Below are 72,089 nucleotides of genomic sequence, written 5' to 3'. Positions count from 1 at the left end.
GAAGGAGAAGTGGATGAAATCTACATGAGTGGACTGGGTGTGGGGAGTGGCTGAAGGTGAGTAGTAGGGGGATGAGAACATATGGAAATGGGAGGTCGAGATGGAACAGGGACAGAGTGGAAGGGCAGGGAGGGAGATACCAGGATAGACAAGCACATCATGGGAATAGGAAGAGGTAAGATGCCAGGGAGGCTCTCAGGAATCCACAAGGATGACCCCACCTTGGACTGCTGGCCATGGTCCAGAGGGTGCCTGGACTTGTCTACTCTGGTAACAGGTCTAGTGAATAACCTGTCATGATAGAGCCTTTGTCCAGTGACAGATGGAGGCAGATGCAGAGATCCATGGTCAGGCACCAGGCTGAGCTCTGTAAATCGATGAGAGGGGAGGGATTTTGCAGGCGGTGCATGTTGAGATCATGATGGGAAGATGTGCAGAGATGACCAGCTACACTAGTGGAAGCCCATGAACTGTAGACTAGTGGCTGTGGAGCCCCAATGGGACTGGACTAGGCCCTCTGCATATGGAAGATGGTTGTTTGGCTCAAACTGTTTGGGGAGCACCCAGGCACGGGGATCAGGATCTGTCCCTGGTCTATGGGTAGGCTTCTGGAATCTGGTGCCTGTGGTATGATGCCTTGCTCAGCCCTGGTGCAGTGGTAAGGGACTTGGGCCTGCCTATGCTCAGTGTGCTGGGCTCTGCTGACTCCCCATGGGAGACCTTGATTTGGAGGATGTGGGGATGTGGGGTGGCTTGGGAGAGAGGGCTGGGGGGTGGGAGGAGGGAGGAGGTGGGATTTTTAGGTGGTATGTAGTGTGAGTAGAAAATTTCTTAATAAAGAAAAATGAAAAAAAGTCACCTGTATCAAAAGAAAAAAAAAAGAGTCCCCCCCCCCGTGTCATTTCCAGATGGCAAAGGGTCACTCTGTCCATCCCCTGTTGATCTGTATTCCTATATGTGATGTATGCCTTTGCTGCACCTTCTGCCTACTCCAGAAGCATGGGCCTTCTGTTTAGATTATGCCTAGAAAAAACATTGTTTCTAAGAATGCTCTGTCTACAATCCCTTTTTAGGTGACCTTGTTTGCCACAATTAAAACACCTGACATTTTGATTTTTCTTCAAGCCTCTGGAAATCACCTCTCCTATCCAAGCATCATAATGGTTATAAGTTTCAATATTGACTGTATCTCAGATCCATTCCTCTATGGGTGCTGATCTTACCTTTAAAAGCTGAATTATCCTTTTGCATTGTGAATTGGTGTTTTCAAAAGCCAGAGATTCAATTATTATTTGTATAGCTTCTGAATTTGGTGTCATTATATTTACAGCTGAAGTCAATCTCTGTAAAAAAAATCAGTGTAGGTGTCTTTTGGGCCCTGTATAACTTTAGTTAATGATCCAGTTCTTTTTCTGACTTCTTCAATTCTGTCCCACACATTCAAACCTGCTACACAGCGTAAGGCCAGGGTGTGGTCATCATATAGAGACTGTTTTTGTATATCAGCATAATTGCCTTCTCCAAGAAGTTGGTCTTGGGAAATTTCAATACCTCTGGCTCAACTTCATGGTTCAATGGTCCTCACTTCATCTTTCCACTAGGTCCTCCACTGTAATTGACTAGGTTCCAATACTGCTGTAACCAAGTCTTTCCAGTCTTGTGGGACAATTCTGTTACTAGTTGAACATGAATTTAACATCTGCTTCACAAAAAATGAGTGCATGCCATATTTGACTATTGTTTCCTTAAATTTCCTCAACTCTAACTTTTCCAATCAGCTCTTACACAGCCTTGGGGATGCCTGTCATTTGGCAGTTGTTCCTGTAAGGTGACTGGATAAATTAAGGTTGGTTGTTTGATAACCTTGGGCTGTTCCTATCTTATTTTATAATGTAATGGTGAGGTTGGTTCTCCTTAAAATTCCTCTGTCTTTGTCTTAATATTTGTATTATCTGTGTTTGTACGTTTTTTCTAAGGCTTGTAACTTATCAGTCAAAATGGAAAGATTTTCTCTAGTAACTTTTTCTAAGGCCTGTATCATGGCATTCATATCAATCAACTTCTTTAGGGATAACACAAGAATTATCAAAATGATAATTAATGTGTCAATCCCAGGTAAGTTGATTATCCCCTCATTTAATTGTTCCATTTTTAAACCATCCATTGAGTAATCATACAGAGTCCTAACTCCCTCTATTGTAATAGTGTTTCCAATTTTTTTAATGTGGGAAAAAACTCCCCCTCTCTTTTTTTTTAAATTAATTCCACCCTTTAAGAATTCCCAGTTGTCTCACCAAATCTACTGATGATGATGGTGAAGTTTGAGGCTGACTGCTGCTGTGTAGCACATCTGAGTGGATAACACAGGCAGTCACAGCCTGGCTGAGGACAGCTGCCATTGGTTGCATATCAGCAGCCTGAGGAGGGGGTCCAGGGAAAGCCCATAACCCACATGGGAAAAGGAGCCAAAGAGACAGCTGTCTGCACGGGGGAATGTGTTAAAGCATCATGTGTGAGCAGTGGGAAGTGAAAGCACAGAGCTGCCAGAGGCAGAGCTGGCCAGTGGTGAGGGGTTAACGCTAGCAGCATTTGGAGCCCAAGCACCTGTGGAGTTTGCTGTAGAGAGGCTGCAACTGAAAAATCCTAGACTTGTTCAGAGGGCTTGGGGAAGTAAAGGAAAAGCCAGCTGGTGGCCCAGTGTCTCCATCAGGTGCAATTCCCATGTGCAACTCTGACATGTACCAGTGGCTGCAAAGCTACTGCCAAGTGGCTTTTTTTGTGGATTCATGCCCCAAAAGTTGGACACCAGATGAAGCATGAATCTAATTAATCTTATCAATAAAAAACAGGAGTCAGAGATTGGGGAAAAGCCTGAAAGCTCAGAGAAGCAGGGGAGCAGCGACAGTTGCCTCCTACCTCTCTGGTTTCTCTGACCAAAAAGGTCTGAGATACTGTCTCCACCCTGCTTTATCACTTCCTGTCACCTCTCTGCACAGTCCTCCAGACTTCTATGGTTAATAGTGGCTAACTCCACCCTCTGACTCCAAGGAAGCTTTGTTTGTCAGTACACAAACAAAATATCACACAACAGGATAAAATACTTTCGGATGTCACTGGGTCACAGCTATGAATGGTTTCTCAAACATCTCTTTAGGACTAAGGGTGCTCTGTCCATGCTCTATGCCTTGTCACTATGCAAGTTCATCTGTGTTCATTGTCCTACAGGGACTTCTGGGGAGTCATCATCCACCCTAGTCAGCCTCGGCAAGAAGCAGGCAAAGAAGAAAGTGAAGAAGCTGAGCACACAGCTGCAGTTGATGACCAGTGAAATGAGCCGTGAGATCACCTGATCTTCATCACTGAAGGAGGAACCTTGGACAGTAGGTATTCATTATTTCAAACTCCATGATGACTGTCCATAATGTCACCCACAGCTTCATCCCTCTAAGATCTTGGGATCTAGGAGGCTGCACCTACAGGTTGTCCCTGTTTCCAATGGCATGTCTCTCAGTGCTTCTCAGAGGTAAAGCCTGATGCCTGGGCAGGAGTGAGATGGGGACTCAGACCATTCTGCTTCCTCCATTTGAAATCCAGAGCCTATGGCCTGAGTCACACAACTGAGGGATTGAGGTAGTAGTGCATGGGTTCCCAGCATGCATTTGGGGAGACCCTGATAGGTGGTGGTTTAGGTGATATGCTAGTTGTTCTGAGTTTGTGGTGAGTCTTGCTACTTTCCTGGCAAATGATTGTGTGCTAAAAGATCCTGGTAGCAGGTGGAGTGCCCTGGTCCCACTTGGTACATTGCAGTTTGTGGCTGTAAAACCTAGGACTCATCATTACTCTTCTTGGTCCTGTCTGAGATAAAACCACTCTTTGCATTTCTTCAGCACCTCATTGTTTCTCTGTCTCTGCCTCTCTATGTCTCTGTCTGTCTGTCTCTGTCTCTCTGTTTCTGTCTCTCCCTGTGTGTGTGTGTGTGTGTGTGTCCAGAGTCGAGAGTCAGGTGTCTGTGGTGTGGCCTGAGGATTTTCCTGCCTCACACTTTCCAGGTGATGCCAGTGCTGAGGTTTTGGAACTTTGCTTAGGCAAGCATTGCTTTAGACCTCTGTGCTCACCTTGGAGGAACACTGAAATCTCTTGGGTAGTTTATAAAGCTTCCCTGACATTCAGTTTCATTTGCAGAAATGCAGATTATGTGTACTAACTGTGAACTAATAGGCACCCAAGATCAAGAATCCCTGTTCCAAAGACAGGAGAAACATCACCACATATTTCTGATGGACACAGACCTGTGGCATAGACTCCTGGGAACTCCTGCCCCTCCAGGCCTATTGAGGGAGCTTATGCATCTCTGCCCCCTTCTGGAATCCCTGCCTCTGCTGGACTGTGGCCAGAATATCAAGTTTAATAAACACTAGGGTGTCCCAGTATATAGGAATTTAAACCTTTCACCATTACCTGGCAACAAGCTAAGAAAATAATAATAAAAAACCCAAAACTGTCCTACTTGTTCTTTGTATAATCAAGTTCCTTTATCTATAGGAACTAATCCTAAAGATACACAGAAAAATAAAATTTGACTAATAGATGTGTTTCACATAAAAAAAATTTGGAAAGTTAAAATTTATTCACCATACCATTGATACATACTCTGGATTTTAACAGGTATCTGCCTTAAGTTCTGAAAGAGCTGATTCTATAATTATACATTTATTAGAAACAATGGCTGTAATGGGCACACTGATACAAATGAAAACTGATAATGCCCCAGCTTATGTTTCCAGTAGAATGAAACAATTTTTTTTTTTTACACATTACAGCATAAAACATATTATAAAATTCCATATAATCCTACAGGACAAGTAGTTATCAAAAGACCTAATCACATGATAAAAAAGATGCTTATAAAACAAAGGGGGATATGAGAATCCCCAGCGATAGACTGCATAATACTTTACTAACTTTAATTTTTTAATGCTAATGAAATAGGAACAACAGCTGATGAAAGACATGGCATTGTGGAAAAAACTGCTGAATTGGGTCAGCCAGTATATTATCAAGATGTTTTAACATAAAAATGGAGTCCAGGGAAAGTGTTAAGATGGGGTCAAGTGTATGCTTATGTTTCCACAGGAGATAAAAGGTTGTGAATCACATCAAATTTGAAAAAAAATCCAGCATGAGCAAGAGGAGTCTTTGGATGTTCAGCTGCTAAGATAAATGACATGACTCTGGGGGGAAAAGACACAGAAGGCTGGAGCAGGCAGCTGATCCTTCTACCTGGGGACAGCTTAAGAATTTGTGTGATACAGCTCCAGAGAAGCTAGCTAATAAAGAGGACCCTAAGAGGGACTGATGGATCACCCTGGGAAGTGGAAATAGATGAGATCTCCATGAGTAAACTGGGAATGAGGGGTAGGCAAGCTAGAATAGGGACAGAGTGGGAGGGCAGGGAGGGAGATACCATGATAGATGAGGACATCATGGGAATAGGAAGAGGCAGGGTGCTGGGGAGGCTCTCAGGAATCCACATGTATGACCCCACCTTGGACTGCTGGCAGTGGTCCAGAGGGTGCCTGGACTGGTCTACTCTGGTGATCAGTCTAGCAAATAACCTAGCTGTCATCAGAGCCTTTGTCCAGTGACAGATGGAGGCAGATACAGTGATCCACGGCCAGGCACCAAGCTGAGTTCCGGAAATCCAATTGATGAGAGAGAGGAGAGATACTGCAGGTGAGGGACATCGAGATCATGATGGGAGGATGTGCAGAGATGACCGGCCATACTAGTGGAAGCCCATGAACTGCGGACTGGTGGCTGTGGAGCTCCCATGGGACTGGACTAGGCCCTCTGGATATGGAAGATGGTTGTTTGGCTCGAACTGTTTGGGAGCTCCCAGGCACGGGGATCGGGATCTGTCCCTGGTGCATGGGCAGGCTTCTGGGAATCCGGTGCCTGTGGTGTGACACCTTGCACAGCCTTGGTGCAGTGGGAAAGGGCTTGGACCTGCCTAGGCTCAGTAAGCTGGGCTCTGCTGACTCCCCACGGGAGACCTCGATTTGGGGGATGTGGGGATGCCGGGTGGCTTGGGAAAGAGGGCTAGGGGTGGGAGGAGGGAGGAAAGGGTTTTGTGGATAGCATGAGGAGTGAGTAGAAAATTTCTTAATAAAGAAAAATAAAATAAAATTTAAAAAGAGAAAATTTTTTCATTCATTTTATACACCAAAGTTCCCCCTCTTTCCTCCTCGCATCCACCCAGCCTCCCCCTCCCAATCTCCCCACTCCCACAAGAAGGCAAGACCCCCATGGGAAGGCACATCCAGTAGAGGCAAGTCTAAGCCCTTCCTCCTACCTCAAGGCTGCAAGAGGTATCCCATCATAGGTAGAGGCCTCCAAAAAGTCAGCTCATACACTAGGGCTGGATTCTAATCCTACCACCAGGGGACCCCCAAGCAGATCAAGCTACACAACTGTCTCGCCATGCAAAGGTCCGGTCCCATGTAGGCTCCACGGCTTTTGATCCAACTTTCATGGGTTCCCTCTAGTTTGGTTTGGTCATCTCTGCATGTTTCCCCATCATGATCCTGATGCACTTGCTCATAGAATCTCTCTTCTCTCTCTTTGACTGGACTCCTGGAGCTCTGTCTAGTGATTGGCTGTGGATCTCTGCATCTGTTTCCATCAGTGATTGGAGAAAAGCTCTGTGATGACAGTTGGGGTATTCACCGGTCTGATCTCTGGGGCAAGCCAGTTCAGGTCAGGCACCCTCTCCACTTTTTCCAGGCTGGGGTCATCCTTGGGGATTCCTGGCAACTTCCCTAGCACTGGGTTTCTCCCTATCCCCACAATGTCGCTATCATGGTATCTCTTTCATTGATTTCCCCTCCCTCCCTGTTCCAGCTCAACCATCCCATTCCCTGATGTTCTTATCCACCATGATCAAGTAGGCTTCATCCCAGAGATGCAAGGTTAGTTCAACATAAGTCTGTCAATGTAATCCACCATAGAAACAAGCTGAAAGAAACAAACCACATGATCATTTCATTAGATGCTGAAAAGACCTTTGACAAAATCCAACACCCCTACATGATAAAGGTCTTGGAGAGACCAGGAATACAGGGAACATACCTAAGCATAATAAAGACAATTTACAGCAAGCCAAGAGCCAACATCAAATTAAATGGAGAGAAACTCAAAGTGATTCCACTAAAATGAGGAACAAGACAAGGCTGTCCACTCTCCCCATATTTATTCAATATAGTACTTGAAGTTCTAGCCAGAGCAATAAGACAACAAAAGGAGATCAAGGGGGTACAAATTAGAAAGGAAGAAGTCAAACTTTCACTATTTGCAGACGATATGATACTATACATCAGTGACCCCAAAATTCTACCAGGTACAAGGTGTTTACCCACCAACCCCACAGTTCTCCAGAGTTTTCTTGAGTGTGAGCAGCAGAAAATGTTAGAAAGAAGGATTTAGATTAGAAGGAAATAGATTTAGCCCCTTGAGAGGGCCTGGAACCTATTCCAATGGGCCCTGACTGTCTCTGCCCCAGGGTATTTATAGAAACACCAAGGGGTGGAGTAAAAGATCTCCCCCCAGCACAGCCAAGTGCAGATCATCTCAGACACCTGCACTCAGGCCCGTGATCATAATCATCCTCTCTATGAGGACCTGCTGGGTAAAGCCATGAGGAACCTGAAAACGGGCTCCCACAGGCCCCACTTTCTTAATATATAAAAAATAGCTCATTATTAATAGCTTACAGCGATCTTCATAGCTGCTAAACCTCCCAGTGTGGGAGTAGAGGATGATAAAGATGGCATTTCTCTTTTGGATTAGGTCCAAGGTGACTACAGCAGTCTTAGCTGCATCAAGCCCTTTCTAAACCAAAAACTTAATGCAATTGCAAGCTTAAAGAATCCCTTAGCTTCATCATTACCATAAACAGGTTAACATAAATATTGCTATACATAGTTATAATTCTCTCAATCTTACATCTCAAAGCAAACTCTTTTTTTTATTTAATTTATTTAATTTTTATTTTGCAATACAATTCAGTTCTACATATCAGCCACGGATTCCCTTGTTCTCCCCCCTCCTGCCCCCCTCATCTTCCCCCCAGCCCACCCCCCATTCCCACCTCCTCCAGGGCAAAGCCTTCCCCTGCAGACTGAGATCAACCTAGTAGACTCAGTCCAGGTAGGTCCAGTCCCCTCCTCCCAGGCTGAGCCAAGCGATCCTGCATAGTCAAAGCAAACTCTTAACAGAACCATTTGAATTAACTTGCTAACAGAACATAGGAAAAACTTCTGATGTTTTTACGTCAAACAAATATTTCCTTAACTTCACAAAACTAGGGTGCATTAATATCAATAAATTAACATAATTTTTGCAAACATACATTCAACTTTAATTCACTCATAACTCCTTTTCTTTATAATTTTTTTAAACAAAATCTCAAGCCTACTTAGAAAACTCAAATTTTTCCATTTAAACAGTTCCATTTGTAACATAAAACCAGTTCCATAAGTAATTCCATTTTTACATAAACAGTTACATAAAACAGTTCCATTTTTAACACAAAACAATCCATGAATCACTAGTTAATAAAGCATATATGCATACACAAAACTGCATCTTGAGTCTATATAGAAACAATAAATTTCTTCATTTAAACAGTTCCATTTTTAACACAAATAATTTCAGAAAACAGTTCATTACTCTAAGTAAATTCAAAATTGTTCCATAGCAATAAAATCACTATTGTTCATTTCATTAAGTCCCAAAATTCAAATAATAAATTCTGGTACCAGCCTTCCAAATATGAAGAAATCCATAAAAAAAATCTTTTTGTAGTTTTTTCATTTTTTAAAGTTCAAAAAGTTCAAAAGTAGTAAATTCTGGTATCAGACTTTCACTTCCAAATATGAAGAGACGTTTTACAACCAAAATTTTTTGCAGTTAACAATTTTAGTTCAAACAAGCATCTTTGCAACTTTCATTCTCAAGTCAGAGACCTTCTTAGTTACAGTGATATTTTAAACTGCACCATTTTTTGCTGTTAGCTCAGGTTTTTCTGTGTTGCGTTGATTTTCCACGGATCTCAGTTGCAAATGCCTTGTGCTCGTTCTGGCATCCACGATTCTTAGCTTCTTAGCAGCTTCTGGAGCTTTTGGAAACCACTCAGACTGCCTGCTTTGCAGTCTACTATGACACTATCTTCTCTGTCTCACGTTTTTTCACCATATACATTAAGCATTGACTCACAATTAACATTTACACTTTTTCACAAACTCACAAACTCACATCTTGCAAAGCATTTAGACTCACATTCAACATTTACACTGTTTTACAAACTCACATAGAACATACTAACATCTCCTTATTTATACTCCTTAAGGAAACTATAGAACTGCTTTAGCATATATATTTCTTATTTACTTCTTATATTCATTCTATATTCTTATCTAAACTTACATTTACAACTAGCATCTTTACTTCTTACTTATATTCTTCCTTTAAGCTTATTATAGAACTACCTTAGATCTTTACTTCTTAAACTTATTACTACATATCTTAGACTACCTTAGATACTTCTTGCAAGCTTATATTCTTAAAGGAACTCTATAGATCTATTTTACAAACTTATATAGGGCTACCATTAGCATATATCTAACTTAGCAAACACCTAAAGATTTCTTAACACTTAGAGATTTAACATTTTCTAGCAAGTCAGAATATTTTTCTACTTCTTATTCATAATTATTATCACTATCTCTATTAGAAAGATTCTCTTAACTAGATAGGAAGTATGCAAATCATTTCTAAAGTTCAGAGCTTATAGACAGCTTTGATAATTTTGGGAGTTCTTTTGAAACAAGAGTGTTTAATGGCTTTCTCTTAACTCTGGGACTTAGTGACTTTTGTTGCTATGCATTTCAGATGTTTTATTGTTGTTACTCTATTAAGAGCTACGTGAGTTTACAGCAAACCCAAAAAGGAAGAGAAAAGAAAAACCTTGTAAGGAATATTCTGTTTCTGAATTGCTTAGCTAGTTATTCCATAACAGTCAATTTCCCAACAGGAGATGATAGTGGTCTAAATTGGAGTGAGGTTCCAGACCTGCAGCTTACAACAGGTCTGAAGACATTGCTGAGACTTACTTACAATTGTCTCAAACTCCTCAGCAGTCTGGAAGCCTCTTTATTCTCCTACTATCCCCAGACTGCAAGATGAAACCTTAATATCAGGAAAATTAATTTAGTTGCTTGTAGCTTGAGTTTTCCTGCCTGGCCCACAGTCAGGACAAGTCTCTGATACCCGCCAGTCCCACAGCCACTCAGACCCAACCAAGTAAACACAGAGACTTATATTGGTTACAAACTGTATGGCCGTGGCTGGCTTCTTGCTAACTGTTCTTACAGCTTAAATTAATCTATTTCCATTAATCTATAGCTTGCCACATGGCTCGTGGCTTACCAGCATCTTCACATGCTGTTTCTCATCATGGCGGCTGGCAGTGTCTCTCTGACTCAGCCTTCCACTTCTCAGCTTTATTCTCCTCCTTGTCCCACCTATACTTCCTGCCTGGCCACCAGCCAGTCAGTGATTTATTTATTGACCAATCAGCAACACACTTGACATACAGACCATCCCACAGCAGTTGCTCTTTACAATCACCACCAAACTCTGATACAATTTTCCCCTTCTTGATTTTTAAAGCTGTATTTGCCATGATTTCTATAACAATGATGTTTGATTGATTTTTTATTAGCCCAATATTTTCACCCAAACTGCTACTATTCAAAGGAGTTAACATATTGTTCTTTCATGAAACATATCCTTCATTAGCTTACTGAGAAAGCATTTTCATCATTTCACTTCATTAGCCTGATGTTGTTATTGTTTGCAGCTGTGATATTTAGCGTTGGTTTTTTTTATAAGGAACTTTCAGGTGAAACAACTCTATTTTGTAAGATAGCTAGATTTTATGAAATTTGTTTTCCATCTATAAAGCAGTCATTTCTTTTTGAATGCCTGTTTCCTTATCTCCCTTATTAGATTTGCAAAGGAATCACTCATTGCAGGCTGTTTGTTCAAGAGGTAAAGAACTTTTTAAATCTCCCATAAGTTTCTTCATATCTAAAACAACGTTCAGTGTATAAGCTGCTTTCCCTTGTTTTAAGGATTTTAGAGTGGCTTGTTTGCTCTTATAGGTAGCTTTTTGTCTCATCTGAGTTCTCAAGAGGTAAGATTAAGCTTTCTAGCATTGCTTTGAGAAGAAACTTTAACCCTGATATTGTTATTGTTAGCAATAACATTCTGAGCTGAAAAGTTTTTGGACAGTATCGCCATCTTTAGCTGAAAAACTACATTTCCCAGAATGCATTTCTCTTCATCAGCTCGCTGTTATGACCTAGCTCATGGACTTCATTTCCCATAGCTCTTTTTTGGGTCCAGGAGTCAATTTCTGGGTCTCTTTTACTGGGCTTACCTTCAAAGTTTTCTCTGGGGAGGTTTGAACCAAGCTTGAGTTTTCTTTTTTTCTTTCTTTCTTTCTTTTCTTTTTTTTTTTTCAGATTTATTTATTATTTATACAGCATGTATGCCTGCACTCTAGAAGAGGGCACCAGATCTCATTACAGATGGTTGTGAGCCATCATGTGGTTGCTGGAAATTGAACTCAAGACCTCTGGAAGAGCAGTCAGTGCTTTTAACCTCTGAGCCATCTCTCCAGCCCAAGCTTGAGTTTTCAATTATGGGACACTGCGAGATTTCTGTTCTGAGCTGGCTTCAACAGGTGTCTCTCCTTCATTTGACACTGGCCCAGGATCAGAATTGCACCTGCCTCGTTAGCAGGCATTGAAGCAGGCATTCCTTTTACCAACTTCCCTCAGGGCTTGTGTTTGCCTTAGCCAGTCAGAGTAAAACAAAAACATTTGCAACAGAGCTTTTCCATAGCTCCTTCAGTGTGAAACCTCAGTAAAAAAAAAACCCACTCGGGGCAGTGGTGGCACACACCTTTAATCCCAGCACTCGGGAGGCAGAGGCAGGCAGATCTCTGTGAGTTTGAGGCCAGCCTGGTCTCCAAAGTGAATTCCAGGAAAGGCGCAAAGCTACACAGAGAAACCCTGTCTCAAAAAAACCAAAACCAAAACAAAACAAAACAAACCCCCCCCCCCCAAAAAAAAACACTCTATCCCCTACAGACAAAGAGAAGCTTAAACCAGGATTCCTTTACAGATAAGAACTTAGACCCCTTTCAAGTTCCCAGGTAGTGATATCAGCTCCAGGGACTTAAAAACAGAGTCAGGATATTCGGCCATCTGGTAGGGGCTAATTGGCCATAAAACAGCCCAAACTTCTCAAACCCCGGAGACAGCTCGTAAAACTCCTAACATGGTTGCTGAAGAAACGAGAGATAAAGATACCATGAAAGCCTGAAAAAAATGAAACTGATATTAACCAAGGAGAGGGAAGCGGGTTGTGGGGAATGAATTCTGTGGTCTGTGCCTTTAAGAACTAGCCTCACAAAGAAAGGGCAAGCTCTTCCTGGCCTCACTGCCATGAGTGCATTGGCCTGGCTTCCCTGCCGCAGCTTGTAAATTTAAACAGAGTAAACCTTGCTTTTGCATGCTGGTATGCATGTCCTCAGTGGTCTCTCTGGGGCTCACGATCTGGGCACAACATTCAGAGAAATTTCTCCCACTGATAGATCTTTATCTCATTTTGCTTGTTCCTTCCCCCCAGATGCAGAGTTTCAGATATCTCAGGCTGTGCCTCTGTTCCTCTGCTAGCTGCCTTTGGAGATAGGGGCTCCCTGCCCCCAGAATCTGCCTCAAACTTTTAGCAGCTTTCATTTTCTGGGGAGGAATCTGTTCTGTAGCGAGCACATACCCCAGTTACGGGGGAGGAATAATCACTCTTGATTCAGACTTGGTATAACACTCATTTATTCACACAGTAAGATTACAAGCAATATTCATCCTGTCTTCCAAATGGAAGCAGGAGTACCTCTCCGGGTATACAGGTCCGGACTCACCACGTCGGTTCCTCTGGATCTTGGGTCAGCCTTCCTCAGGTCAGCCATGTCTGCACTGGGGACAGGATCTCACATCTCTGGCAGAGGAGAGTCGTCTCGCGCAATGGCCTGACGAGCTCTGTTGGTCGGGTCTGAGGCTTCATCTTTTATATTCTTTTCTGGCTAGGTTTCTAGTCTTATCCCTACTTCCACACATAGCTTATAGCTTATCACTACTCCATTTGTGGTTTACTTACATCATTCTATTGCTTATCACTCCTGACCAGGGTTGTTCACCCTAGGCCTTACATGTGTTCCTTACATTCCATCCCCTGATGCCTGAAATGTCTTCAACATAAAAGGCATCACATGAGGTCGCAGCCTGGGAATTTACAATATATTATCCTAATTTGTTAATCCTAGCATTCTTATCCTTCTCATTCTGGGTGGTTTATTTTTATGTTTTTTCTCTATATATGCATTATATAACTTCAACCAAGTGCTATAAGCTGCAAATTCTTTTAACACATCTATAACAAAATCTCTACACAATATTCTAGTACATATGCTTTGTAAATACATTGGTTCTCCTGTTTCCCACTGTGGGTCATTCAGGAAATCTTTATCAATGCTTATTATTGCTTCATCAGGATTATGTTTTAGCCATGTTCTATATGTTTCATATATTCTGTGATTACCACGGCCCACATATGCTGCAGCTAAAGCGGTGCTTATATGTAGGGCTGCATCCATGTTATTTCTGTGTATTTTTTTTTTTTTTTGGTTTTTCGAGACAGGGTTTCTCTGTGTAGCTTTGCGCCTTTCCTGGGGCTCACTTGGTAGTCCAGGCTGGCCTCGAACTCACAGAGATCCACCTGGCTCTGCCTCCCGAGTGCTGGGATTAAAGGCGTGCACCACCACCGCCCGGCATTTCTGTGTATTTTATACATTCCATTCACCCTATATATACTAGATTGCATGGTTCCATAATATCTCATGTATTCATCTCCAATTAATCTCATATCATGTATACCTCTTTCTATTGTCAAGTGGAACGTTAAGTGCATCAAGAGCATTGGGAGGTTGTCTACCTCATCTGGTTCTGAAAGGTAGAACATTGCATATTTATGGGTGCAGTATTTGCATCCCTGTATCGTTCCTGCCATAAATAATATACCTATTCTATAGAAAATATCAGACAATGGTTCCATATATTTTTGGTATGTGGTATATAGTAAATTACTCATTCCATTTTTACTAAGTAAATCGAAGCGTCTGCCTGATGGATTCCAAAGTGGATTTCCTGTTACTTGATTCCTGTAAGACATCTTAAGCATGGAGTTATTATCAAGCATTTGATTTTTTCAGACAAACATAAAGCAATACTTATCCCTAAAATTACTAAAAACCAAAAGGTTGCTAACTTTATCCAGTGCCACCATGTGTAAATTGGTGTACATATTAGATCTAATCTGACTAATCTGCCTAAATAATCCCAAAAGCTGCATTTCTGCATCCGTTTCGCCCAGTCCTTGTGTATGTATGTATTTGTTCTTAACAGATTCACTAGATTGTGCGTTTGTGCTTGTGATGTATGTATGGCTGCATCTTGTTCTTTAATTTTGTTATGTATGGATTCTAGTTGTTTCTGATTGAAATCTGCAATGTGTTGTAACTCCATTGCTTGTTTTACAAATGTTTGGTGATGTTCTAATTCTGTTGGGTCATTAAATAAGTGTGAGCCATCAAAATAATGTTTTTCTTCTAGTGTTAATGTGGTCACTCTTTGTTTGGTTATGTTTTTACCATCCTAATTAGTGAAATTCATTTGTAGGATGCTACAGTTGTGTACCATATAGCATCCTGATTCTGTAATATTGAATGTTGTGATATCATCATTCATTGTGGTTTCATTAAGATTTATGCAGCTAACTAAAGTAGGTAAATATTTAGCACATATCAAGAAAGTGTAATCTCCTGTATCTTCTAGTGACTGTGTGATAGTAGTTACTGCTAATTGACTAGTTTCAAGTGTGCTTTCTGGTAGATGTGGATAAACGTATGTATTTGCTCCTAATGATATGGAGTCTTCTAATGGTATGTACACCGGTGTGTCATTCATATTGGTCCATAAGTAATGGTCTATGGGTACTAAGTATTGGTAGTTCCATTCTGATACTCCTGTTCTTTCAGTATATAGCTGTGGTATCGCCTTGGAATGATATGCTGAAAATGAATTTTGTAAGAAGATCTGTACTAAATGTATATTGCATAATCCATCTGTACATGAGCTTTCATATTCAGGGTTTAGTATACTTTGATATTCTCTTGTTCTTCTCCCTAACCCTGTGCTAAATAAACTATTTAATTCATTATTCATATTACTGACTTGAGTTCGATACATTTGACACATCATCATGTTATGGTTAGTATTAATAAGTTTTGCTTGATAGGAGAATTGCTCCTTATAAAGGTCTTCTGACATTTTTATCTTGCCTTGCATAGTTTGTATTAGTGTATGCATGCCATCTATAGAATTTGATATAGCTGCTAAAGCTTCTGCTGTTTTCTTATTTACTTCTTGTATGTGGTATATTTCTGCCTTTATTGGTTCTATCATTGCTGCTGATACTCCTCCACCCATTATCCCACCTAAAATTGCTCCTGCCATAAAGGCTGCTACTGCCATTGCTTGTAGTGGTTTTCTTCCTACTCTTGTCGGTGATGAGTAGTCTAAATCAAATCTAAAATTCACATCACTACAATATTCTATAGGTGGTTTCAGTGCTGTCAAGTCTATTGTAATTTCAATTTTTCTAATCCTAGGGTATAAAACTAATTTAGCTGGACTTTTTAGGTCTGGTATAATAGCTGGTGCCTTGACTACTGTTGGGGTTCCTTCTGGTGGTATTAGGTATCCTTTTGGAAAATGAGCTGTATATAATCCAATATTTTCTTTATTTGGTCTGGTCATATTTCCTCTAAATATAATTAATGGTGTGTTGGAATGTTCGCTGAGAAAATCCTTATTTCTTGATATTGGGAGATAATATATTTTATCCCAATATTGTGTATGTGATTTCATCGATCCTCTAGGTTTATGTGCTACCCATTCAGCCTTATCCCATTCTTTATATTGTGGATTTGGCATTAACATGTAGAAATAATATGGGAGATTATGGTGCTGTAATTCAATTACTCTATCCATTTCATAATCCCAAGTTTGCCAAAAACTACCTGATCTAGTTATCCCATTTTTATAATGTACCATTAGGTCATCTGGATCCATAACCTTATTGATTCTCATAGCCTTTGCCATTTGTACATATGGTGGGATATATTCTACCTCCCTTATACCTGTGAAATTGTATGCCCTTTGTTCAATTGCCCTATTAAATATGAAAATATTTTTTGCTGCTACTTCATCTGTAGTAACATTGGCACTGACTTCCCAGGGTATGGGCATGTCCAGTAAGTCTTTAGATTCGTGAAACCAGCAAATTGATATCTTACTGCCACCTAGCATGTTATGTATTTTATGTTTTGGTTCATGTATCATGCCTATGGTTAATATTGGTGTGCTGTCAAATTTTGCTAATGACATATGTTTGTTTATTATGGTAATTTTACCATATATATTCAAATTTATTATTGTGGTTGCTTTATTTGTGGTACAGTTAGTCCATACCGCTGTATTATTTATTTCGGTAAAGCATGATAATTTGTTTCTCAGGCTTGTGGCACCTCGTGTTAGTGATTTTGCTAAGGTTAGGTTAAAAAGTCCCAAATTGCTTGCTTGCGTAAAATATGTTGGATATGACTGTTGGTCGTCATTAAATCTCATTATTGCCTGGACCTGTTTAGTAGCTGTTATATTTGCAGTACTGTCTGCAAAAATTTTTAGCCATGGTATTTCCTGGCCTATTGTATCTGTGATTGCTATTAGATCTTGTACTGACCTTGATGTTCTTCCAGTAAATAAAGGTCCTACGTGTAGGTCCACTATGGTTTTCGTATTGTTGTTTTGTCTAATGTTTGTATTTGCTTCGGACATGTTTATACATGCATATGCAAAAGAGTGTTTTTCCCTGTGTAATGTGGAATTTACTGTAAGTATGCAGATGTGTGTTGTGGTGTCTGTGTTGCAATCATATTTAGGTTTCATTGTGTGTCTCATTGAAGCCCAAGGTTGTTGTATAATATCTGTAAGTATGATTGGGAATCTCCAATGTTCTATTCCTAATTGCAGTATTTTTGTCCAGTCATCCCATTTCCATTCCTTTCCTTTTACTGATGGGTTATCTGTGCTATATAATACAGAGAAGTTACCATAGAATGGTAAATTGGGATAGTCTGCTACACATAACCAGTTAGTATTATTTTGTCCTGGTACATCTAGCTTATGCTTTTTTAATGTATCTCCATAAGTTATTGGGACATCTATTTCCCCAGGGTTTGGGTAATGGTATTATTCCAGATACTACTGGCCATGGTTTTACCATTTCACCATCATTGCATACTGTCCAATTCATAGGGTTGCATGGGTTTATAGGTGTTGTAGTTACTTTAGGTGTCATTGAATATGTACTAGTAGGGTAATCACCATCATAATAATCATCATTGTAATTATATACTTGTTCTTTCCACCTTTCTGATATCTTATTATACAGCATACCTATCTCCTCCATTTGTTGTGCTATTACTGGTGCAAAATATTGTCTCACAAAGGAGCTATTCATGCCTAGTTCACAGTCAAATTCTGGTTCTGTCTCTATTCCCATTGTATTGGTCCTATAGTGTGAGTCTACCCTTAATGTGTTTGTTCTGATATGTGAATTCTTTGTCCAATACATGTTGTATATGGCTGCGTGATTGGTAATGTTGGTCCATAATTCATTGTAATGGCATTTTAATGGGTTCTGCTCATGTATGTTGGTGTTAACACCATCCCCTGATTCTAGCATATATTCTTTGTTTGGATGGTATATGCTAAGTGCCATTCTATATTGATCACAACCCTTATACCAGGCATATGTTAAACATGCTGCCTATTTTTGCCAAAAACTATGTGTTTTTCCTATATAATGTGTAAATCTTCGCTCTGCTGACCAATATAGTGGTAATTTGCCTTCTAGATCATAAATTGTTGGAGTAGCAATGGTATTCTGTTTCCTAGTGCCCACTTGTATAACATGTGGTGTGATGGTGGGTCTGTTTGTTGTGGGTGTACTGTCCAATAGGGCTGGCATTGGTATGCTGTTATTGCCATCGCATCTGCTAACCTGAGACAGAAAAATGAGCACACAGAGGCCCCAATAGCGTATAGCTTGCTTGCCTTTAGTGTGTACATCACCTTTGCTATTCTTATTGCCTCCTGTGCAGATAGTGTATCCAGCATACCGTGAATTTGGCTGCTCTGGATGCTGCAGAAGCGTATCCAGGATTGGTATTGTTGACTATGTTGTGTGAGTAGCTTCTTTGGTAAATGATGTTACAGAAGGGAAAAACAAATTCTAAGATTGGCAGTACTATGTATACTGCAATAGCTATTAGCCAAATCGTCAGGAGGGTTGCCCTTATGAATATCACCTCCCTGACACACATTTATGCTATATCCTCCAGCCTGGCTAATTTCAAGTCCTTTTTACCTTGAGTTATCCACACGTTGTTTCCTGTTCCTGGTGCTATTATTTCTGCTGGGGATAATTTGTTATTCTTCCGATTCCTGTAAAGGCAATTAGGATTCCTTATTACTTCTCTATCTATAACTGTAGGATAATCTATTGTATGTTGTTTTTGTATAGCTTCTTCTATTGGTGACTTCCTATTTATTCTGGGTCTGGTATTCAATTCATAAGTTGCTATTTTTATTGCTAATGACAGTGGCATTCCCTTATGCATCTCTAGCTGTTTTTTAATCATTCTGTTCCATCTTTCTATTGCTCCGGCTGCTGTCGGTGTATAGACTCTATGGAAGTCCCATTGAATGTTTAAGTTTCTAGCCATTCTTTGTGTTTTGGCTCCTGCGAAACGAGTTCCTTGGTCTGATTGTATTGTATCTGGTGTTCCATATGCTGCACACCATCCCCAGACTGTAAGTATCGTCGTCGTGTTTTGGTCTGGGTGTGTGCTTTCTCGGGCCATCCCAAGACCTGTCGTTATGTCTACTAGGGTACAGCAATATTTTCCCTTGAAGCTGTTTAACGGTCCTATGAAATCTATTTGTAGGATTCTATTAAAATCCATTCGGTGTCCTATTATCCCTTGGTAATTGTGTGTTAATCTTGTCATAGCCTTTGGGCAATTGTTGCAACTATTGATTGCTTTCCTTATTGTCTGCCATGTTATCTTAAGATTTCTTTTATCGAACCAACTTTTTAGTGCATGTGTACCTATATGTCCTAACTGCTCATGGATTTTCAGTATCTCTTCTGTACTTATAGGTATGTCCTTAGTTGATGGTCTTACCTGTATCCATTCTCTCTGTATTTTACCTTTTCCTGTTTCTGGATCAATGTTTGCCTTCCATGTACCTTTTAATTTTATACTTAATGCTGAAGCTAGTTTGTCTACTACTTCATTGTTTTTACTTGTCTCATCCTGTTTCTTGGTATGTGCATCTACATGGTATACTATGATTTTGATTAGTCTGCTTGCTGCATCCAATTCCTGCCATGCTGCCTTTGACCATATGTCTTTACCATTAATTTTCCATCCATTATTTCTCCATTTACCTGACCATACTGCTATGCCATTTGCCACACACCATGAATCGGTGTATAAATAAATTTGTTTATAATTGTCCTTTATGGTTTGTCTTATCGCCAATAGTGCGGCTATAACTTCTGCATGTTGGGCTGATTTATCAGTGCCCTGGTCTGTAATGACCATTCCATCCCCAGGTCTATAGGCGGCTACTTTCCATCTCACTTTGTTGTTCACCGTAGTTGCTGATCCATCAGTGAACCAGGCATTAACCAGGGAGGGATCGTACTCTCTAGTCCCCCAATGGCCCATTGGTACCTGTTTCTGGGGAGGGGTTGAGGTTGGGAAAATGTATCCCTCTGGAGTCATGGGCCTGTCGGACTGAAGTATCGACTCCGATACCGCTGGTACCGACCCCTTTGCTGACAGAGGTGTTGATCGAAGGAACTCCTGAAGGTACCATTTCCACTGAAGTACCTTTCCTTCCATGGGTGGTCCAGCCCATGCCTCTCCTGGTGCCTTTACCCAGTCCAAAATGGGTATATGTGACCAGAGAGTCACATGGTTCTCTTTGAGCAGTGAGTGGATTGTCCTGAATGCCTCGTAGGCTGTCCATATGGTTCTTTCGAACAGCGAATATTTGTTCTCTGACCATGGGAATTTCTTGCAGTAGAAGCCTATTGGTGTTTCCCTGTCTTTATTTTTTGAAAATATATTCCAATTACCATAGCCCTGCATATACAAGATGTCCACAATTACGTGGTCACCGGGCTGTATATAATATAGGTGGCTGTACTGGTTTATATATTCCAGTACCAGTTTAACGGCATTTTTGCAGTTTTGGTCCCATTCAAAATCCTGTGCTTTCTTTGTTATTTTATATAAAGGCTGTAATATGATCTGTAGGTATGGGATATGTTGCCTCCAATATGCAAATAGGCCAATTAGATGTTGTACCTCAGTTTTATTCTGGGGTCGCTTAATTTGTTTTAATTTATCTATTACTGTTTCGGGTATTGTTGGTCCTTCTGTAGTCCAATGTACCCCTAAGAATTTTACTTCTGTTCCTGCTTTATTTACTTTTTCTAGGTTTATAGTCCATCCTTCATTTCTTAAATGTTGAATTAGTTTCTCTAATGTACTTTGTACTTTTTCAATGGCTTGTCCTACTATCATTATATCATCTACATAGGTATATATGTTACATTCTGATTCTGGTTCGAAGTTCTTTAATGTAGTTGTTAAGGTGTTGTGTGCAATAATAGGACTGTTCAAATACCCTTGAGGGAGTCTCAAGAATTGATATTGCTGTCCTTGCCATGTAAATGTAGTAAGTTCCCTAGATGTTGGGTGTAATGGGATTCCAAAGAACATATCACTTAAGTCTATAGTTGCCATTGCCTTTGGAGCCGAATTTTTAATTCTAAGAAAGATGTCTTCCACATCGGGAAGTTGTCCTGGAAGTTTGGGTGTTTTTTCATTTATTCTCCTGAAGTCAACTGTAAATCTCCATTTGCCATTAGGTTTCAACACCGGCCATACCGGGCTGTTATAATTAAATGATTGAGATTTCTCTATAATGCCTTCTTTTAGCAAAGTTTGTATAGTCTCTGTTATTTATTTAATACCTCCTTTGATAGGGTATTGTGCCGTGAAGGTCGGGGGTGTGTGTGTGGTAACTTAATAGGTTGTATTTTTACTTCTGCTAGATTACATCTGACCTTAGCTATTCTCTTATTATTTAGAAAGTCTGGGAATAATTTTCTTATTTCTTCAATGCCTAGGATATTACAGGGTGCATTGAAGCTAGCTGCTTCAATCTCATATTCCTTATTATATAATTTGAGTCTTAATTTTATTACTGGTACTTCTGTTTCTGCTGCTACTCCCTGTATTATAACCCTTTTGTCAGTTTTAAAATGTTCTGTAAATTCCGTTATGATACTAATTTCAGAACCTGTATCTATTAGCCATTTTACTATTCTTGGCCCTTTGTTAGTTATTATAGGTATAGCTACAAATGGTCTACCAGCCGGGTTGATCAAGTCCTCTACGCTCCTGTTCCTTCCTCACTATGTTTAAGGCTAGCCTTTTGCCCATTAATCTGTCCTTATCAATATCCTGCACCGTTTTCATAAGCAGTGCGGTAGTTTGTGCCTTGCTACATCCCTCTAATTCTTGTTCTACCACATCCGGATTTGTTAATGTGTTAGTCACGTTTACTGATTTCATGCCGGCCTTATTTTTAACCTTGGAGGCTACTTTCCCCCACTGTTCTTCAACCTCATCTTGATATTCTCTACCTGTCACCGGGGAGATGTTAGTCTTCCTAAATTTCTTAATTAATCTGTTCATTGTAAGTGGTATACCAAGCCGTACAAAAATTTAATTAATTTTTTCCTACGGTACCACTCCCAGTCACTAATTCGTTTAGACTGATTCAAGGAATCAGTTATCAATTTTTCAAATTTTAAATCCGCAATCCTTTCTATCCTTTTGGCCAGCCAGCGCCTCATTTAGCTCTTTGCCAGCACCTTTCGCTCTTCCCCAGGGGTCTGGGTTGGCATCAAGGTGTCCGGTATTCTTTCGGTACTCTGCACCCTTAGGGAGGGTGGTTTTTCCCATCTGCTTCTGATACTCTCTCTCCTACCAGTTCTTCCTCCTTGGACCTTCAGATTTTCTTTAGGTCCTCAGAGTTGACTTCGAGGAGTTGATTTCTCAGAGCGGCTTTGAGGTCGCTTGCTAGTTTATTTGGTTTCCTGTAATTTGTTACTCCACCAGAGTAATGGCCAATTCTTTTGTATTACTTATTTTACATTCCTCAGTGCTCAGTGGTCAAGGAGGCCTTAAGCCCAAAATCCTGCTGACTATGCCAACTGTAGCGAGCACATACCCCAGTTACGGGGGAGGAATAATCACTCTTGATTCAGACTTGGTATAACACTCATTTATTCACACAGTAAGATTACAAGCAATATTCATCCTGTCTTCCAAATGGAAGCAGGAGTACCTCTCCGGGTACACAGGTCCGGACTCACCACGTCGGTTCCTCTGGATCTTGGGTCAGCCTTCCTCAGGTCAGCCATGTCTGCACTGGGCGCAGGATCTCACGTCTCTGGCAGAGGAGAGTCGTCTCGCGCAATGGCCTGACGAGCTCTGTTGGTCGGGTCTGGGGCTTCATCGTTTATATTCTTTCCTGGCTAGGTTTCTAGTCTTATCCCTACTTCCACACATAGCTTATAGCTTATCACTACTCCATTTGTGGTTTACTTACATCATTCTATTGCTTATCACTCCTGACCAGGGTTGTTCACCCTAGGCCTTACATGTGTACTTACATGTTCCTTCTGTTTCTGTTTCTTCAGAGTCTTTCTCCCTGACAGTTCCCAGTTTGGTCTCAGTTTATCGCCTTTGCCCCAGAAACATTTTTTTTGACACTGAAGTGGCAGCTTTTCCTGCCACTGAAGGTAGGGGCTTTTTGTCCATTTCTGTTTTCGGGATCTGTGAGGTTTGTGTTCATAAATTAAGCTTAGCAAGGGAGGTTTTTGCCATCTCTAAGCTAGCAGTGGGCTGTTTTCATTTGTCTGTGCTCTCAGAGCTTATGGCCTGAGGCAATCAACCCCTCAAGGGCTCTCTCACCTCACTGGGAGTCAGTCTAAACAAAGCTTTTCTCAAGAAGATGCTTTCTGATAGAAAAGAACGTTACTCCTTGTTAGTTCTGCTCTGGCTTGGCTCTTTATGCAGACAGCGTTTCTGACTCGGCAGCCCAACTGTAGATGTAGTTTGGCTTTACTGCTTTCCCAGAAAGGTCTTTTCTCTGATAGGAAAGCTTTTCTCAGATCTTTCTGCAGCTGTAGACCTATCAATCTCGGACTTGTAGGAAAGCGGGCAACTATACTGTTCCCACCGGCTTTAGCTTTGTTTGTTCATCAGCAATCTTCCCCTGGGTCCTGCACCTTCCTGCCTCAGCTCTGTGCTCCAGGAAGTTGTTTACAACTGCAGATACTCTAGCATCTCTGGAATGCACTCCAACTTGGAGGTAATGGCCACTTGCTTCTCAGTTGTTGGTTAGAAGCAAGGATACAATGCTAACAGAGAGGGTTTCCGCTCATCACTTCAGGGGATCTTTTCATTAGGGCAATTAATAGCACCCTTTCATGCTGTTAGACTTTCACTCAGAAACAAAACCCTCCATACCTCAGCTCAGCTGTAACTGAAAAAGCTTGACTTTTTTGCTTTTCCTGGGTAAACAATTTCCTGCTGGGCTCTTTATGGCTCTTCACTCACTCTCCCAAGCGTTTCCTCAGGGTATTCTGATCTGCTGCCTTTTACTAGCTTGAAGAGATAGAGCTTAGAAAAGGTTTTTAGGAAATCAAGCCCTGCCTCCCTCATTGCAGGGAGGATTTTTCTGGCTTGAAAGACAGGACTTAGAGAGGTTTTGCTGTCTTAACAGGTTTGTTGTTTTCCCTTAGAGCTAATCACAGGTGATTCCCCGTACTAATACCTTCAGGTGATTCTAATTTTTGTCTTTCTGAGAAAGTTAAAGGCTTCGGTTTTTAAGTTTAAGGGAGCTTTTTAGTTTGAAAAAGATTAAGGCTTTTTAGAGAGATTTTCCAAGAAAAGCTTTAGTTTGAAAGATTTTTTTCCCGAGAAAGAAAGACCAAATTTTCCCCAAACTTCTGAGTTTTCATTTTTTTTTTTTGGCTTCTTACACCCGCGTTTTTGCCTCAGGGAGAAATCACTTTTTCCTGTCACTTGTACTTAACATTTTAACTGTCCCCAGGCCAAAAGCTTCCATAGGAAACTTTTTTCTGTGTGATAAGTTCAAAGAAGAGTTTTTTTTTTTTAAACTACCCATAAAGCTCAAAGAAAGATTTTTCCCAGTTTGCATTCATAGCCCCAAAGTTAGAAAATTGAAGAGTTTTTCTGTCTAGTTGCCTTACTTATCTTAAATAATTTTTTTAACATAATATTACACTTCTAAGTTTTTCCTACACTATATTACTACTCTATACCTTATATTTATTTTTCACAGATAGAAATTGAGAAAGAGCTAGAAGATAGAAATTTTTTGCATCAGTTTACAATTTATTACTATATATTGCTTATATTATCTTTTTTCTCATTTTTCTTTATTAAGAAATTTTCTGCTCTACATACCACCCACAGATTCCATCTCCTCCCTCTTCCAACCCCCCAGCCCTCCCAAGCCACCCCACATCTCCACATCCCCCAAATCAAGGTCTCCCATGGGAAGTTAGCAGAGCCTGGCACACTGAGCCTAGGCAGGTCCAAGCCCCTCCCCACTGCACCAAGGCTGAGCAAGGCATCACACCACAGGCACCGGGCTCTCAAAAGCCTGCCCATGCACCAGGGATGAATCCATCCCCCTGCCTGGGTGCCCCGCAAACAATTCGAGCCAAACAACCATCTTGTGTATCCAGAGGGCCTAGTCCAGTCCCATGGGGGCTTCACAGCCACTAGTCTACAGTTCATGGGCTTCCACCAGGGTGGCTGGTCATCTCTGCATGTCTTCCCATCATGATCTCCACATCCCCTGCCTGCCGAATCCCTCCTCTCTCTCATCGATTGCATTCCCGGAGCTCAGCCTGGTGCCTGGCTGTGTGGATCTCTGCATCTGCCTCCCTAAGTCATTGGACAAAGGCTCTATGATGACATTTAGGTTATTCACTAGACCTGTCACCAGAGTAGACCAGTCCAGGCACCCTCTAGACCACTGCCAATACTCCCAGGTGGGGTCATCCTTGTGGATTCCTGAGAGCCTCCCTGGCACCCTGCCTAGAAGATAGAAATCTTTTTCTTTTTTTTTTTTTGTTTTTTTGTTTTTTTTGTTTTTCGAGACAGGGTTTCTATGTGTACCTTTGTGCCTTTCCTGGATCTCGCTCTGTAGACCAGACTGGCCTTGAACTCACAAAGATCCACCTGCCTCTGCCTCCCGAGTGCTGGGATTAAAGGCATGCGCCACCACCGCCCGGCCAAGATAGAAACCTTTATAGAGGAGATATTTGAGCTGCAGCATTGGACATCCTTCCAGTCCTTTTCTTTCTTTTCTCTCGAGGATAAATCCCCCTGTCCATATATGTGTATATTCCATTAAACACTGGACATGTCCCTTTTTCCACTGGCAGGGCCTGACTTGCACTTTAACCAGAAACTCTGTAATAAAACTTATTTTCCTTTGTCTTTAGTCCCTTCCCCCCCTTTTTTAGTCCCTGTTCATGGCACCATTCTGTGGGGCGTTTACCCACCAAACCCACAATTCCCCAGAGTTTTCTTGAGTGTGAGCAGCAGGAAATATTAGAAGGATTTAGGTTGTGGAGATAAACAAATAGAAAATACAAGATAGCCTCGAGAGGGCCTGGAACCTATTCCAATGGGTCCTGAGTGTCTCTGTCCCAGGGTATTTATAGAAACGCCAAGGGGTAGAGCAAAAGATCTCCCCTCAGCACAGCCAAGTGCAGATCATCTCAGACACCTACACTCAGCCCGTGGTCCTAACTATTCTCTCTATGAGGACCCGCTGGGTAAAGGCACAAGGAACCTGAAAATGGGCTCCCACAACCAGGGAACTCCTACAACACATCAACTCCTTCAGTAATGTGGCAGGATACAAGATTAACTCAAAAAAATTAGTAGCCCTTCTATATACAAATGATAAATGGGCTGAGAAAGAAATCAGAGAAACATTACCCTTTACAGTAGCTACAAATAATACAAAATACCTTGTAGTAACTCTAACTAAGCAAGTGAAAGACCTGTATGACAAGAAACTTAAGTCTCTGAAGAAAGAAATTGAAGAAGATATCAAAAAATGGAAAGATCTCCCATGCTCATGGATAGGAAGGATTAACATAGTAAAACTAGCAATCTTACCAAAAGCAGTCTACAGATTCAATGCAACCCCCATCAAAATCCCAATACAGTTCCTTTATTTTATAAGATCGTTTTGGATATCCTGGTTTTTTGTTTTTCCATATGAAGTTGAGTATTGTTCTTTCAAGTTCTGTGAAAGAGCAATACTCTTCCTCTCTCTCCCTCTTCCCCTCTCCCCCTCTATGTCTCCCCCCCTCTCCCCCCCCTCTCTCTTCCCTTCTCCCTCTCCCCACCTCTCTTTCTCTCTCTGTCCTGCTCTGCTTCTCTCACAGACAGTTCCTGTCTGCTGGCTATGTTCAGTCTGCTTCTTTCTCTTTCTGCTCTGAATTCTTCCGGATGCCTCTAGCTGCTCTCTCTCTCTCTCTCTCTCTCTCTCTCTCTCTCTCTCTCTCTCTCTCTTCTCTCTCTCTCTCTCTGTCTCTCTCTCTCTCTGTCTCTCTCTCTCCCCCCTCTCTCTCTCTCTCTCTCTCTCTCTGTCTCTCTCTCTTACAATAAAAACCTTCCCCTTACCTATACAATGGAGTGATTATAGAGTCAGTTTATCTAATGCCAAGAAACAGTTTAAAATTTTTCATAGTATATTTTAATTGAAAATCATTAAAAATTTGTGTACAGAGTTCAATATATAGAATGTCCTCTTTCAGAGGAATATTTTTCTTTTGAATTTCTATATGTTTTAAAATTCTTGCTAATGTAGATATCAATTTGACTGCTTCAAAGGACTGTCAATCAACTGCAGCACCAACTAGGAAGAAAAGCAAAAGCCAGAATTACTAGCAGTATCATCAGGAACATCGGTGGCATCATCAAGAGGATTATGGGCAGCAGCATCAGTGTCGTTAATGGCATCATCTCATGCAGTATCATCAGCATCATTGTGTATAAGGTGTGTGAATTGGAAGCTCCTTTTTTTTTTGTTTTATGCTGTTTGTTTTGGAGTGTTTCAGAGATGATGCTATCCTCACAAGTCAGTGTATGTCCACAGAAAAGGCAGACACTGACTAGCATTTAACAGTTAGATATCTCTGTATATGCTTAGCCACTCCAAAAACACAAGGTTATCACTGGGAGAGAAAATAATTCTCATTCCAGAACAGGAGACAACCATGATCCAGCTAACATTATTTGGTCAGTTTTGGTGGACTGAACTGACTTTGTTACTTTTACATTATATATTTTCAATACAATTGGGGGAAAATCACTTTCTTCTGGTACCAGGTAAAGCCTATGTAGCCCCATATAAAGCATGGAATTTATTAATCATAAGTATTAGCACCAAAGAGAGTTAGTTTTCTGGGACAAAAATCATCTATTTTAAACCACTGTTTGTGGACTAACTTACCCTGGCCATCGTTCTTTTTACTGGAAGCTTCTTGGTAAGATCTCCAGACTACCCTTGTAGAATCTGGTATATCACCCATGTATAGGTCAGACCTGTTGTTGGTGCTCATGCTTGGTCTGAAGCGGCCAGTTGGATGTGCAGTGTGAAAAGCTAGGTCAGCGTCATTAGCAGGATCCTTAGTGTCACTGGGACCACAGAGAGGAGCAGATTCTAGATCAATACTGAGCTTGTCAAGAGCCAGGTCAGCATTGTGAGGAGGGTCCCTGGCGTCACCAGTGCGGTGACCAGGAGCAAGCTCAGGGTCAGTGTGCAGTTGCCATCTTTGGTGCTCAGTGCTGTCAGCCAAAGCAACTGCACGGGCCAATTGAGCCTTGAAAGCCTTGTCCATGTCACCCAAGTCACCTGCATCACGAGGGCAGGCAGCAGGAGCTGGTTCAACGTGTGCGGTAGCCCGCAGTGCAGCGATTCTGTGCTCAAAAGACTCGAAAACGGGTATATGCAGATACCCTGACTTCTTTTCTTTAACCTTTAAAAAATATTGAGATATTACTTTTCATTAAAAATTTTATGATTTTTCATATATCATTTTCATTTTAGCACTTGTCTGTTAATGTCACAGTCTTGATTTTTGTCTCCAAATGTTTGTTGTTTAGTCTAATTTTATCATTACAGTCGCTGATATCTTGTAACCTCTGCTTCCTTTTTGCTTGAGTAAAAGGCCCAGGATTTTCAGGAACCTCCAAAGGAACCTTCTCAGATTTATGCCTTTCTTCCTCTGCTCTTGGCTACCTAACATCATCATTCTCTGTATAATGGGGAGATATAAAAATAAAAGGACAAAATGTGTCCTCTCCAAATGTTATGACCTGGATTTTACATTCCAGCCAGATTAATAGAATGTGAAAGGAGGAGCTTCAGGAATGAAAGGAACCTCTCTCTTCTGTACTACGTAGTCCTTTCCTTATGGCCTTTCACAATTGTTCATTGGGACCCTGAGAATAGCGAAACAGTGAAAGTGACCTGAACATTTGTGAACAAAGTGTGTCACTACCCATAGCAGTGGGGAGCTGCTGAGCTGCAAGTATGGATTCTGAAGATGCCTTCTGACCTCTTACACCTTAACCATGACTGTTATATGTGTGAGCAGTGGCCTATTCCAGCACCACTGTGGTGGCTTGAATGAGAACAGCCCCGATACACTCAAACATTTGAATGCTTGGTCCCCAGTGGGTGGAACTATTTTGGAAAGATTAGGAGGTGTGGCCTTGTTGGAGGGGATGTTTCACTGGGGGGTGGGCTTACATGTGTGTGTGTATTCATGTGCTTGTGTGTGTTATGCTGCTGCTGTGTGTGAAGACCAGAGAACAACTTTCAGGATCTGGCTGTCTCCTTCTCTGGGTGAAGCAGGGTCTCTCACTGTTTCTGCTACTCTGTGTGTTTCAGTCTGGCTGGCTTGTGAGTTTCAGAGCTGTTCTATGCTCTCAGCCTCCATTATGGATTTACGGGTGCTGGGATTATGCATGTCAGACACTTGCTACTTGTGGTGCTTTCTGGGATGGAATTCAGGTCATTAGACTTGCAAAGCAAGTGCTCTGACCCTCTGAGCTGTGTTTCTGGCCCATATATGTATGTGAGTTTGTTTGTTATCGGTTCAGAATGAAAATGATAAAGAGAAAACCATGAACTTGGCATGTGAGCTTTCTCATTTTTCAAAGCCAGGTATCATCCATGTACACACCTGTGTCATTATAACCTTGGTGTGACTATACCTCTTTACAAAGACTTCTATTTGGCAATCCGATAGCATGTGGTGGAGAACTGATATTATCTATCTCAGACTGTGACTTTATACTATTTATACTGCTATTAGCAGGTGGCTTCTGGGAAAGTCTCGTGTTAGTTTGGTTTTCAGTGTGTTTGAGAGTAGAAAAGTGATGTCTTTTTTCTTGCAGACACATGATTTAATTCTTTGAAGGATGAAAACTATAGTCCTTTTGGTTTGCCAGACTCTGGCATGTCTAATATCTATTTACGATTATTGTTATTGGAGTTCATATTCTAATCATTTGCTTATCAAAGATGTGATTCCTTTCAGGCCCACTCTAACTCTTGCATAGTTGTCATACTCAACACCATTATCGTTTACTTTCCACATCATCATAAAAATTCTACATTAGTATTAAATTCTTCTATTTATATTAAGTATGTTAACTTCCTGGGTTATCACTCTTACAGTCTAATGAATTTTCACTTAAATCTTAAAAGATGACTGGAAAGTGAACGTACGTGATGAAGAACATAGAAAGGTTCAAGAACATTTTCAAGCTAGGTTTCTTTTGTCTGCAACAATCCACAGTATTGAAAAGACAAGCTGTTCAGAAGATACTATCTTATCTTACAGTAAAGTACTGTACTTTTCCACATGGTGGGAATTACCTTTGTGGATATTTCTCTTCTAGAGTCATCAGGTACAGGCTCTTCCTTAGGATGAATAATAAGTTCAGCATTTTCAAGTTGTTCATGAACCATCTCCTTTACATTTTCTCTGATGTATTTTTTAAGGTGTTTGTACTGTAGTGAATTCTGCTGGTCTATTGTCACCTCATCAGTTTTCACAGAAGGCCATGACCATAAAGATGCATATTCAACATTGCACTTCTCCTTTTCTTGATCTTCAGTGATTTTCTATAGACAAGAAAATTGAGGGTTACTCTGATTGATTCAGACTCATGGGTTTTGTGTTTTGGTGCACTTGTTTTCAAAATGGCTTTTTTGTGTCCTTACATTTTATGGGATATGGGAACAGAAAAAAATAAGAAACTACATAATATTTAACAGGAATTTCTTTATATATGATCAGCTACTCCAAAGTCACTGGACTATCAATAATAAATGTAAATAATTTATAGCCTTAGCTTAGACTAGGAGAGAAACATGATTCAACAAACTTAACCTAGTAAATGTTGATAAGAATGAACACATATTATTTCATGCTTATTTATATATTTATTATTTTTTTCAAAAAATGAATGACATACATGGTTCTGGATCAGATATAAGCTCTCAGCTGCTGCTCCAGTGCCATGCCTACCTGCCTGCTGCCATGATCCCAGGCATGTTGGTCATGGATTTTCCTTCTGAAACTGTAAGCAAGCCCTCAACCAAATGCTTTCTTTGATAAGTTGCCTTGGTCATGTTGTCTTAAAGCAGTAGAAAATTAACTACATATATAACTTATGTTAAGAGTCACTGGGTTGATTTTATGCCTTTATTCCCTCTCTCGGTATAGACACTGATGACACCTAGAGACCAGGAGGCAGAGTTAATTCTCTAAAGTTGTCGTGAGTGATTGGTAATAGGAAACTACACATTTAAGCCTTGGGAATGATCTTTTTACTTCAAACTAACTTAATGCCTATTACTGACACATTGCTCATAACATCAATTGTTAATCAGGAGGCTTAAATTTTAAGATACATGTATCATTTGGGGACACTTTACAAACAGGTCAAAAAACATTTTCAGAGTAAAACTGACCTCAATTATAACTGTATTCTAAAAATCAAGTTTATCTGGAAGTTACTACAAATTCTAAGAGTTTGTTTTGTAAATTTCTATACTTCTGTACATTTTCTTGGTCTCTATACTAAATTTTTATGCAAATTATAAACCATAAATAAAAATGCAATGGTTTTTTCAAGGAGAATTTAGATATGATCCATATGGATAGTATTTAGAGCAATGAAGCTGTTAAGTCAGAGCACCTTGAAAAAGCAAGAATAAAGAGAGGGATGTAATATCTTTATTAACCTATTAAAGCTTACATATTCTCTTGTAGGAGTAGAACTTTTATAATATAAAGGAAGTAGAAGCTTGTTTTAGTGATAGGACTTCAAGCCACATTTCATATTCATGGACAAAATGCTCTAACACTGAGCCACATCCGGAACCCTAAATTCAATCCCATTTTGAAGACCTATCAATAATTTAAACCATCTCAATATAAGTCAGTACTAACCACCTTAAAAACACTAAAGTCTTTGTATGATGTATAACAAAGAGTTTTTAAGTTCTAATGTTTATAGTGGCAAAGTGAGTGACATCAAGAAGTACAGTCTGGTCCTTAGCACATTGATGCACATGCATGCCTCCTTTGTAGGGTACCAGTCTGTAACCCTGGATCAAAGGACATCAGGTTCAATTCTTTAACAGCAAAGGTCGAGGGAAAGAGAGCTTAGGGGAGCGGGAGATCCCAGTTGGATCAAGAACAGAGAGGGAGAACAAGGAATAAGACACCATGATAAATGAAGACCACATGAGAATAGGAAGAAGCAAAGTGCTAGAGAGGTCCACAGAAATCCACAAAGATACCTCCACAATAGACTACTGGCAATGGTCGAGAGACAGCCCAAACTGACCTACTCTGGTGATAGGATGGCCAAACACCCTAATAGTCATGCTAGAAACCTCATCCAATGACTGAGGGAACCAGATGCAGAGATCCACGGCCAGGCCCCAAGTGGAGCTCCAAGAGTCCAATTGGCGAGAAAGAGGGGGGTTTGTATGAGCAAGAATTGTTGAGATCAAGGTTGGACAAAGCACAGGGACAAATAGCCAAACGAACGGAAACATATAAACTATGAACCAATAGCTGAGGAGCCCCCTACTGGATCAGGCCCTCTAGATAAGTGAGACAGTTGATTAGCTTGATCTGTTTGGGAGGCACACAGGCAGTGGGACTGGGTCCTGTGCTCAGTGCATGAGCTGGCTGTTTGGAACCTGGGACTTATACAGGGACACTTGGCTCAGCCTGGGAGGAGGGGACTGGACCTGCCTGGACTGAATCTACCAGGTTGAACTCAATCCCCAGGGGAGTCATTGCCCTGGAGGAGATGGGAATGGGCTGGAAGGAAGGAAGGTGGGGGAGGACAAGGGAATCCGTGGCTGATATGTAAAATTAAATTAAAAAAAATTTAAAAAATGATCAACTGAAAACCCTGATTGTTCATGAAATTTCCGGAAGTTTAACTTGTAGATGTAATTCTAAATGGTCTTATTAAATAAGAAACACAGAGCCAAATGCAGAGTTAAAAGCTCAGAGATCAGAGAGCAATAGCCAAGAGCTGAGACCACCTTCTCACCACTCTGCTGCCATCCTTCCCCTGAGAAAGAGACCTGCTTCCTGTGTGTCTGTATTTTTATTACTTTTCTTTTCTGCCTTCTCATTGGCTCTAAACCCAACCACATGACTTTCTCATCACTGCCTGTCAGTACAGACCTCCAAGTCTCTATGGTTGGTACTTGGATTAAAGGCTCAGGTCACCATGCTGGCTGTGTCCTTGAACACACAGACTCTGCCTGCCTGCCATGTGATCGGATTAAGGGTGTGTGCTACCAGTGCCAGACTTCTACTTAATGCTTATGACCTCTGATCCCCAGGCAACTTTATTTATTAACATACAAATAAAATCACATTTCAGCACAAATAAAATATCACCATATTTCCCCTTTCTATTCTAATAAAAAAGGAAAATAGTTATAACTAATATAAGAAAAACTATATACAATAAGTACAATAACTATATACAATATATACAGGCAATAAATACTTAAACAATGTCTAGTCCATTTGCTTTTGACAAATTCAGCAAAAATATTCCATTATCTATCCTATTTTGGTAAGTCCAAAATGTACCTGATTCACTTTCTATCCTAACTTATATTACTAACAGAACTATCTTATAATGTCTTTCAAATTTATACACTTACACCTCTTTAGTGAGCTTCTTTTCTAAAATTCTTAAGGAACACTATAACTATAACTACGAATTTTCAACTAGCTATAACTATAACTATCTAATCTTCAACTCCCTCAGATACCCAAGAAGGAAATAATATTACCTAAAACAACAGGAAGTGCAAACAAGTGACTTCCAAAAAAATTGTGAGTTGACAGAAACAGCCAGCTGCCTGGACAGTCACCCAAGGTTTCTCTGCAACGTTGGGGCATCATCTTCAGCCTACAGGCTTAGTATATCTGAAAGACTCATTTGTGAAGTAGGATGTACACAAGGTCAACAGTTTGACCTCACATTTGGTGAGAGCAGTACATGTACCAGAAATAACCGAATTCCACTAGTGTCCTGTCATGATTCAGGATTTTAAATTCTGGAAATTGCTCATGGTTTTTTTTTTTTTTTTAATTCAGCTGTCCTTTCTTCTTGACTTGTATGTGGCTTCATCTCGGCATCCTGTTCTTCTCAGCTTGTGGGTGGCTTTAACTCTTTTATTAAATGTGAGTCTACCATTGAGAGGTTAGACTCTGTCAGCTTAGTTACTCTTTCAAGAATAAGTGTTTCAGCTACTGTTCCACTGCACATCAGAAGCCATCGGCCCACTGCCTGTTCAGCTGCCTTAGAAGAAAAGGGCACTGTACCTTTTCCGGATTGTGAAGGCCACTTCAGGGATGGTGCCATATTGTCCTGGCCTCAGAAGATACCTTTTGATAAAGCCATAACCACAGTTGTTTTGGCAAGAATCGGTAGTCCTTTGTTTCGTGTCCTGTCTGTCTGTTTTGTCCTGTTTGTCAGCCGTTGATTCGAGGATACTTTGTTGTCCAGTGGCTAACTTTTGCCACAATGAAAGTTAATTCCATATGCAGTTTCTTCAATGCCCATATTTTCTCTGAAGTAGATTGGTACTGCCAGGAACTGACATGTCTCATAGTCATAAAAAATTTCTAAGTTATTAAAACTTTTTAAATGCCATATTCTGTAGATCTCTGAAAGGTTTGAAGATGACCTGTCTATCTCAAATATATCTGCTCAATCTTGAAAACATATCTAATGTGACTACCAGTTCGAGTGTAATGTCTAACTACTAACTTTCATTTCTTTATATCCTAATAGTTGGTAATAATAACATTCAAGGATTAGCAAATTGCATTCCATTGTTAAATGAATTGTATGAGAACAATATCTTGAATAAGATTAGAAATATTTGTATGGCATTTTCTAACAATCTCAATCTCAATATATATAATTTGTATACAATATACAAAAGTCCAATCCAATATAAAGTATTTAAAACTAGTAATTGTCTTTTAAAAGTAGATTCAATAATCTATCTTTTTATCTATATTGTATCTATATCTTCTTTTTACTTTTCAGAGTAGATTCAATAATCTACCCTGTATTCTATCATTTCCATATATCATTTTTTTAAAAATAAGAACCTTAAATCTAATTTCCTTTGCTTAGCCCTTTTCCTAACCCTTAACAACAACTTGTAACCAACCCTCCTAAACAATGAAAATCATCCCAAAACCCATTAAAAGACCAAAAAACCACCCGCCCCACGCCAACTCTTTGGGAATGTGGGCGTCGTATTCTTAAAGTTGCTTCCTGCTGGATATGGGCAAAGGCATCTTTATTCTGGAAAGAAAAATTTTGGGTTAATTGTCAAATTCTAGGAAAGGTAGCTATATCCTTTGTTGTCCAGTCTGTGCATAATGCCAAAGTTCAGGGCTTATCTCAAGTAAGTAGTCTTTGAAACTGGATCATCTCAGCTAGCCATCTCAAAATTGCTCTGAGCAGTTTGTAGTCCAAAGCTGATCTGGAGATGATGTTTGTCAGCTTAGAGTTATTATTATTGTCCATGTGGAATTATTGTTGTTGTGGGGCCCCATCTTCTTCCTGGAGATTTCAGTTGATGTTAGGCCTGGCCATGATTTCCTGCAGAAAACTGATAAAGACTTGAAACAAAGACATATATAGGCAGCTAATTGAAGCCGTTTTTTCTAGAATTAGTTAGTACTCTATATGACCATTAACATCTTAACAAAGTTTAATATATATATATTAATCTTGTAAATTTTGATATAAAATTTATACTTTAAGAAAAGTTTAAAGAATCAGAATAGAATCAAAGAATTGAGATTAGTAGTAATAGAATAGTCCCTTAAATTTTTTGTTTGTTTGTTTGTTTGTTTTCTCCTGTCCCGTATCAGAAGATGGCTCTTTTCTTCTGGCATGATACAGGGAGTTTGCATTTTCCTTTTAACAACATACTTGGGTCTAAAGAAGGAGAGAGCCATTCTCCAACTCCAAAGCCAGCTTTAAATTCTAATTGAACTGGGACTATAAGAAGACCATTAGTGTTAAATGTCTGTAGAGAAGAGCAGAAACAAACATTTAGGAAGACTTATAAAATTTTATAGATGATATACCAATAGGCCACTTTACTCTTTTTCTTGGGACCTTTTTATTTTAGTTAATTTGTCCTTTTTCTTCAGTTGTCTCATTTGTCCAGTGTTCTTCAGGTTCCTTAGCTTTCATTCTCCTAAAAGACAAAAAGAAAAACCTTTCCCCAAGACTAACTTTGGGGAGGTTCCCTTTTGGCAAGTTATTATCTGATTAATTGAAAAGGCATGTGTTAATGGTATAAGTTAGTTTAAATTGGATGGTCATGATGGTTGATGAACTATCACCTCTTATAATTAAGAGGTCTCTCTTGTTTAAATTGAACTTTAATCAATTTTGATGGTATCCACAGTTTATCTTCTCCTGTAGAAACAAAAGCAACACCTCTTGCAATGTTTCAGTTTGTGGAAGGAACTAAGTGGTACCAGCTGTTGCCTACACCCAGTCCCTTCATGTCAATGGTTTCCAATAGCTTGTGTACAAAGAAAGCATTTATGTGTGAATTTTTCTCTCTGTAGTATCATTTTTATTAAAATGCTAGACTATAGATAAAAGGGTTCAAACAATCTGTTTCTAACTCATTAATTTATCCCTTATTCACATTGAGTTTCTTCAGACTGTTAAATGGACAATTGATTCCATAGGATGAGTGAAGTTAAATTACTAAATAGAGTCTTACTGCTGTTCTTATAGACAATAAGCTAGATGGATCTCAGTGTAGAACACTGCCACACTAATGATGTCCGGGTCTGCGAGTTTAATAGACATGTTGAGATAGGATACAGCCTAGCTTCAATTAAAACAAAACAAAACAACAACAATACAAAAAAACTGATTATTTGAGGTCACTGTGTTGTTGACAGGAACAAAAATAAAGGGTCAAGAAATCCTTAAGCGGCCAGACTCCATTCATTAAAAGAACACCCATTGGAAAATTTTAGTAGCTCTTATAAATGTCTGCAAAGGACTAATAGCTGTAAGGAAAACAATGTTATACTCAAAGCAAATGTCAGTACAAAATAATATTTGTATTAACTTCTCCAGCATGAAAAAAGAAAGGCTGACAAAGGGGGAATTGCATGGGATAGATATGGAAATAAGACCTCCATTATGAAACCTAATTTCTTCCAGAGATGCCTTAAGTAGCTGAGATCTGGGAGTTCCCATACTGTACTGATCACTGATTCATGTCTAGTGTCAGAGGCTAGAGGGATATTTTTACATAAATATTTTAACATGTGCTGTGGGATGTATGGCAAATGTGTTGCTAATTAATCAATAAAACACTGATTGGCCGTTGGCTAGGCAGGAAGTATAGGCGGGGCAAGGAGGAGAATAAAGCTGGGAAGTGGAAGGCTGAGTCAGAGAGACACTGCCAGCCACCACGATGAGGAACAGCTTGTGAAGATGCCGGTAAGCCACGAGCCATGTGGCAAGGCATAGATTAATGGAAATGGATTAATTTAAGCTATAGGAACAGTTAGCAAGAAGCCTGCCACGGCCATACAGTTTGAAAGCAACATAAGTCTCTATGTTTACTTGGTCGGGTCTGAGAGGCTGTGGGACTGGCAGGTGAAAGAGATATATCCTGACTGTGGGCCAGGCAGGAAAACTCTAGCTACAAACATGTCTATGCCCAGTCCCTATGAGATGTTGTATGCTATACAATCTTTTGTGTCTGTCCTCTTTCACTTAGCATTTTGAATTATTGATACCCTCCTGGCTGTATGCAACGTAATCTGCTGGGGAAAAGCCATCAAGAGTCTCACCCAGCCATGAATCTTGTGAACTGCGATAATGACCAGTATGGCAAGACAAGACCATGCTGTAGTAGACAGCTTCACCCTCTGTAGTATACAGATGTTAAAATATATACATATATTCATATAAGTGAAGTTTAATGGTGTTACTATATAATAGGGATCAGTTTTTCTCCTAGACACCATAGTCTATCAAAAAGTTCAGTATAGGCGTAGTAATACTTTTTTCAGTCCCATATATAGCCTCCCTCTCCAAATTAGGAGATATTGTGGTGGTTCTTGATTAACCTTCAAAACTCAATGGTATGAGTCTTTTGCTGAAGATGTTATGTACTTGAGTCATAGAACATGAAGAAATCAATCTGGTACTAACCTGGAAGCTCCATCCCTCTGGGCTAGCTTTCAAAGTATTAGAAGGTGGTTTTCACACTACCAGAGAGGAAAGATCATCAACAGTCTTACCCATTTGTCAACCCTGTGAGCTACAATAACCACCAGCCTGGCAAGCCATGCACACAGGTGCAATAATGGTATGAATTCTATGGGAGTAACCAACCACTTTCTCGCTGGATTGAAAAGTTCCACAAAGACTTATAGCTGAGAATGTTGACAGAGTCAAACACCCACAGCTGGGTGACACATAGGCCCTAGGGGAGATCCTACTATTATCTTGCTACATTGAACTGTCTCCTGAGTTTTAACTTTAGACACATAGAATATTGCATCTTCCAACCATTGTTAGAAAAGATTCTCTTTACAGTAGACAATAATTATTAGATACCTACAACCTCAGTTTTTCAGTGTACAGAGGATAAGGGCCTGTGGAGCGCTCAGCTTTCCATGACACAGCTATATCACAGCCTCAAATCCCTAGGTTTATGAAGCATATCAGAAGAAGGGGGAGGAAATAGATGATAAGACCCACAGGTAGTGGATGTCCACAACAAAACAGTATTTGCTAGCTGAGACAGGGTTGCTGCACAATTAACTCATAGTAACTTTAACTGCATGCAACAGACATGTACAAGATCTGGCCAACAAACATCCCAGCATTAATGAGGGAGGGGTTCATGAAGTCCCACCCTGTGAGGAGCTATTGAAAGCTGATGGATGCTGAGGAAGGAGACTCAGCTTTCTTCAGGGATGCAGCATGTTGAGGCTATCCATGATCCAGTAATTTTATTACTTCCTTGCACACTAATTGCACTCTGTTTTCTTTTTAAAGAAAACATGAATTTGGGAAGGAATAGTACTGGTGACATATAGGAAAGATTTGGACGGTTGTAAACTGTGGTGCATTTGATCAAAATTTGTTATATGTATGTATAACAGTTTTAAACATTAAAATAAAATAAATTTAAAAAATAAATATATTCTCTCTATCAATAGAAACAGGGAATAAACACAGTACTTGGTGATGGGTCTATGAAGAATGATTGGAGCCCAAAACTCCTCCTATGTCAATATTTCAAAACAATTTATCTGGTGATATTAACTAAGGTGGATACAACAGCTGACAGAATCAGATAAGAGCCAAACAAGTGTCAGGACATTATCTTCAGTTTGTGATATGAAGTTTGAGGTACTCAGAGGACTAGGAAGAAAGAACTAACTCAATGGAGTAGGGGGAGGTGGCCTTACTTGGAAAAAGTACATGGATTCGAGAAAATGAATATTTGTAAAATATAATTAAAAATATAAATCCAGGGCTGAGAGCCATGGCTGTCCGCTCCTGGGCCAGTCACTCTGTCTAGTGCAAAGATGGAACACGGTCTTTGCAGAGGTCATGACCCACTGGTTTGTTGGCAGAACTGGTCAGTGATCCTCCAAGGCAGCCATGGCAGAGCCACATCCCGCCTCCAGTGGCCTCACGGATGAAGTTGCCTTCAGTTGCTGCTCAGATCTAGACCCCAGCACCAAGGGCTTTCTATTGCAGCAAACGAACTAAGGACCCTAAGAAGTCCCTGTATTTTTTGTTTTGTTTTGTTTTGTTTTTTGAGACAGGGTTTTTCTGTGTAGCTTTGGAACCTTTCCTGGAACTCACTCTGTAGCCCACGCTGGCCTCGAACTCACAGAGATCCACCTGCCTCTGCCTCCCGAGTGCTGAGATTAAAGGTGGGCACCACCACCGCCCAGCATCCCTGGATTTATATACTAGAGTTCTTGGATTGACGTTACTCCAAAACTTTGATTTTCCCTCAATGAAATTTTCCCTCTATTTTTTGGCTTACAAAAATAAGAATGACATTCCTAAAGACAAGACTGAAAGAACAGCATGGACATTTTCCAGAAAAGCTACACTTGAGTTGGCACACAACCGGGCCACAGAGGATGATGAAACCCAGAGTTACCGCAAAAGCAACTCAGACCCTCAGGGAATTGGTCACATTGGGATTGCCATTCCTGATGTCTACAGTGCCTGAAAAGATTTGAATGACTGGAAGTCAAGTTTGTGAAGAAACTCGACAATGGTAAAATGAAAGGTCTGGCATTCATTCAAGATCCTGACGGCTACTGGGTTGAAATTCTGAATCCTAACAAAATAACAGAGATTACTTAGTTCCGTAAGAATGCTCCTTTGAGGTGTTGGTGACAGTGGGGACAAGAAACAATGTGATACAGATGCTAAGGCACCAGAAGCATTGAGAGCTGATGGATCTTTTTCTAGTTCAAGTCATTCTAAAATCCTTTTCATTATCCTGTTTCAGTGGGTTTTTTGAAATCCCCCCTCCTCTGTTCAGTCAACCTAATTTTCAAGTACCAGTTTATCTTATGACTTTGACAAACTTGTGTGACTTTTGCTTTTTAGATAATAATTAGAACGATCCCCTTCAGAGACTACATTTGCCACCCTGTCTCTTAAGTACTACTCAAGTCTTGTTTTGATTCATCATTTAAAATTTTGTTTTAAATGTTTCTTTTGGAGGGGGCTGTTACCTTTTGGGGTTTCAGTTCTTCAGAAATAACTTTTCATAATGGAAATTAAGGAACACTGAACAGAAATTAAACTTCATATGTACTTCAAACAGCATAGTATTTATATTACAAAAGAGAAGGCACTCAAGAGCAATTCTGAATCATGCTGAAAAGGACACTGACAGAAATACTAATTTGTGTGTGTGTTTGTGTGTGTGTGTGTGTGTGTGTGTGTGTGTGTGTGTGTGTGTGTATTACTTTCAAAGTTCAAGGACAAACTTTACTGCTCTGGGAATAAGGAGAAGGAGGGGATATTACTGGGAACTTAGAAACTGTAGTGATATAACATCATTGTCAGCAAATTTGGTGAGTCAACTAAGATAACTTAGAGGAAAAAATTAGTCAAAAGAAAATATTTTTTACCACATTAAAAAAGGGAAACATTTTTACAATGGATGGAATTTGGTCTCTGTTTGATAACACATTAGGCAGTCTGAAAATGGAACAATTAAATGAGAGAATAAGTAATGTTGATGGGAGTTACATAACATCAATTATGAATATTATTTGTTTGGTCATTTTTGGTTTAGCATTAAAAAGTTTGGTTAATTTGAGTGCCAAGATAAAAGTTTAGAAAAACTTGTTAAAACAAATCATAGAGATATTGAGACCCAGACAGAAGAATTTAAAGGTGAATCTATCTCAGTGTTGAATGACACAGTTACAGAGAAACAGCCTGTTTTCAAACAACCAATTTTAATCTATCCAGTAAACTTACAGGAACAGCCAAATGCTCAAGGCTGTGTATGAGCTGACTGGACTCCAGTGGAAATGTTAGATATGAGGATACTTAAAGAAGTTATAGTCTCACATGGTATGCAATTTAAAGCAGATATTAAACTTGTGGTCAACTTATAATAGAATTATCCCCCAGGAATGGAAAGATTTGGTTACAGCAATCCTAGAGGCCAGTCCACAGAGTGGAGAACCTGGTGGAAAGAGGAGGCTAAGACTATAGAACAATGATGTAGGGCTAGAGATATGAAAATTTACCAAGATCAACTTCTTGGAGAAGGCAATTATGCAGATATACAAAGACAATCTTTATGTGATAACCACACCATAATTCTATGCCACATCGCAGCCGTGAATGTGTGGGACAGAATTGAAAAAGCAAGGAGGAAAATTGAGTTATTTACAAAAGTTATACCGGGCCCAAAGAATTTTCACAGATTTCTTACAAAGGCTGTCTTCAGCAGTAAATAGAATGATACCAAATTCAGAAGCTAGACAGATAATAATTGAATCTCTGGCTTTGGAAAATGCCAATACAGCATGTAAAAGGCTAATTAGGCATTAAAGGAAAGACTAGCACCCTTAGAAGAATGGATCAGAGGTACAATTAATATTGAATCCCATGACCAAGGATACTTGGACAGGAGAGGAGATTTCCAGAGGCCTGAAGAAAAAAAAAATGTCCATGCTTTAATTGTGGTAAACAAGGTCACCTAAAAAGGGACTGTAAATAGGGCATTCCTAGAAACAATGTTTCTTCAAGGAACAATGACAACAGAATGCCCCTCCCTTCTGGATTATGCAGAAGGTGTGGTAAGGGCAAACATTGGACTAACAAATGTAGATCAACAAGGGACAGACAAGGTAATCCTTTACCTTTGCAGTCAGAAAACTCCCTGAGGGGCCTCTTGCAGCCCCCCATGGCAAATTCAGTTCAGTCATTTCCTGCCATCATAGAAAAAAACCCTTCTCAGAGCAACTAAATAACCAAATGCCTATTATAAAAAACCATACTGCTCAGGATGATAGAACAGCTGTAGCAGAGAGAACAAAAAATTCAAGAGAAACCATAAAGTGAATGTTTTGGCAAACATCTATAAATGAACAAAGACCAAAATTAAAAATACCAATAAATGACATTCTCATTGAAGTTCTTGTCAACACAGGTGCAGAAGTAACAATAATTGCACGAGAATCTTGGCATCCAAATTGGCCTCTTAAGGAAGTAAATTTTTAGCTGTTAGGGATTGGAACATTATCTGAAGTGAAACAGAGCACAGATGGATAGGGCCAGAAGGACAGAGAGGAAAATTAAAGCCATATGTGGTTAGTGTAGCTATGAATTTATGGGGCCATAATATATTACAACAATGGAATACCCAGATTAACATTCCTCCAACCTCAGAAACAAATCATAAACTAACATATGTTTCTAAGAAAAATTATAAGGTATTATTATAAAGAAAGGTCACCAACCATCCAGATTGCACAACAACAGGGCACAATAGCTGCTGATCTTTCAAAGACACCAACAGCTCTACATTTAAAATGGTTAACAGACAAGCCTATATGGGTTCAGCAATGGCCTTTAACAACAGACAAACTGCAGGCCTTGGAAGAGCTGGTAGAAGAGCAGTTACATGCTCGGCATATTGATGAATCAACCAGCCATTGGAATTCTCCTGTATTTGTTATGAAAAAGAAATCTGGTATGTGGAGAATGGTAACAGACCTAAGAACAATTAACAAAGTAATTCAGCCAATGGGCTCTCTACAATCCGGAATTCCTTTGCCTACTCTGTTACCTAAAGGATGGCCTCTTATAGTTATTGATTTAAAAGACTGTTTCTTCTCAATACCCTTATTAGAAAAAGACAGAGAAAGACTTGCCTTCACATTGCCCACTTATAATAATTCTCAGCTGGTTAAGAGATGTTAATGGAGGGTTCTCCCTCAGGGAATGTTAAATGGCCCAACCCTATGCCAATATTTTGTATGACAGCTGTAGCAGGAATCTTAAAAGTTCTTATTAATGAAATCAAACCTGAGCCAGTTATTGGGGTGAACACTGGAAGATCAGAGAGTCAGAACAAGCCACAGCTAACCTCACCTGGCCAACTTCTCAGCTGATCTTGTTTCCTCAGACTGGATGCCTCTGAGTCCTCATATTCAAATGGCTCTCAGCTGAACTGTGCTGCTCAAAACCTAAATGCTTAACCAGCCAAATGCTTAACCAGCCAAATGCTTCTAGTTCCTGGTCTTCACGCCTTATATATCTTTCTGCTTTCTGGCTCACTCCCTGGGATTAAAGGCTCATTTTCTGGGATTAAAAGCGTGAGTCACCATGCTTGGCTGTATCCTTGAACAGATGGATTTCTGCCTCTGGAATGCTAGGATTAAAGGCGTGTGCTACCACTGCCTATCCTAACTATCTAGTGGCTTTTCTGTTCCCTGACCCCAGATAAGTTTGTTCGGGTACACAATATTTGGGGAACACAATACCACCACAGACAGCCAATGGAAGTAATATGTAAACAGTTTCCTAAATCTGTAATTTATCATTATATGCACAATATTTTACTAGCTGATTCAAATGCAGACACCTTAGAAAGAATGTTTAAAGCAGAAAATTTTGCTTTGTTGGGGATTACAAATTGCTCCTGCAAAGATACAAAGAGGAGATTTTATTAATTCTTTATGATATAAAATAGGTCTACAAAAATTAGACCCCAAAAGGTGAAAATTAGAAGAGATCAATTACAAACACTTAATGAATTTCAAAGATTATTTGGAGACATTGCCAGTCTATGGACTGCTGTTAGGGTAAAAAAAATAATAAACTGAGTAATTTGTTCAAAGTCTTAGAGGGTGACAAGGACTTAAATAGTTCAAGAGAATTATCAGCTGAAGCTGAGAGAGAATTGGCTTTGGTGGAAAAGAAAATACAGGATACACATGTGGATCATGTGGATCCAAAGCTTGATTGCATTTGGTTATTTTACCCTCTAAGCATTCTCTTAAAGGGATTTTAATGCAGAGGGAAGATATTGTATTGGAATGGATATCTTTACCAAATAAACAAAGTAAAAAATTTAGAACTTACGTGGAAAAAAATCTCTGACTTGATTTTAAAAGGAAAATTGAGACTTCGTCAATTAGCAGGGATAGACCCAGCAGAAATTGTAGTACCCTTAACTAAGGATGAAATTGTCAAATTATGGACAGAAAGTGAACCTTGTCAAAGAGCTTGCAGTAATTTTTGGGGAGAGATTAACAGCAAATATCCCCAAAGTGATAGAATTAAACTTATAAAGAGAGCTGATTGGATCCTACCTCACATTGTATGAGAAACCCTACAGTTTGTACAGATGCAAACAAACAAGGAAAGGCAAGTTACAAATCAGAAAATTTAAGTAAAGTGGTTCAAAGTCCTCATAATTTTGTTAAAAGTCAGAATCATATGCTATTCTGATGGTATTAATGGATTTTTCATAAACTCTCAACATAGTTACTGACTCTCAGTATGCTGAAAGAATGGTCTTAAATATTGAGACTGAAGGATGTATCCCTGAGTAGTCAGAATTAACTTCACTATTTATTCAGTTATAAAATATAATCAGGAATAGGAATCATCCCTTATATATAACTCACATCTGATCACACATGGGTCTGGCAGGACCTCTAGCACAAGGTAATGATGAGATTGATAGACCATTAATAGGAAATGTGCTGGAGGTCTCATAATTTCATAAAAAACATCATGTCAATAGTAAGGGTTTAAAAGGGGATTTTTCTGCAAGAGACCCAGGCATTGCATCTCCAGCTGCAAGAGATCCCTGGCATTGCATCTGTAGCTGTAAGAGATCCCTGGCACTGCTTCTGCAGCTACAAGTGCCAAACAGTAGAGAATTTACACAAAGCACGGGGAAAGTCAACCTTGGCAAGTTACACACCCAAGCAAGTTATTATAAATACAGAAAGTAAAGTACACAGAATTTTAAATAGCAAGAAGTCTGTATGTTTAACCATGAGACAAGTGGCATTAAAATGCTTCTGACCTCTCCTCTCAGCCAACAGCATTCATTAAGGCAAATGAACCTCTTTCTTATGAGGTCTTTACAAAACTAATCAAATAGCAAATGTCTGGCCCTAACACAGGTAAAGGCAGCATCACCCTCAATAACACATACTGTACACTGTTCTTTTCTGAAGCTGTCTCAAGGGGCTGTGGACAGATACCAAAGTTGGCTTGGTTTTTTCCCAGTGGCCTCAAACAGACCACCTTTCTAAAGACAGTTTTCCAACATTAGGGAACCATATATGTGATATAAAACATGAAGACTCTGTGGCATTTCAGACCATTCAGTTCACACTTAAGGGCACTTAACAAGATTAATCTCATCAAATAGACAGGGCACAATCTGGAGTCCTTCAGCAAAACAACCATTTATTCAAGGCCATACAAGAACTGGGAGAGTAAGTCTCCTGGGACACAGAGGCATTTTAGGTGGAGAATGACAGTGACCAGCAGCCTCCTGTCCCCAGGTGCCCACCTGTACCACATCACAGCAGCGTGATGAGAGGCTCATCAGTGTCAGTCTCCTCCTTGGGTTTCTTCAGGAATCTAAATGCCTCTTCTGCACTCACTGGGAGCTGTGCTGGCAGGAGTTTCCCTGAAGGTAAATCCATGTTCTTAGGTAGAAGCTTCAACAATTTCATTTCTCTCCCAGAGTCTGTCACTGGTATTTTAACTAGCACAATAAACATCTTGGAACTGGAATGCTGGGCTTTCAGGTCAATGGCTGGGTCTCTCTCTGTAATATCACACACTAAAAAAAGCTCTTCCTGACCTCTGTAACTCAACCCTGTGGGAGAGTGAAGACTCCTGCCCTGTCAGCTCCCCTGTTAACAGTGAGGTCACACCCCAGCTGCACCTTCATCTGGAAACTGCCTCACCCAGCCTTAATATGAGGGGATGTGCCTAGGCTTATTGCAATGCGATATGCCATGTTTCATTGATATCCCCGGGAGGCTTGCCTTTCCTGAAGGGAAACAGAGGAAGTGTGGATCTAGGGGAGAGCGGAGGTAGGGGAAGAGGTTAGGAGGAAAGGAGGGAGGGAAAACTGAGGTCTGTATGTAATATATGAGAGAAGAATAAAAAAGGTTTTTCTATAACCTGAAAACAAGCCAAGGAAATTATAAGTAAATGTCTTGCTTGTTCCTTTTACAACCAAACTCCACTATCAGCAGGATGTAACCCAAAAGATACTCAGAGGAATGAAATCTGGCAGATGGATGTGTTTCATTTTGCAGAATTTGGAAAATTGGAATATGTACATCATACCATTGATAATTATTTAGGATTTCAGGGGGCAACTGCACTGAGTTTTGAAAAGGCTGATTTGGTAATCATGCATTTGCTAGAAGTTATGACTATCATGGGTATACCTGTACAAATTAAAACTGACAATGCTCCAGCATATGTCTCTGGTAAAATGAAATGGTTTTTTGCTTATTACAATATAAAGCATATTACATGTATACCACATAATCCTACAGGCCAAGCAGTCATAGAAAGATCAACTCGAACTCTAAAGGATATGCTAAATAAACAGAAAGGGGTAACAAAAAAACCCAGAAATAGATTACATAATGCTCTGTTAACTTTGAATTTTCTCAATGCCAATGAGAAAGGAACAACAGCTGTGGAGAGACATTGTATAACAGAAAAAACTACAGAATTAAATCAGCCTGTATACTTTAAGGATGTGCTGACCTCAGAATGGATATGTGTTACACTGGGGATGAGGTTTTACTTTTGTTCTACAGCAGAACAAAAGCTATGGATACCATCAAAATTGATAAAGGTTCAATTTGAATAAGAGACCTCTTAATTAGAAGAGGTGGCAGTTCATCAATCAATTTAAACTACTCATTCAGTTTAAACTAACTTATACCACTAAAAAATGCTTTTCATTTAATCAGATATAACTTACCAAAAGGAAACCTACCCAAAGTTAGGCTTGGGGAAGGGTTTTTGTTGTTGTCTTTCAGGACAATGAAGGCATCCAGCTAAGGAATCTGAAGAACACTGGACAAATGAGACATCTGAAGAAAAAGGACAAATTATCCTGAAAGAAAATGTCTCAAGAAAAAGAGTCAATTGGCCTATTGGTATGTCACATATAAAATTTCATAAGTCTTCCTAAATGTTTGTTTCTGCTGTTCTCTACAGACACAACATAAATTACCTTTATGTAGTCCTAGTTCAATTAAAAATTAAAGCTGCCTTTGGAGTTGGAGAATGGCTTTCTCTTTCTCTAAACACAAGCATGCTTGCTGAAAGAAAATGAGCCGGGTGGTGGGGGCACACGCCTTTAATCCCAGCACTCAGGAGGCTGAGCCAGGTGGATCTGTGAGTTTGAGGCCAGCCTGGTCTACAAAGTGAGATCCAGGACAGGCATCAAAACTATGCAGAGAAACCCTGTCTTGAAAAAGTTTAAAAAAAGATTAAAAAAAAAGAAAATGGAAAATCTCTGTATCATGCCAGAAGAGCCATCTGAAATGGGACAGAAGAAACCAAAATTAAGGGACTATTCTATTGCCACTAATCTCATAATTCTTTGGTTCTATTTTGATTCTTCAAAACTTTTTTCAAGGTATGGATTTTATATCAAAATTTATAAGATTTACATGCATACTTTTAAACTTTTGTCATAATATTAATGGTCATATAGAGTACTAACTTACTCCAGAAAAAAAAGCTTCATCTAGCTGCTTCTGCATGTTTTTGCGTTTGAGTCTCTATCAGTTTTCTGCAGGGAATCATGACCATGCCTAACAGCAAATTTGAAGTCTCCAAAAAGATGATGGGGCTCCACAATGATGATTCCATCAGGACGACGACGACGATAAACACCACCCAAAGATTGGCTTTCTACTACAAACTGCTCAGGACAATTTTGAGATGGCTAACTGAGATGATCCAGCCTCACAGATTACTCGAGCAAGGACTTGAGATAAGCCCTGTACTTTTGCATTATGTAGAGACTGGACAACAAATGATACAGCTACCTCTCCCAGGACTTGACAATTAACCCAAAAAATTTTTGTTTTCAGGATCCCCTAAACATGCTTTTGCCCCCAGACAGCAGGAAGTAATTTTAAGAACATGACATCCACATTCCCAGGAGGTAGGGTGGGTGGGTTTTGGTCTTTCAATGGGTTTTGTATAGTAGTCATTATTTAGGATGGTTAGTTACAAGTTGTTAATTATTAATGGTCAGGAAAAACATTAAACAAAGGAAATTATATTCAGGGTTCTTGTTTGAAAAAAAAGAGGATATAGATAAGAGATAGATTATTGAATCTTACTCTGAAAAAAGATATAGAAATGATAAAAAGGGTAGATTATTAAATCTAATCTGAAAAGAAAAAAAGAGAGAATATGGATATGAAAAGATAAAACGGTAGATTATTGAATTTACTTTTAAAAGGCAACTACTAGTTTTAAATATTTTACATTGGACTGGATTTTTGTATATTGTATACAAATTTTGTATGTTGATACAAATTTGAGATTGACTTTATTAGAAAATACTGTACACGTATTTCTAATCTTGTTCAAGGTATTGTACCTATACAGTTCATTTAACAATATAGTGCAATTTGCTAGTCCTTGAAAGTTATTATTACCAACTAATTAGGATCTAAAGAAATGTAAGTTAGTAATTAGTCATTATAATCAAACATATTAGGTAGGTATGTTTCCAAGATCAAGCAGAGATATATTTTATATAGACAGGTCATCTTCAAACACTTCAGAGATCTGCAGACTATGGCATTTAAGATGTTTTAATAACATAGATTCTTTTTTTATGACTATGAGACATGTCTGCTCCTCGCAGCACCAATTTACTTCAGAGAAGATGATGGGCATTGAAGAAACTCCATATGTTTACTTTCATTGTGGCAAAAGTTAGCCACTGGGCAAGAAAGTGCCGTCAAATTGACTGCTGACAGTATGCTGTCCAAAATGGACAAGCAGGACACAAAAGGAAGGACTGCCAAATCTTGCCAAGACAAGGTAGGAAGGCTCTTTAGAAAATCCTGCTTCACAGATGAGTCTGTCAGATATGCTAAGCCTGTAGGTTGAAGAATGGATGCCCCAACGTTGCAGAGAAACCTCGAGTGACTGTCTAGGCAGCTTGCTGTTTCTGTCATAACTCACAAATTTTTGGGAAGTTGCTTGTTTACACTTCCTGTTGTACTAGGTAATATTATTTCCTTCTTGGGTCTCTGAGGGAGTTGAAGATTAGATAGTTATCGTTTTCCTTGGTAACAATTTCAGAAAAGAAGCTCACTAAACAGGTGTAAAGTGTATAAGTTTGAAAGACATCAAAAGATAGTTTTTGGTTGGTAATACAAGTTAGGATAGAAAGTGAATTAAGTACATTTTGGACTCACCAAAATAGGATAGATAATGGAATATTTTTGCTGAATTTGTCAAATGCAAATGGACTAGACATTGTTGATGTATTTATTGCCTGTGTATACTGTATATAGTTATTGTACTTATTGTATATAGTTTTTCTGATATTAGTTATAACTTTTTTATTTTAGACAAAAAAGGGGAAATGTGGTGATATTTTATTTGTGCACCCCAATAAAACTTATCTGAAGATCAGAGGGAAAAGCCAGCCACTATAGTAAACACAGAGGTCATGCAATGGTAGCATATACCTTTAATCCTAGCATTTGGGAGGCAGATATCTATCTGGATCTCTGTGAGTTCAAGGCCACACTGGGAACAGAGCCAGGTGTGGTGGCACATGCCTTTAATCCCAGTACTAACCATGGAGGTCTGGAGGTCTGTACAGACAGACAGAAAATGATGTAACTGGGTGGAGAGAGGAAGTAAGAGGGCAGGGACAGAAAGGCATATAGGCATGAGTACAGGAAATAGGTCTCTCTATTTTTGGCTGAGGATTTCTAGTGGTAAGAACATGGCTGGCTTCTTTCTGCTTCCCTGATCTCTCAGTTTTTACCCCAATATCTGGCTTCAGGGTTTTTTTTATTAATAAGACTGTTCAGCAATTCGTCTTACAGGCAATAGGCTAGGCTGCAGCACACTTTATGTGAATGAATACTGCAACTACCGTGTGAAAAAGCAAGCAGCTAGACATACAGACTAACCTGATTGTGTCATCCTCTTTAGTTTTATCTAGCTGATGCCTCATTGGACCTCCTGTGTTAATCTTCTACTCTGAGACGTGCAGTGAGCTTGGCTTTGTGCCCTTTGCTCTCAGGCTTGACTTACCATAGTGAAAGAAGATAGACGTCTATAGATTTAACAAAAGGCTGTTCTAGGTGACATTCTGTGGGAGGGAGGCTCCCATGAGTCTTCCCCACCCTAGGGGCCTAGGAATTCACTTAGGATAAATTATTTCCAGTGGGAACTCAGATATCAGGAGTTAGCTCAGTGGTCTACCCTGCTGACTGACTGGTGATGGATTTCTAAGAGGCAATTTTGAAAGCTTTTGGTCCAGAGGATAAAACCCAGTTTGAGATCAAATTACATTCAAGTTTTCTACAGGCTGTAGTGGATGCTATCTGGATGGGTGATGTGAAGTGTTACACCGCTAGAAGCATTTTGTTTCTTTTGGGGATGAAATGGATAAATGTGATCAGCTTAAACAAATCATAGACTGAAATAAAACTTTAATGCTGTTTAATATGTAAAAAAATGTAAATCTACACAGAATTCTAAAATATTTAATTTCAAACACCAGACAAAGAAGAGCCAGGGGATCCAGTTATCCAGTGATGTAGGGCTTTCCAGTAGAACCACATGCTGTTTTATAGTGACATGATTCTTTTCTTTGAATCATGGGAAGCTCTGTCCTTTTGGTTTACTACAGTTAGGCACATGTCTAATATTGCATTTCTAGTTAATTATGTTTTGATTTATAATATATTCATTTGCATATCAAACATGTTAGTTCCTTTCATCTCAACTGTAACTACTCTAGAAGTCTTTTATCATCACCCCCATTATTATTATTATTGTTTATTTTATAAGAATTCTCATTTGTATAAAAGCTTGTTAATGTCTGTTGTAGTCACAGTCTAATTTGTTTTCACTTAAACCTTTAAAGATCAGGTAGAAGGATGCATCTGGGCCCGAGGGTGTGAAAGAGTTGGGGGACCTGTACAAAGCTGGGGTTCTGCTCTCTGGACTGCAGCACTGTGGACATGGGCTTGCAGATGCATCTTTGCCCTCAAATGAAATATACTGCTTTTCAAATTAGAATTACCTTTAATCTTGTTTTCCCCTTAGAGACACGAGGTAGTCCTTCTTTCTCGGGGCAAACATTTTTGTATTTTCCAAGCACATCACAAATTTTCACCTTTAAATCTTTTTTAATGAGTTCCTTAAGATGCACGTGCTGCAATTCACTGTGCTCATGCTCCATTTCCTTCACTGTCTTGGTAGCAGGCTTCTCTGAATATAAGGACTCACTGTCATATTTCTTCCTTAGCTCTTGTTTTGTAGATATTTTCTGAAGATGAGAAGGTAGAATGTTTTCAAAATGACTCTGTCCTTACATATTACAGTGTATGGACAAAGAAAAAGGAGCAACTAATTAATATTTATTAGTTAAATATTTTCATAAATGCTCTTCTATTTACACCATCACTTGCTATTGATAAGAAGTGAAACCAATTTATTCTCATCTAGAGTAGGAGAAAAACATGACCCAACATACTTAACTTAGTATTGATTACAGTGTTGATTACAATAACCACACTTTACTTGTTAAATCTTCTAACAAATGATTACATGACTTTTAACATCACAACGGATGACTTTCGTAAGAGATATTATCGTACACTACCTAGAAAGGTTAAGCCCCAACAGTACATTTGAGGCCTTTTTCTGTTTTTCAGTAAACAGCTTGTTGGCAAGCCTAAGTTACCATTAACCAAAATCACTGAACACCATCAAAAAGAAAAACAAACTGCTAAATTTTACTTTACATTATATACTGTGTAGTTTATAGTTATATGGTATAAAGTATATTGTATATTAACATATCATAAACAAATCATAGGGAAGATAAACAAATACAGCCATCTTGCTGAAGGTACATCAGCTGGCAGGTACAACAAAGTTTAAATTGTACTTCAGATTATACCCTGTGAGAGTACCCTGCATACATGCAGACTATCTGCACTGACTCACGTTTTAACATGGTTCATATGAGATAATGAACAAGATATTCAATGATCTTTATCTATTTTTCCTCAGTATATTAAAATAAATAAAATGCTATTACATGAATCCTAACATCATTAAATGAAGCTGTTCTCTGCAGAAAGAGACACATGTGAAAGACAGAGCTTGGTGACTGGTTGGGACTTTGAAGGAGGGCTGGAGTCCAGGTCTCCTCTACTTGAGTATTTCAATACGATTCACCAGCTGCTATTTACTAGAATGGAGACAACAGCAGAAAGAGCAATGGTCAGCCAAGACCCAGGGAATGGAGAAGGATATTTTCAGTTTGTAATATGAAATTTAGGCACACAGAGGCCTTGGGAGACAGAACTGCATGGACAGCCAAGGAGGATGTGGCCTGTGAAAAAGCTTATGGATTCAAGAAGATAAACATCCATAAATATAATTTAGACTTAAAAATGTTAGCTTATACAGAATTCTGAAATACTTAAATAAGAGTATCAAAGACAGAAAAGCCAGGAGATCCAGTTGTCCAGTGATATAGAGCTTTCCATTAGAATCACATGCTGTTTTTAAAGTCCCATGATTCCTATCTTTGAATTACTGAGACCATGGCTCTTTAATGTACTAGACTTAGGCACATGTCTAAGATTAAATTTCCAGGTCATTACATTTGGCTTATGATGTTATTTGCAGAGAAAGCATATTAGTTCTTTTCATTCAACTGGAAACCCCATGAGGTCTTTATCATTTTTCTATATTATTATTATATAAGAAGTCTCATCATTTATTTTAAAGTCATATTTGTTGTAATCTAAATTTTTCACATAAGCTCAAGGTGGGTGGGAAGTGTCCTGGGAATGGAGAAGTGTAGGGCATGTGCAAGGCTGAAGTCCTGTTGTCGAGATGCTCTGTACAGCCCGGAGACAAGGGCTCACAGATGCCTCTCCCCCCACCCCACACTACGTACATTGCTTTGAAAATTAGAAGGAATTACCCTTAGTTGTTTTCTTCCATTACGGATATGAGGTAGTTCTTTCTTCATACATGTATCACATTTATATTTTTCAAGTATTTCAGAAAGTGCTTCTTTTAAATCTTCTTTAATGAGTTCCTTTAGAGGCATACGACGGGAATCACTCTGCCCACCAATGACTTCCTCTTCAGTTTGCACTGAGGGCTTTTCTGAATGTGAAGGGGCACTGTCATGGTCACTTCCATGTTTTTTCTTTTTTCTTTGTTCCAGAGATGTTCTCTGCAGGAGGAGAGATAGAAGGTTCATTTGCTTGGTTTCCTAGAAGAAGTTTTTAATTTTTTTATTTTTAGGTGCTTGTTTTCAAAATTACTTTATCTTCACAAGTCATAAGGTATAAGATCATGAGAAAGTGAAAAAATGCTTAATACTTAACAGTTAAACTTCTTCATATATGTTTAGTCTGTCTCAAATCACTAGGCTCTCATTAAGAACTGAAAACAAATTACGTTTTCCTAGAATTAACTAAAAATCATGAACCCGTGATTTTTGTGTCAATGTTGTTTGGAATAAACTAATGGTGTGTCACATATTCAAAACCATAAATTACATGAGATTTTTTGAATTTTTTTTTATTTAGATGAGATTTAACATGTAAAAACAATTCTCACACCTAAAGATTTGACCTCACCTACGTGTTTCCTCAGAGAACTTGTAGTATTGCTCCCTGGGAATGTTTATTAAACAATGATTCTCTTCCTCAAATTATTGATTATTATATCTCAAACTGATGACTATCTTAACTACACATATAAATGGAAGAAAATGATTTTTAAAGTGCCATGTAGGATTTAAGGATTTTTTCTCATAAATAACCTCTCAAGGGGGAAGATCATACATGAAAAATCATATATGTATTATACTGACTTGAGGTCACAGACAGTAAGAGAAGAGCTATTTAGTGTGTCAAATAACTAGAGACACATGATTATATGGATTTGGCTGCTTCTAGGAAAGAGGAGAAGCAGTTGATAATAAAGCTTTGGGGACAACAATTAATTAATAAAGCCATATACACCTGTTACACCGGGAGACATAACTAAATTAACTAACAATAGAAATAGAAACTGTAAGAAAGATCAAATGTGTTTTGCAAAAATAGTTCAGTATTGGTACAAAGCATTTTTAAAAGGCCAGGGAGGAGAGACAAACAAGTAGAACTCTCTGTCCAGAGGGCAGCAAGCAGCAGGCACAGCCAACAGGATTCATTTCAAACTCCACGCTGTGAACATGCCGTTGCATGTACACGGACTATCCATGCTACTACGTCTAGTTCTAATGTAGCCTACTGTCCTCTTGTTACAGTGAGATAAGTACTAGAGTGAAATTCTAACTTCAAAGGTTCCATTCTGGAAGGTGAGGTTCTCTTTCTAAGCATTGGGGTTGATTCAGGAACCTGTTCTGTCTGTCTGTCAGCAGAGAAAGGTTAAAATCACAGACCTTAGTTACCAGTTGGTACTTTGAGGGATGACTGGAGCCCAGAACTTCCCAACTTCAGTGTTTCTGTGCTATTGACTGGATTGAAGAAAACAACAAAGGACAGAGCAGAATGACAGCAGGAAAGTTTCAGAGAATGGTAAGAAGTGATGTTGCCTGAAATTAGGCCACCCAAGGGTTAATGCACAGCACTCTATCAATTCATTAGAAGAGGAGGCAGCCTAACTTGGGAAAAGCAAATTATTTAAGAAGATAAACTTTCCGGGTGGTGGTGGCACACACCTTTAATCCCAGCACTCGGGAGGCAGAGCCAGGTGGATCTCTGTGAGTTCAAGGCCATCATGGTCTACAGAGTGAGATCCAGGACAGGTTCCAGAACTAAACAGAGAAACACTGTCTGGAAAAACCAATTTTTTTTTTAAAAAAGATAAACACTTGTAAAGTATAATAAACCTATAATTATATATGCAAATATACACAGAAGTCTGAAACAAGAGAGAAAAATAGCTTAGAATTCTCTAATGCAGCTCTATAGTCTATCTATACCTGTTAACATACAGTGTGGTTTTACTAGTCATGTGATTTATTTCTTTGAAATATTGAAACCAGTGTCCTTTCTTGACTTCAGTATGCATTTGCTATATAATTTCTAATTCTGCTTTTGTTTATACACTTACCACATGCATGTCTGTTCTTTCCCTGTCAACCATAACTACTCTCTGGCTTGTTATTATTCTCTATTTTATGTACTATTACCAGACTTGTGCCCATTTGTGTTAACAGCACGTTCACTTCCTGATCTATTGTTTTCATAGTTGAGTCACATGAACATCGGAAGATTACCAGCCACTGGATTCTTGGGACCAAGAACATGAGGGGCCAGGATATGATCAAGGTTGGGCATCTGACAGGAACTATCTGCAGGACTGCTGACTCAGGCAAACAGATGCATCTTTCAAAGCCTGTCAATCAAACACAGTCCTTTCCAGTGAGAGAGACCTACCTGGTAGTCTGCAGTTCCTTTAGAGGCACCAGGTAGTGGCTCTTCTTTAGGACAAATGATAATTTTGGAATTTTTAACCTGTTGCCGAACCATCTCTTTTAATTCCCTTCTAAAGAGTTCCTTCAGGTACTGCAGATTCCAGTGCTCCTGCTCTTGCAGCAGGGCCATCTCCTCCACAAATAGTTGTCTTAATTCCTTCTTGAGTATTCCCCTAATTTCCTCTAGATCCTTTCTGAGGAGTTCCCTCATCTTTGCATGCCCTGTAGCCAATTCCTCCTTTATTAATTCCTTTATATCATTTCTGAGGAGTTCATTCAGTTGTGTGTGGTGCCAATCAGCTTGCTCCTTCACGTCCTCCTTCCTCCTGACCAAAGGAAGTCTTGAATGCACACGTGCATCTTGTCCATCATGTTTCTTCTTTTCTTCAGTCATTTTCTGCTGATGAGAAAAAGGAGATTAGTTCGCTTGACTTCATTCTCACATTTGTTGTTGTTGTTTGGGGTGCTTGTTCACAAAATGGCTTTGTCCTTACAGGTTGTAGGGAGCAGATGGGGAAAGCAGGAAGCACATTTTAACAGTTCAGTTTCTTCATAAGTTTGGCTACTCAAGTCACTAGGCTATCATCAGCAGAAAACCATGAACCAACAAACTTGCTCAGTGTTAACTGAAATAAATTTAATTTTGTTAAATTTGCCAAAAATAGTGACTTGGATGATTTTTAACATTACAAAACAATTCTTGAACAATGGGTTTTGTATTGTTAATCTTTGATGTCTAGTAGGGTCATTGTGGTCCTGTTATAAATAACTCCATTTTGACTGTTTTTATGTATGCATATGTATATGTATATAAGGGTGTGCATGTGTGTGTCCTTTAGCTGCTCTTTCTGCAGGGATACCTGGCTAAGTGTTGATTTTATCTCTCAGTACAGGCAGTAAAGACAATTAGAAACTGGGGTAGAACTGATTCTATAACCTTGACATAAGTGTGAATGGTAATGAGACTACAAATTTCAGTTCTAGAGAATAAATTCTTTTTAAGTTATCCTAACATGCTGGTTATTATGGACACATTGTTCATAATGTCAATCACCTTGTCAGGAGGCTTAAGCTTATCATACATATATCATTAGAGGACATTATATAAGTGAGAGAGTGCAAATTTTTCAGAATAAAATTTACCTTAATTGTAAAGACTGTTTAAGATAAGGTTTCACAGGAAATTACTAGATTTTAAGAGTTTATGTTTATTTTAATTTGTTTATGTACACGTGTGCCTGACTGTCTCCATGTGTGTGCTGAAGCTCTTGGAGGCCTGAATCAGGCATCAGATCTGTGGAATTGGAATTACAGGTGGTTGTATGTTACTATGTAAGTTCTGGGAACTAAATTCAGGTCTTCTTGAAGGAATAGTAAGGGCTTTAAATTCTGAGCTATCTTTTCAGTCCTTTTAAAAATTAAGTTTATAGTTTATGTGTAAAGATTTTATGCCTTATAAAGTATTTCTAGAAAAATGTTAGGCAAAATATTAGAAATAAAGATACAATGCTTTATGAAGGAAAATTCAGATATTATTGATATGGATTGCATTTAGAATGATAAATTGACCAGGTTAGTGCACATTTCAGGCATGAGAGGAATATAATATGTTTGACAGTAATGTACCAAACTACAACCACTATATGTTTCATGGAAATATGATTATAGCATAAATGAAGTACAAGAATTTTTTAGGCTTGGATTCAAATCCATTGTTTGATGCTAGGAAAGGATTCCAACACTGAGCAACATCCACTATCCTGTAAACAAAAGTTCTTACAATTACCAGTGTCTAATACCTAGTATGTAATCCCATATTCAAGAATTAACATGTAATTTAAACTTTCTTAATATGAATTAATACAAACCATCTGGAAAATACTAAAATTTTTATCACAGTGGATGACAGAGTGTTAAGTTTAGTTACTTATAGAGGGAGAGTAGATGACATTTGCTGTGAGATTGTGCCTCCTAGAAAAGTCAAAGTAGCTACACCCATAAAGTCTTATCAACATGGCTGCCTAAACATGACCTAAACAAAAATGATATCAATAGACAGCTAACATAGAAGGGCAAAAGGTCACAGGGCCACACCTCTATATAAAGAACTATGGGTGAGTGGGAAATGCTAAGGAGTGGAGAGATGGTCCTCTCCAGGGAAGTACCTCCCTCAATGAATCATCTAATACCAATGTTCAGCCCTGAGGTTATATAAATACATGTATACATACATGTAAAATTATATTGACTGAGCAGGTTGTATTCATATATTTAAGAGTGTGTGTGTGTGTGTATTGTGTGTATATATGTGTGTGTGTGTGTGTGTGTGTTTGTGTAAAAACATAAAGAGAGACCATAAATTTGAGAGCAAAGGGGAGTCTATGGGAGGAGTTGGGGGAGAAAAATGAAGGGAAGTAAATGATATAATTATATTATTATTTCAGAAAATATTAATTAAAGAAAAAAAGCGCAAATTAGATTTTTAGCAAACCAATGCATTTGTGTGGCTCATATAGAAGGGAAACCTTCTGCACAGGTACTGATCAATGACATGGCTCAAAGCATACTGGATTCAATTCCTTATAGGTAATTGAAAGTCCAGATTGTTGAAGAAACCTCTGGAATCATAATGTCTAATTCAGTTTGTGCAAGTAACTATATGTATCTTCTCTGGGCCACATATCTCTTTTGGTGAGTTGATTTTGAAATAGTGTGTGCAAAGCAAATACATGCATGTGAAATAGTTTCTTCTTTTAATATCCAGTTTTCTCAAAACAGCTGCAAGATGAGGCCGAGGTGATGGCTCAATGGATGTTTCTTTCTGTTTCTGTCATAAAAAGCATGACCAAAAGCAACATGCAAGGAAAGGAATTATTTGGCTTCTATACCCTGGGTAACAATCTAGTGAAGGAAGTCAAGACAGAAACTCAAAGTAGGAACTTAAGAAGAAGCCATGGACCCATTAGCTGCTTACTGGTTTGCTCCTCATGGTTTTCTCAGCATGTTTTCAGATATGACCCAAGACTGTCTGCCCAAAGGTAGCACTCTTCATCCTAAACTGGGTCCTTGCACATCAATCATTAAGCAAGAAAATGCCCCACACACTTGCCTACATGCAATCTGTTGGAGAGACTTTCCCAACTGAAGTTCCTCTTCAATGTCATGATGCTGTTTACTTAATGGAGAAAACAGGTAATAGAGCAGAATGATGGGCAGGCAAGAATCAGGAAATGGTAAAAGCCAATGTCTTCGTTTGTTACTCGAAATCTGAGGTACCCAGAAAACTTAGAAGGCACAACTGAGTATCAATGTATACATAATGAAAGGTGCATATGGATTTAAAGGGTAAATATTTGTAAAATACAATAAACTTATACCTTCAAGATGAAAACTTATACAAATTCTGGATTATTTAATGTAAAAGCAAGGGAGATACAAACTTGAGTAGTCAACTATTTGCTGTGGGATGCCCTGTATGTTGTGAATAAATAAAACACTGATTGGCCAGTAGCCAGGCAGGCAGTATAGGATAGGCAGGACAAACAGAGAGGAGAGGCTGGGACGTGGAAGTCTGGGAGGGACGCCAGCCTGCCATCCAGGTAGCAGCATGTAAAGCCACGAAACACGTGGCGACATATAGATTAACAAAAATGGGCTGAGGATAAGAGTAAGGGCTAGACAGTGGTAGGCCTGAGCTAATGGCCGAGCAGTCTAAATAATACAAGCGTCTATATGTTTATTTTATAAGTGGGCTACGGGACTGCTGGGGCTTGGCAGGACCTGGAGTGAAAAACTCTAGCTACAACTATTCAAGTAGATAAGTCAACAGTGGGAAAACTGTGGTGCTATTTTCATTCCAGTCACATGATCCTAGAAGCCCAGACATCTTTGGTTCACTAGACTTTGCCATGTGTCTACTGGCTAACCCCCAGTTCCTTATATACACTTCGTTCTGGTATCACTTGCAGAGCCGCCATGTTGGTTCCTTTCATATCAACTGTAACGACTCCTGGGCTTTTATTTTTACTATTATTTACTTTCACCATAATTGTATGAATTTTCCTTATGGTGTTAAAAACATGTTTGCTTTTTAGTTTGTTATCTTTAGAGTCTAGTTTATTTTGCTTAAACCTTAGATGATGACTGGCCAGTGTATTCCTGGGACTGGGAGCATGAGGAAATGCAAGTTATTTTCATGATTTAGGTTTTGCTGTTGTTTGGAAAATATCTACCCTACTTCAGAGATGGGCAGTCCAGACGCATCTTTTCCTACAAGCTCAAATATATGCAATTTTCAGATCAGAGGGAACAGAATTACCTTTAAGTATGCTTTCTCTTTGGGCTTACTGGGAATTGGCACTCTGTTAGAACAGATGTTGCTTTCAGACTTTTCATACATTTTACGCATTTTCTTCTTGAAATCTTTCCTGAGAATTTCGTTAAGACATGCATACTGGTGTGCACTCATCTGGGCCCACATCTCCTCCTTACTCTTTTTTTCAGAGAAATGTTCTGATTGTGTAGATGTGTATTCTTGTTTTGAGGACATTTTCTGCTGAGGAGAAGATGGAAGATTAATTTGATTTGTTTCAGTCTCAGTGTTCTTTATTTGGGGTGCTTGTATTTTAAAATGACTGTAACTTTACAAGACAAAGGTTATGGAGACAGTGAAGCAGAAAATAATTGGTAATTAACAGTTAAATTTATCCATATCTCTGCGCAGCTACCCAAAAATCACTAGGCTATCATTAAAAGCTGAAATCATTTGTATTAGGTAAGAGCCTAGGACTTCTACATTCAGGGTTTCAGTGCTATTTACCAGGCACTACTTACTATACAGGAGAAAAATGATAACAGAGCAGAATATTAGCCAGACAAGTATCAGGGAACACTAAAGGGCAATGTCTTCAGGTTGTTCCACGAAGTCTGAGGCACCCAGAGTACTTGTAAGGCATACCTGAATTGCTACATGGGAGAATGATAACTTTAGTTGCAAAATGCATATGTTCTCCAGAAGATATATTTGCAAGATACACTGAACATAACTAAAAAATGTGTGTGTGTGTGTGTGTGTGTGTGTGTGTGTGTGTGTGTGTGTGTAGTGTAGGCCTACAGCCTACAATTGTACAGCTACCTGATTTTTGACTAAGAGGCCAACCTTGTTGTAAAGACAGTATCTTTAACAAATGATGCTGGTCAAACAAGGAAGCTACATGTAGAAGAATAAAACTTGATTCTTATTACTTTACCTTGAACAAAACTCAAATCCATATATATCAAGGACCTTAATATAAGATCTGGTACCCTGAATTTGGTAGAAGAAATAGTAGGAAATATACTTGAATTTATAGGCACTAGAATGGATTTTCTGAACAGATCCTGATAGTACAAGCATTAAGACAAACAAATGAGAAATGGGAACACATAAAACTAAAAAGTTTCTGCATAGAAAAGGACAACATAATTGGAGTAAAAAGGAAGCCTACAGAATGTGAAAAAATCTTGACCAGCTATCTGTCTGACAGAAGGCTTCTGTCTAGAATATGAAAAGAACTAACTAACTAACTAACTAACTAACTAACAAGTAAATACATAAACATCAGGGAAAGAAAGCAACCCAATTTAAAAAAAATGAGGCATGGGACTAAACAAATAGTTTAGTTTTACTAAACAAATAGTTCCCAAAATATGGAAACTAAATGGTTGATAAAATTTTTTAAATGTTCAATATCCTTAGCCATCAGAAAAATACAAATTAAAACTACTTTGACATTTCATCTCCCCCCAGTCAGAGTGGCTAAGGTTCTTAAAATGACAACAAATGTTGGCATGGATGTGGGGAAAGAGGAACAGGTTTTCACAGCTGGTGGGAGTGCAAACTGGTGTAGCCAACTATGGAAATCAGTGTAGATATTCCTTGTAAACCTACAAATAAATTGATCACATAGTCCTTCTATATTAGTCCTTGAGCATCTATCCAAGGACTCTATATCCTTCTGCAGTGATACTTGCTCATCCATGTTCATTGCTGTCTTATTCCCAGTTTCCAGAAAAATGGAAACCACCTAGATGTTCATTAACTTATCAAAAGAGAATAAAATGTGGTGTATTTACATAATGGAATTTTATTCAGTTGATTAGAAAATTCAGTCCTAAAAGCCACACATAAAAGGATGAAGCTGGAAACCGTCATTCCAAGTGAGGTAGCCTAGACCCAGAAAGACAGTACTGCAAGTTTTCTCTTATTTGTAGATTATAAGCTTTGAATATGTAGATGTTCATGTTTCATTTGGAATCCCCATAGAGGACAACATTAAACTGACTCCTAATGACTTACCAATCTCTTTCATTAAGCCCATAGATTAGTGCCTCTACTAACCCTCATCAGAGAAGCTTCTTTTTGCAGTAGATGATGATTGACAGAGACCCACAACTGGTCTCTGCAGAATTCTCAGCCCTAAATGAAAACCTATCTTATACCCTCTCCTAAGGCTCAGGTATCATTGTAGAAGAGGGGGCAAAAAGACTGTAAGAGCCAGAAGTGGTGGATAACTGCAAGGAAGCGGTCTTTTCTGGACAAAACAGGGTATTTGCATGTATGAACGCCACAGCAGTTGCAGTAGCATGTGCAAGACCTGAAGAAGGGAGGTGAACCTGAAGTCCCACCCATACTGAGGAGGTATTGGCAATAATTGCTGCTAGGAGAGGGAGAGGGAGTTTTCTGTATGGGTCTGTGTAGCCCCTGTTGGTGGACCGTGCTCCAGTAGGTGGTAACACAAATCCGATTCAATGGCATTTAGAGAAAAGCCTGAGGACAAAGGGAAGGGGGCTGTAGTCTGTGAGGAGCTGTGGGATGAGTGTGATCAAAATGCATCATATGAAATTCTCAATGAACTAAAAAAAGAAATGCAAACCTAGACACATTTCTGACACTTTTTAAGTAGATAGAGAAGAAAATTGAGAATTCAACTGTTCTCATACATATAACTTTAACTACAGAAATATGATGTCTTTTTATTTCAATTCAATAAAATTATATCTTTGAAGTGCATAAATGACTACAATTTGGGTTTACTATATTTAGGCATATGTCTAATATCAAATTTCCAATTACTTATGCCCGGCTATATCTAAAATTTTTATCTCATTTTGTAAATTTAAAAATCTTGTAAGCTTCAAAGAGTTATGAGACTTGGACCCATCTCTCACAGGTCAAATGGACTCCAGATAAGTACTCCTGTCAATCAACAGCCTGAGTTTCCCTGCCTACTGCCTATTCTTCAGGTTGGAATCTCTCCCCATTTCCCTGGTCTTGGGACTCCTCCTCCCCTCCACCCAACGACCTAACAGTAAACCCACTGGCTCACCAGGCTGGGCTTGGCTAGAGCTGTTTATTCTGTCTCTTGTAGGAGCTCTATTGGGATAAATAGACATTTGTTCACATCTCCCCAGAAAAAGTTACACAACATATTCCGACACTCACTCTCTTGGTAACAGTTAATTACACTCTTACAATGTCTTAGCTGTAGGGAAAAGGGGCCAGCCAAAGAAACTCACCCTGACCCTGAACCCAGAGCCAGTGAAAGAAACACTTTAGCCCTGAACCCAGCACCTAAGAAATATATCCTGGTCCTGAAACCAGAACCAAAGAAACACACTTTGTCCCTAGAATCAGAGCCAGTAAAAGAAATATGCCCTGGCCCTAAAATTAGAGCCAAAAAGCTAGTAAGGGCCAGTGAAAGAAACACAGTTTGGCCCTGAAACCAGAGCCAACTCTGCCCCTGCCCGATGAAACCAACAAATCCCTGAGCAGGAAAACCAACCAATCCCTGAGCAGAAAAATCTTCTCTCTGGAGAAACTCCGCCCCTAAGAAGCCCTGTATAAGCCACTCTGCCTGTCCAGTTGGGAGCTGGACTTTCCCTCCCTGGCAGAGGCAGCCACTCTCGTGTACTCCTCCTTCCCAAATAAATCTCTTTCTAAAAAGAGTCTTGGGCGCAGATTGGGTGAAGATCTTCATTCACCAGCGCAGAACAGAAGAACTTTGCTGAGACGTCCCTGAGTGGGACTGAGCAGATAAAACCTTGCTGAGGCATTCCCTTAGGGGCGTTGAACAAGGCAGGGCAGAAAAAGTAACAACTTTTCGCCTGAGCCAGAGGAGATTGCTACATTTCTGCAGAGGTTTCCGGTTTAGCAGAGTGAAGCTGAAGAGACAACATCTTGGGCCAGGGAGAAGAAGCAGAGCTCTGCTGGGAAGCGCCCTTAAGGAGGGGGCAGAGCAAAGCTCAGCTATAACGGCTTTCTCCTAAGGAGAGGAGCAGGATTGCTATATCCTGCAGGAAGATCATCCCCCACCGCATCCCAGGTTCAGGTGTTTCCTTACTTCCCGACAAGCCAAGATACCTCTCTCTCCAGAGCTGTCATATCACAGCCCTAGGTATAGCCTGGCTTCCGGACAAGTCAGGATACCTTTCCCTCCAGAGCTGTAACACTTGCATTAGTCACTAAAGGAGGTATGGAAAGCTGGGGATCCAGGCAGGAGAGATAGCTTACTGGTCAAGAGTGCTTGCTGTTCTTGCCAAAGACTAGAGTTAGGTTCTCAGCACCCACATGGTGGTTTAAAACTGTAATTCTAGCTCCAGGGGATCCAATGCCCTCTTCTGGCCTCCGTGGTCACTGCACACACACACACACACACACACACACACACACACACAGACACACCCATATACACATAAGTTAAAAAATAAATCTAAGCTGGGCGGTGGTGGCGCATGCCTTTAATCCCAGCACTCAGGATGCAGAAGCAGATAGATCTTTGTGAGTTCGAGGCCAGCCTGGGCTACAGAGTGAGTTCCAGGAAAGGTGCAAAGCTACACAGAGAAACCCTGTCTCGGAAAAAAAATAAATAAATCTAAAACATAAAGGAAACCTGGGGGTGGAAAAAAATAAAGAGATGATTCCAGAAGGTCCAGAGGCCCTTTGGGGAGGTAAGAACAAGGAAGCAAGAAAGTAAAACAAAATCCACCATCTTCTTCCATAAATATAGCAAAGGAGATTCACCAGCTTGAAAAGCACTGATACAGCAGAGGAAATGAAACAGATTGGCATGGGAAGAAGCAGCCCACGGAATGGGAAGTCTTTGCCAGCATTTGCCAGATAGGAGTTACTGTCTTGAATATATGAAGAACTCAAAACGTCAACCAAGGAAACAAAGCAGCCAGTCAACCCAGGGACGTGGGTTGAATGGATGGTTCTCAAAAGAAGAAAAACAAAAGAACAATACATTCATGAAAATGACATTCAACCTCCTAACCTCTTGGGAGATGCAAATCAAAACATCCGTTGAGAAGTGGGGTGTGGACGGTCCCTCTGAGATTAGAACCTCCTGGCTCCCAGGGGATCGCCTTAACTAAGCACAGGAAGTAAACAACTCAAAGTCTTTAGGAAGTCCCCTAAAGTGACAAGATTGACTAGGCCCCTCCTTCCTCAAGTGTGCATGAGGTATAAGACCTGCTGAGAGAGACAGACCAGCTGAGCCTCTGGGAAGAGGTTCAGCCCAACTGAGGCACCTGGAAAGACGCTCTCCAACCTGCAGGCTGTGCAGTGCGCTCCATGCTCCCAGCTTTGTGAGCTGTCACCTGGGCTGGGGTGGGCTCTGGTGATGCAGCTGTCTTTGAGTCATTTCTGTTCCTGTTAGTAACCTCTCATCCATATTCCTGTAAGTGACCCAATAAAACCCATTGGTTCACCCAGCTGGATTTGGTGGCATCTGTCATTTGACCCGTTGTCAATTTCCTATCTGGAGTGAGTAGACATTTGTTCATGTCCCCAGTAATAATGTCACACAATGCTTGTCATCTCAGCACACAGGAGACAGAAGAAGGAGGATCAGGAGTTCAAAGCCAGCCTCAGCTATGTGAGACCCCAACTTCAAACTTAAACCAAAAAGGTACATGGAGACTCTACCTCACCACAGGGAGTGACTGTCACCAAGGAAACAACAGATGCTGGCAATGATGAGGGAGCCTTATATACTGTGAAGTGCAAACCAGTACAGCCTTCACAGAAGTCAGTCTGGGGGTCTCTTAAGAACTAGAACTAGAACTACTAATCCAGCTGTGCCCCTCAGGATTCATCCAATGAAATCAAAGGTGGCATGGCTTGGCTCCACATGCGCAGCTGTCTCTGGAACTTCCTCACATAACAATAAGCAGAACCACCTCAGGATGCATCCACTCTAGTAGTGAGTAAATATCCAAAGAAAACAAAATCAGTGTGTGGAAGACATATCTGAACTCCTGAAATCACTGTGTCATCACGCATGGGAACTAAGGCTGGAAAGAAGCTACGTGTCAACAAATGAATGAGGAAGAAAATGAGATTGCATGGATGGGATGCATATTTATAATGGAATATTACACAGCCACAAAAAGGACACCCTCCCATTTGGAATAGTGTGGATGGACCTTGAGGAGATGGTGTAACAGGCACAGGAAGACAATTATGGCCTACTATCACTTATATGTGGACTCTGGAGCAGTTGAACAAACAGAGACAGAAAATTGGGTTGAGTGTAGTAGATCATGCCAATAACCTCAGTACTCAGGAGGCTGAACAGGAGAATAGTCATGAGTTTGAGGCTAGCTGGGGCTACAGAGTGAGACTCTGTCTCAGAGAACAACAGCCCACAGCAACCAACCAACTAATAAAACAACCAACTACCAACAATAGGGAGAGAAACCAAACGAAGCAATTAACCAGTCATAAGAACAACAAACCCCAAATTCAACCAACCAACCAACCAACCACAACAATAAAACTTCCAAACCCATGGGGCTGGAGAAGTAGCTCAGTGGTTAGAGCATTGGCTGCTCTTGCAGAGGTCCTGGTTCCCAGGACCCACATGGCACTCACAACTGTCTGTAACCCCAGTACCAGGGGATCCAGTGTCCTTTTCTGGCCTCTGAGGGCACCAAACATGCACATGATGCACAGATATAAATACAGGCAATGTGAAATAAAAATAAGTAAATCCTTAAAACAAAAACCAAACCCACAAAACATCCCCAACCCAATCAACTGGTCAACCTTCCTACTGACCAACCAACCAAAGTAACCAACTAACAGGGCAGTAAAGGGAACAGAGATCACCAGGGGCCTGACTAGGCAGACACTGCCTAGCTGGTTTTTTCTCAGCCACTCTGATGCACAGTCTAGATGGAGATCAGTGTGCTAATTAAACTGCTTGTAATAACCATGACCCAGTGCATATGTAATTCAGAAAGTGGACATCTTAAATATACACAACCTTATCCATCAATTGAATGTTAAAAGGGTCAAATAAGCTAAAACCTGGGATTACTGGTAAAACCTGAGCTTCCAGGGTGGTGTCTGTCTCATCAAATCCCTGGACAATATACAGTGTTGAGGAAGGATGGACAGAAAGGGGCAATGACCGGGGATGTGAGAAGGGGGAGGGGTCTGGCTGGAAGCAAGAATCCCAACCGTTACCAACCAGAAGCTAGAATCCCGGCAGTTACCAGCTGCTTCTTCACTGGCAGGAAACCTGTGGTTTTCTAGGAATCTCTCCAGGAAAAGACACAGCCTCACTTCCTTGTGCAACCTCAGTGGCCCCTGGTTTTATCAGATTATAATTCCCTCCAGGGTGACCTGGAGCCACTCTATAATCTCACTTATCAGGATAGAGGGGGGAAAAGAGACAATCAAGTTTCCTAGCAAGCCTTTGCGTTGTGGTTTGAGAGCCACCAAACTGGTTTACCCAGCTGATGCTGAGACACTTAATTGAGACTCTCCAGTGAGGCCAGCCCCACACTCGGGGGGGGGGGGCATCACCTCATTTCTGTTCTGAGGGGTTCCCTCTTTTTCCTTAACCTTTATGCTTAAGAATAATGGCAAAAATATCTCTTAGTGAATCGTGTCTTTGGCAGAGAAGCCCACACCTCTGCCATCCTGTCTGCATTCATTCCTTCTATCTTTAAAAAGAAAAACAATTATTATTAGTGTATGTGCATGTTGTGTGTCTCCGTGGGGGCTTGCCAGTGTGCGTGCAGAGATCAGAGGACAACTTTGTGCTGTCTGTCCATTCTCTCCTTCCACTTTTATGTGGAGTTGGGGGTGGAACTTAGATTGTGGGACCAAGCTTGTCACAACAATTCAGCTTCTCACTTGCCCCCTCTTTCTATTTTTAAGAAGACCCCCAACTCAAATCACAAGTCCTGTGTTTGCCTGAGTGGAGACCCCTAAAAGACGAAGAGAACGTAGGTTGGAGAGATGACTCAGTGATTAAGAGTATACACTGCTCTTGCCAAGTACACAAATTTGGTTCCCAGTACCCATCATGGATGGCTCACAAACCCCTGTAACTCCAGCTCCAGGTCATCTGATGAGCTAATGCCCTCTTTTGGCCTCTGCAGGCACCACACACACACACACACACACACACACACACATAATCAGTCAATCATAAATCTTAACAGAAAAGATTAAGGGCACTCCTCCAGCCACTGTGAGTGACTTGGGGGTGTGCCTCTGTTCCCTTCCTGCTGATGACAGAAAGACCCTTTAAAGTGTTTTTTAAACTCCTAAGTTTGATGAGATGCAGGTAGGTAAGCAAATTACTTTAGGGCGGCAAAAAAAAGGGGAACATGGTGCTTCAGTTCCCAGGGAGGACCAGCACCTGGCTTTGCCTGGCAGGTAAGTGGGTTCAGAAACACTTGGGGGGAGGGAACCAGGTCCCCTTGTATACACTCGGAGCACAGCTGCCTTGGACCAGGTGGGTGAGTTTCTGTCCCCACACCACAGGACACTGCACCTGGCACATTCTTATCTGCAGAGCAGGCAGGGAACCAGAGAGTCAGAGACTGAGGACTCCATCCCAGAGCTCTCTTTTCCTAGTCAGCTGCCAATTGCAAGTTCCCACCCAACCAGTTCAGCGTCAATTCAGCTGTTCATCCCTCACGCACTTCCATTGTCAATCACAAGTACCTGAGCCTACCCATCCTCTCCAACTGTCAATCACAAGTCCTTGAGTCCACAGCACCCACTTCAGCTGTCAATCACAGGTACCCAAGACTGCCTCTTTGCAGCCAGCCACCAGAACCAGTGTCTTCCCTGTGCTGTGCTCTGGCTGGACCCACTGGGCCTCAGGGTTCCCACACTCCTGTGGTTTCTGTCTGTCTGCACTGACAGCTGCAGAGCTCCTGGGAATCACTGCACACTGCACACATGAGGTAGGTCAAGGGATGTCCTTGTGGCCAGTTCTAGGCCGGGAAGGTGGGGGAAGGTGAAGGTTTCTAAGCCTCAGAGGGAAAAGAAATTCTAGTTTCTGTGTATGCTCTGGGGAGAAAGCTATGGACCAGGAACTAGGGATAAAACCAACACATGGCATCACAGGAGACCTTGGAAGGCCAGTGTGTGATGTGGGAAGACAGGAAGGAGGTCTCACTGATCCCTGTGGGTTGCTGGTTACTAGCTGAGAGAATGCCCCTAGGCTTAGGTGGTGCTAGCCCATCTGCCTTGGGATCTTATCAGAATTTTCCCAGGGGTCTGCCCTGAGAAGATTCCTCCCAGAGTCCTGGGAAAGATGCTACATCCGGCATGGGGTTATCTGAGGGAAAAGAACCTATGTATACCAGTTTCTTACGTTCATTTACTTTATTTCTCTATAACAAACTTCTATCTACACAGCCTCAGTCTCCCAAGATGCTGGGGTTACAGGTGTGACCCACCTTGCTTGGTGAAGGAGCTTACACTCTTGAATTAAGTTCTCAAGTATTATTTATATCGCTAAAGAAATGTTAACATTCAAACAGTTGGCAGAATGCAGCTCAGTGGATGAGAGCTTGATTACCATGTCAAAAGCCTGGGATCCCATCCTCAGCACCATAAAAAAAATAAGGAATTACTCCGCAGCAAACTACTGCAATAAGGAATGCGTGGGTTTGGGTCGGGACATTTCTGAACCTTGGCACCATTGACATTTTAAGGTGGATGAGGGGTGGCAGGATGGCTCAGTGGGCAAAGGTGCTTGCCGCCGAGCCTGAAGACCTGAGTTTGATCCCTGGGACTAAGTCAAGCCTGCTTCTCCCGGTCAGTCCTTGCTCTCCTGCATCAACCACGCCCCCTTTAGCATCTCTGTTTAATATTTCTTCCCAGGTGGTTGACATAGCTCTGCAAGTAAAGGAGCTTGTAGCCAAGCCCGAGAACCTAAGTTAGATCCTCAGAACTCACATGGTGGAAGGAGAGAAAGAACTGACTCCCAAAAGTTGTCCTCTGACCTCCACACGTGTTCTGGGACTACAAATAAACAAGACATGGTAAAAATCCTTCCTGTTCCAGGACAGAAACTGCCTCCTCATCCATGGATGTCTTAGCCCCGAGTCCACGCTCCAATTCCCTTCCCCACAGAACTCACATGAATCTCTCCTGGGGTCCTCTCAGCTGATGGATACATGGTCATAGACAGATGTCCAGATTCGGTCTTGAGAAAGGGTTGCGCAGGTTGGCTCTGGTTTACCTTACTCAGGAGCACTCAGGACTCAGGACTGCTGGCTTCTGGATGTTGGGTCCCTGCTGAGAGAAGAACAGCTGGGGATGTCTCGATGACTTCCTGTTGTCTCCTGGAGTGTTTGGGTGGCCCCTATACTGATCTGGGAAAGTGCACCTCCACCAGGGACTGGGATCTCTTGCAGGTTGCTTTTGAATAGGATTAAAAAAAAGATTTTTACTGTCGTGTGTGTGTGTGTGTGTGTGTGTGTGTGTGTGTGTGTGTGTGTGTGTGTGTACAGTGCCTTTGGAAGCCAGAAGAGGGTGTTGGATTCCCTGGAGCTTGGGTTACAAGAAGTTGTGAGATGCCCTGATGTGGGTGCTGGGAACTGAACTCAGGTCCCCTACAAAGAGCCATTAATACTCTTAACCTCGGAGCCATCTCTCTAGCCCTTGTGATGTCATCTCTGTGTGTCAAAGGTTGCCTCAGAAAATTAATGCTTCTACCCACCAAACCCACCCTCTGTAGTTAGGTTGGCGGGATGTAGGACCTGGGATGGCTCTTTCCTTTTACAACTTTCTTGTTATTGTGTGTGTTTGAAGTGTGTGGGGGTCAGAGCACACCTTCCTGGAGTTACTTCTCTCCTTTCACCTTTACATGGGTTCTGGGGATCCAACCCAGGTTGTTGGTTTTGCCGGTAAGCACGTTTACTCACTCAACACACCTCCGCCACGTTCCCGGGGATTATTTCCTTCTTCTATATGGAGTGCTGGGTTCCTTAGGGTGAACAGTCCCTGCCACAAGCCCAGGCCCAGGGTCTTGCACACAGGCAGGTACTCGGCCAGTGAGCTACACCCCTAGCCCTCTTTGGACTTTTCTCGTGTCTCTCTGTCTCTCTCTCTCTCTCTCTCTCTCTCTCTCTCTCTCTCTCTCTCTCTCACATAAATGAGTGCCAAGGGTGTGTGCCACAGCCCACAGGTGTAGGTCAGAGGACAGCTTGCTGGAACCAGCTCTCTCTTTCCACCACATGAGTTCTGGGTCAACCTCAGGCACAGGCTTGCGCAGCACGCACCTTGATCCCTGAGCCATCTTGCCACCCCCTCCCTTTCTTCCTACATTTTGAAACAGGATCTCACTGACTTTCTCAGGCTAGCTGGAACTCTTTCTGTACTTCAGGCAGACATTAAACTAG

At 40.2% G+C, this 72,089-nt stretch overlaps 1 protein-coding gene across 3 annotated transcripts; it reads right to left on the bottom strand.

Moving 5' to 3' along the window:
• Window positions 1-27,186: 27,186 nt before the first annotated feature.
• On the bottom strand, window positions 27,187-60,956 carry LOC131894067 (uncharacterized protein PF3D7_1120000-like). 3 transcript variants are annotated; one of them, XM_059244210.1, is made up of 7 exons: window positions 60,709-60,956; window positions 56,353-56,790; window positions 53,877-54,134; window positions 51,957-52,202; window positions 30,405-30,653; window positions 27,969-28,494; window positions 27,187-27,371 (listed from the first exon to the last, which is right to left on the bottom strand). In XM_059244210.1, the coding sequence occupies exons 1-7, from the start codon at window positions 60,937-60,939 to the stop codon at window positions 27,352-27,354; spliced, it is 1,968 nt and encodes a 655-aa protein (XP_059100193.1). In that variant the 5' UTR covers window positions 60,940-60,956; the 3' UTR covers window positions 27,187-27,351. The 3 variants fall into 3 exon arrangements, with proteins under 3 accessions (XP_059100193.1, XP_059100197.1, XP_059100194.1); XM_059244214.1 differs by having other exon boundaries at window positions 28,371-28,494; XM_059244211.1 differs by having other exon boundaries at window positions 56,353-56,787.
• Between the last annotated feature and the right edge of the window lie 11,133 nt (window positions 60,957-72,089).

This window comes from Peromyscus eremicus, chromosome 17 (genome assembly GCF_949786415.1).
Source record: "Peromyscus eremicus chromosome 17, PerEre_H2_v1, whole genome shotgun sequence".
NCBI lineage: Eukaryota > Metazoa > Chordata > Mammalia > Rodentia > Cricetidae > Peromyscus > Peromyscus eremicus.
This window is presented reverse-complemented; position numbering and strand designations above follow the sequence as displayed.

Coding starts and splice junctions, on each gene's coding strand:
- LOC131894067 (XM_059244210.1), bottom strand. CDS start 60,939: ATGTCCTCAAAACAAGAATACACATCTACACAATCAGAACATTTCTCT. Junction 52,203..53,876: donor ATGGAAGAAAACAACTAAGG/GTAATTCCTTCT, acceptor TCTCATCTTCAG/AAAATATCTACAAAACAAGA. Junction 27,372..27,968: donor TAAAAAGAACGATGGCCAGG/GTAAGTTAGTCC, acceptor TTTTCTTCCTAG/TTGGTGCTGCAGTTGATTGA.